This window comes from Dreissena polymorpha, chromosome 1 (assembly GCF_020536995.1).
Source record: "Dreissena polymorpha isolate Duluth1 chromosome 1, UMN_Dpol_1.0, whole genome shotgun sequence".
Lineage (NCBI taxonomy): Eukaryota > Metazoa > Mollusca > Bivalvia > Myida > Dreissenidae > Dreissena > Dreissena polymorpha.
In genome coordinates, this window is record NC_068355.1 from 154,657,574 (window position 1) to 154,729,662 (window position 72,089).

Genomic DNA, 72,089 nt, shown 5'->3' on the forward strand with positions numbered 1-72,089 from the left:
CGCAACTCATTCGGGGTGAACTCGTGAGAGTCTTGACAAAGTCGTAGCTGATTAGTAGACAGATCACGTGATCACAGATTCGCCGATTGAGTTACGAATTACGTACGATTCCATTACGACGCCCAATAACGCACTACGACGCTGTTACGAGTCAACTGCGATTAAATTCAGTCTTGGAGGTCCTGGCCAAATTTTTAACACGTTTAAAATCTGGCCACGATTTTTCGGGAGCTCACGAGTTGCATGAATCACTTACGACCGGCCCACGACTAGCTACGAATGAGTTAGGACCTTCGCCGATTGAGCTACGAATGTCACCGACCTCAAAATATTGAAAATCGGGACAAATCGTGGGGAATCGGGTCGTAGTGGAATACCCCTATATAATGACGCATTTGTAGGCACGTAGAAAGTGATATTTAATTTAAGACCTTTCTTGTCAGATTCAAGTTTTAAATGCTTCATTCCCTTAGATACTGATGAGCAACAAACAGCATAAAACCTGAACAGACTGCGAGTTACTCGCAGGCTGTTCTGGTTTATGCTGGTTGCATATAGCCATTTTCATTTTGCTTCTGAGTGGGGCAGGGTTAATGTTTCTAGCGGACACGGTCGCACCTGACCATACTGCGTCTTAAATATAAATGCAACTAAAACTTAATTTTAAAATCGGTCTGGATACAGAATTATATCAGATTGCCATATAAGCAGTTATAAGAATTTCCGGTACGTACAAATTCATCTTGTCATAAAATGAGAGTAGAATTTCCAATGCCGATTGCGAAAAGTCATTTAAGCACGTAAAGACTAAAAAAGTGAAGAATATCACTAGAATGACGGCCGTCTAAATGATTTAAGAGAAATCAACCAGTGACGATGATGCGCTAGATCGTTAGCGGCATAATATATGGACCATTAAACGTCAGTAACCCCTTTATTTTACGACTTCATATCAATATTTTAACACATGTGTCCGTTTGTTAGAAAAAAGTAAGTCGTCAATTTTAAAACAAAAGATGTCCACATCTGATGCGCTTGAACATTTTTTTTTTCTTTTTAAATACACTGATAACTTATATCCTTAAGTATCTACGACCGCCTCCCAATAAGAAATTGTCGTGTAATTAATCTAACGATAGGTATAAGATGAAAAGACAGGAAGAATCCGTGGATAATTATCGACCATCAATCATTTATTGCCACTTTGTCCCTCCGTAAGGTGCATTTTCCATCAAGAAGCAACAATATGTGAGCGATAAATAATATCTTTATTGCCCATCTGACAACATCTGCTCGCACGTCATACTGTCTCCAACTGTCTCCATTACAGTCACAGAAAGGTGAAACGAGGATAATGTCCGAGGTTCACCGAAGGGCGATGCTATGTTCGGATATGTACGCCCTTTGTCGATTCAGTAGCATTTGACATGCTCGCTGAAGGAAATAATTTCATACTGGGTAATTATTTAGATTGAAACGAAGCTAATCCACAGGTAGCGAGTGTACGAAACTACAAATTATCCCTAGCAACAAATGTCCTTTTAGTTTATGAAACTAATTTGAAAGGTGCTTATGTTGTTTTTTTTCAATCATACGGTTAAAATGATTAGTAATAATGCATGGTAGGTTTGGCTTATGCGGAAACTGAACGTGTAACCTCTGATTATGAGCTTTTGATAATTAAAAAATAAACATTTGAATACACAGATTGTATACTTATATGGCAGGTTGCATATACAAGTTCAAAGTTATTCCCAAAATTATGCTGAAAAAACACAAATTGACGAATAACGTTTTGGTGTTTTGCCAAAAAAATAATGTCCGTGTCTTTATTTTTAAAGTAACATGACTAAAAGTATATAATTATCAAACGTGTTGGCATGCTGTAAACAAAAAGTGTCGTTTTAACTTAAAATAAGTTATCAACTGTGAAAGCTACGAATTTAAAACTGTGTTGCTTATTGTAAATAATTATTAAAACACCGGTGTTGTTGAAGATATTAGAATATGATAAATAAAATAACAAATGCAATGTATTGATACCGAAGGTTGGAAATTCTTATTTATATTCAAACTCATTTTGTCAAATCCACATACAGAATCGAGACAAGGTCAGTGGGTCTTGCAGATATTAAAGGGGCTCACACCTTGCAAGGTAACATTTTATGACGTATTTTGTGAAGGCACATACATAAGTGTGCATTATATAAATGTATAACGTGTAATTTATTAGCATTATGTCGAGGCCGACTTCATTGCAGGCTAAGTTATAACCGGCCCAAATGTCAACATAAAATAGTTTGTTGAAATGCACTTTTGTATAGCTCTAAAAACCTTTAATTGCAAGACACTTTAATTTAAAAAATCGGACAAGACGACGAACGTGATATTTGTGTATGTTTGTGTTTCTATACTCAAACAATGCACGTGACATGTGTTAGACCATTCCACCACTTATACGGTCTGTCTGTTACTGACGTACGGTTGGGCACATAGAACCGATACAGCAGCAAAGACACACACAGAGAGAGAGAGAGAGAGAGAGAGAGAGAGAGAGAGAGAGAGAGAGAGAGAGAGAGAGAGAGAGAGAGAGATAAATAAGTGACCGCTGATAAGTCGTAATATTGGTCGATACGGCGAACATTCTAAACATGCAGACACGATAAGCTCGGTTACGTGTTCATGTGTCGGAATGCGTATCCGTCGTCCATCCATCCGTCTGGTGCAGGAAAATAAATCTTTTTGATATCCAATAAATTGCCACAGAACATAGCCGCTGTATGAAGTGTACATACACACGCAGCGACGGACGAAGCTTTACAAAAAGGAGTCATTAAAACACTTTGAAATACACTGGGCAATCAATCTAATTGTAAACTTCGTTTTTTTTCTTTACAAAATATGCAAAACGAAGTGTACACAGCATTTTATACATTCAATTGTTATTTTAATTAAAATTACATTTAAATCAAACAAGTCATCCAAACGCATCGAGCATTGTTGTGAAATAGCGTAAATAAAGCTTCAAATTAATGAGACGCTTTAAACTTGTAATTTTGATTTCTGTAAACAGAAGTCACACTGTGCATCTTTTCCGTAAAGGTGCCGGTTTGGTAATAATGCATTATTCATGTTAAAGCGGGTATATACGATTTTGTCAAATATTTATGATTTTATATAAAATGTGTAAAAACTTATTATATATATATTTCAATATATATTAAAATAAAAGTTTAGAAGAACATGTGTCGAAAAATGCGAAATAAGCCAGATATTTAATTCTGAAATTGAAAACGGCTGTACAGCCGAATTCGCCAGCATGTATACCATACATGTACGATGTGAATCTAAACTTAGTTTAACGGTTTATTTGAATTCCTGCATCGATATCTATTTATACGACACACGAACACTAACTCCGATCCTAATACAAAGATCGGTTATTGTAGGAAAATATGTACGTCACAATCGGCTCGGGGCGCTAATTTGTCTTTGCTGTATTTTATGAAATTCGGCTTTAATGTATAATTTTTCTTGCCTATATATGGTTATTGTAACACATTTTATCAATATATTACAATTAAACACATATAAAAAATCGTATATACCCGCTTTAAAGCGGGTATGCACGATTTTGTCAAATATTTATGAATTTATATAAAATGTGTAATAACTTATTATATATATATATTTCAATATAAATTAAAATAAAAGTTAAGAAGAACATAAATGCGAAATAAGCCAGATATTTAATTCTGAAATCGAAAATGTCCGTACAGTCGAATTCGCCAGCATGTATATCATGCATGTACGATGTGAATCTAAATTTAGTTTTACGGATCATTTTAATTTCCTGCGACGATATCTATTCATACGACACACGAACACTAGCTCCGATCCTAATAAAAAGACGAATGCTTCGGTTATTGTAGGAAAATATGTACGAAATGTCTTCGTCACAATCGGCTCGGGGCGCTAATTTTTCTATGCTGCATTTTATGTAATTCGTCTTCAATGTTTATTTTTGCTTGCATATTTTGTGTTATTGTAACATATTTTTATCGATATATTACAATTTAACACATATAAAAATCGTGCATACTCGCGCTTTAACGTGAGCGGTAATTCGCAGACTTGGCCACCTGATGTGAATATGACACTTTCTGTGTTCCTTTATTTCAAAGTCCCAAATGAACTTTACATAAATTCATTGAAATATATTTTTTATTTTAATTAAAGAAAGAATGACATTTAAATGAGAAATAATTATATTGCAAAACGCTCATTCAATGTCGAATCTGGTGACAATGCTGACCATACCTTGCTACCAAAAGTGTGCGGTTCGAGCATCCCGGCAGTTCGACTGCGTTTCTGTTAGTATATCCTCATAAGTCAAACCATCTTTAATTAATTTCAATAAAGCATCAACTAGGCATTCGAACGCATTCCATCACTTATTCTGCAGTGCACGTGTCAGAAATTATAAATCGAGCCAGCCGTTTCGGTTTCATACCCTGCCCTAAAAAACTTATTTTTTATCCACCAATCGACATATATCTTTGCAAAACAAAATTTACTCAAATTTTCCCAAGATAGTCACACTGGATACCCCAAAATGACTTTGCATAGTTGACGCTTTTGTTCAATGTGTATGAATTCAAAATTGTATGGAAGAATATTGATAAATTACATTCAATACTCCTTTTCTTTAATTTTAAAATAAACTTAATAAGCATAACGCAAAATCCCAACTATATACTGAACAACATAGTGATAAATATCGTTTTTTTTCTAGTATGTTTTTTTCGAGCGTTGCTCATTATTTTGCTCTTGTTATCAAAGGGATGGAACTCATTGTATTAACGTTTCAGAGGTAAGCCTCAGTTATGTCTCTTGATGAACATCTTGAGAATTCGCATCAGAAATATGGGGCGAAAAAAACGTTTGTATTTAACACTAAAAGTTGGCGATGTCTGTTTTAGTTATAACTATCAACTACGTAATAGTAGGCCGTCTTCTCATTGCGAAGTGTCTTTTTTTTAAGTTTTTCATATCCACGCGCAACATAATACACGCCAGACGCGAGTCCACTAAGGGAAATGTGTATATGCTAACATTAAAGGGATCTTTTCACGCTTTGGTAAATTGACAAAATTGAAAAAAGTTGTGTCAGATTCGCAAATTTTCGTTATAGTTATGATATTTGTGAGGAAACAGTAATACTGAACATTTACCATGGTCTAATATAGCCATTATATGCATCTTTTGACGATTTTAAAACCTAAAAATTATAAAGCGTTGCAACGCGAAACGATTGAATAATTTGGAGAGTTCTGTTTTTGTCGTTAAATTTTGTGAAACTACGAAGATTGCTTATATAACGTATAAAATACATTATGTATAAGTACACGGCGGAATAGCTCAGTAGGCTAAAGCGTTTTTACTTCAGGACTCTGGCAGGACTGCAGGGGTCACTGGTTCGAAACCTGGTCCGGGCAACGTTCTTTTCCTTTTTTTAATTTTATTCTTGATTTTTTACTGAAGCTTTCACGATCCAATGTTTACATTTATCGATATAAAGCATTTAATGAATAAGTTAAAAAAATGCCAAAATCTGTGAAAAGGCCCCTTTAATACACGCCAGACGCGAGTCTACTAAGGGAAATGTGTATATGCTAACGTTAATACACGCCAGACGCGAGTCTACCAAGGGAAATGTGTATATGCTAACATAATACACGCCAGACTCGAGTCTACTAAGGGAAATGTTTATATGCTAACATAATACACGCCAGACGCGAGTCTACTAAGGAAATGTGTATATGCTAACATTTGTAATACCTCGACTCAACCTTAGTCTACTGATAAAGATTTAAACTTAATATTCTGAGCCCACACTATTAGATGCCTTTCTGAGCCCACACTAGTAGATGCCTTTCTGGGCCCACACTAGATGCCTTTCGATATGTGAATAGTCTACAAATGATACAAAACGTTTACTTACTACTTTACACATTTTCAAGACGATACTAGTGGAAACAAATTGCGTTTTACAAAGTCTTAAATGCAAAATGTTCTTTTTATTATCATTATCATTCACTGCAATCAAACAGAACGTTCCAGGCATTTTACATCCTCAATATCTGTCTATCAGATCAAAATAACTTTTAATCTATATGACTTTATATGTTAATGTATGTTTAGAATATATCAATAGCCCTAACATTTGTTCACCAAAAATCCATGAAAATGTAAAACACACACTTTGATTAGCTACAGCAACGCACAAATGATGATACTTTTGCCACTTTTGTTTAGCTCATCACACCAAATTTATAATACTCACACGCAAAACGATATTTAAGTTTATTACTCTTCATCATAACTTTTGCATAATTAAATTTCCATATGGTCCTAAAATAAAAGGTGAAACTATTTTTTTTATAAAAGCTTATTCGGGGAAACGTAAAAAATACGTGTTCTGGTCTCGCAAATATCATTGTTTACATGTTTCTCATTTATTTTCTGTCATATAACGTGACAAATGTGTACTTTAAAGCATGAAGACGATTTATTGTTGTTTAAGTCTTAATTAAATTTTCTCCGTCCGTCCGTCTGTCTGTCCGTCTGTCTCTGTGTGTGTCTTTTTCGTGTGCGCGTGCGTGCGTGTGTGTGTGTCTGTCTGTTATGCCTGCCTGTCATGTCTGACTGACATTCTGTCTGTCTGTCTAGTTATCTGTCTGGATATCTGTCTGTCTGTCTGTCAGTCCGTCTGTCTTCTGTCTGTGTGCGTATGTGTGTTGTTTATCATCTGCCTGTCCTGCATGCCTGCCTGCCTGTCTGTCTTCTGTCTATCTGTCTCACTGCATGTCTGTCTGTCTTTCATTCTATCTTTATTTCTGTCTGTCTGTCTGTCTATTTTCTCTGTCTTCCGTCTGTCTGTCTGCATTCTGTATGTCTGTCTGTCTGTTCTGCCTGCCTGTCAGTCTATCTTCTGTGTGTCTGTTTGTCTGTGTGTGTGTGTATGTTTGTCTGTGTGTGTGTCTGTTTTTATTTCTCTATGTCTGTCTGTCCTGCCTACCTGCCTTCCTGCCTACCCGCCTGTCATCTGTCTTTCTGTCTGTTTGTCTGTATGTCTGTCTGTCAGGATGTCTGTCTGTATGTCTGTCTGTCTGTCTGTCTGCTGGCTGGTTGGCTGGCTTGCAGGCCGGCCGGCTTGCTAGCTTTCTTGCTGGCTGGCTGTTCTGCCTGTTTGTCAGTCTGTCTTCTGTTTGTCTGTGTGTGTGTGTGTCTGTTCTCTCTGCCTGCCAGTCTTCTGTTAGTCTGTCTGTCAGGCTGTCTGGCTGGCTGTCAGGCTGTCTTTCTGTCCTGCCTTCCTGTCTGTCTGTGTGTGTATGTGTCTATCTTCTATCTGTCCTGCCTGCCTGCCTGTCTGTTATCTGTCTGTCCGTCTAACTGTCTGCCAGCCTTCCTGCCTGCCCGCCTGTCACCGGTCTGTCTGTCTTGACTGTTTGTCTGTTTGTATGTCTAATTTTCTGTCTGTACGTATGTCTGTCTGTCTATGGGTGTCTGTCTGTCTGTTCTGCCTGCCTATCAATTTGTCTTCTGTGTGTGTCTGTTTTTATGTCTCTCTGTCTGTCTGTCCTGTCTGTCTGTCCGTCCGTCTGCGCGTCCGTCTGTCTGTCTGTCTATCAGACTGTCCGACTTGCTGGTTATCTGTCTGTCCTGTCTGTCCTGCCTTCCTTCCTGCCATCCTGTCTGTCTGTCTGTCTTGCCATCCTGTCTGTCTTGCTGTCTATCTGTCCCGCCTGCCTGGCTGGCTGGTTGGCTGGCTAGCTAGCGTGCTGGTTGGCTGGCGTACTGGCTGGCTTGCTGTTTTTTTCTGACTGGCTGGCTGTCTTCTGTGTGTCTGTTTGTCTGTGTGTCTGTCTGTCCTCTCTGCCTGCCCGCCTGTCTTCTGTTTGTCTGTCTGTCTGTCTGTCTGTCTGTCTGTCTGTCTGGCTGTCTGACTGACTGTCTGGCTATTTGGCTGTCTATCTGTTCGCCTGTCTTTCTGTCCTGTGTGCATGCTTGATCTGCCTGTCATGTCTGTCTGCTGGCTGGCTGGCTGTTTCCTTTGTGTCAGCTAGTTACACAATTGCATGGTTATTGTCATTTATAAATGATTCTTACATAATTGTGGTTACTTGTAGCTTTACTCCCTCTGACTCATAATATATATGCAAGCATATTCCCCTCTTAATCCAACTAATAAATAATAATCATAACTAGCAAAGCCCTTCTAACAAAGTGGTATTCTGGATGGGTGTATTTCAGGATGTTTGTAATGTTTGATTTGATTTTTCGTCGTTTTCAAAAGTAAGTTACACTTGTAAACGGTATTTCGGATATTGCGTACGACTTTTTACACGAGCTAAGGAGTATCAATTATATTAATTTGAACCACTATTAACTTTGTCAAATCAAGTTTGGTATTCTGAAAACCTAGCAGTCGCGATACATGTAACGTTTGTTACTTATTAGCACTATTATGTCAAAGTTTAAATAGTAAAATCTATAACTGGAATATAATCGTATAACTTATGAATTCTCTTTGATGACCTTGTTTGGTTATCGTAAGGCATCCTTCATACCAAAACATTTGTATTGCAATGACGACATAACGAGCGAGTTATTAACAGTTTGTTTAGAGTGGTTGACGTCGGACTAAGTAAAGGCCCACATTTGAGAAAACCCTTTATTGTTTGCATTTAACTATTTTGCTTGAAATGCCTGTATACTTAATATGTTTTTTTAATTAGTGCATGCTTTGTAACTACGGGTATATCATGTACAAATGCGCGTATAATTTACAATAAATAAATTAAAGTGTAGTGTTTAAATAAGAATTGTTTTTGGAAAACATCTACTTCCGTATCTTAACCTTATGACCTGGTCGACAATAAGTAAATGATTTAATCATGGGAACGACTTAGTGAGTCGTACAAACGACTTAGTAAATGGTGCGCGAGAACGACTTTGTTAGCCGTCGGAACGACAAAACCTCACTCGTAGAAACGAAAGAAATAATGATGGGTACAATCAAGCAAGTTGTGTTAATTACCTAGCAAGTGCTAGCCTATACGAAACAAGTAGTTAAACTCGTGTTTCAAAATTGCCGATACAAGAGACTCTTACACTAAATATCGGAAACATATCTATGCGTTTATAACATACCGTTAGGGCCATTGTGGTAACACATTAAAATCCAGAGGGCGACAGTGCGATAATGCGATAGTATGATGGCGACAATGCGATAGTACGATGACGACAGTGCGACAATACGATGGCGACAGTGCGATAGTGCGATGGCGACAATGCGATAATACGATGACGACAGTACGATAACGCGATAGTACGATGGCGACAATGCGATGATACGATGGCGACAGTACGATATGACTATCGCATTGTCGCCATCGTACTATCGCACTGTCGCCATCGTATTGTCGCACTCTCGCATTGTCGTCATCGTACTGTCGCGTTGTCGCAATGTTGAATCAATATTCTATTCTATGCAATATCATCGTAAAAGTCAGCGTTTGTGTCTGATTCCACATTAGCTTCTTGTGTGATATTATCTTCTGAGCAAACATTTTCCTCTGTGCAATTAATCACTGAGTCAAAATTGTATTGTGAACCAGCGTTTAGTTCTGAACCAACATTTTAATGTTTTTCAGTATTATCTTCTTAGCAAATATTATCGTTTAAGTTCACATTATCTTCTGATTCAACACGATCTTCTCGCCAATACTACCATCTAAGTCGACTTTCTCTTTCGAGACACCATAACCTTCTGAGCAAATATGTGTGGCGAACTAAAATGTCCAGCCAGCTTTATCTTCTGATTCAACATTATATTCAGATTTAACACTATTTTCAGGCTCAAATTATTTTCTGAGCAAAATATAATCTGAACCTATATAATCTCTTGCTACAACATAATCTTCTGAGCCAAAATTTTTGCTGATTCAATAGTATCTTCTGAGCTAAGATTATCTTTTGAGCCAATATTATCTTCTAATATAACATTTTTGGGAACTTTAATAGCTTAAATGGGTAAGGTTTTATTTGCAACACAAACAATGAACTTTTTCACATATTTTCTGTATTTTGAATAAATGACATGACATGTATTTACTCACAAATATTTACTATTTTGAGTAATTAGACATAATTATATTTTGCAGAACAAAAGTTGAGTAAACAAAATCTGTTCCGGGAGGTGAACCAGGGACCTCGTTACCACAGCACCACGTTGCCTCAATTTACAATGGTCAATTTTAAACTTATGCAAGTAGAACTCTTATTTGCATCAACTGCTAACATGTATACAAAGCATGTAGGGAATCATATATTCACGAAAGCTATCGGGCCAGACAAAGGTTTGGTATTGTTAATTTTATGATGCTCAACTGATGTTCAGACCTATTTTTCATGAAGAATACTTCATTAGTGCAAGCCTATGTTTAACTATGTTAAAATGATAGAAAATTCATAATTAACAAAACGGATAATAAATCATATCTGTACATGGTACCTAAACAGAACAGGAAGGAATTACTCTCCTAAAATGAATTTAAAATACGTGTTCCATAATATAAACGGCAGGGGGAAATTCCGAGTGCGGAAATAACGGGATATTTTCTCACGTTCGTATGTTTGTTAAATGTTATTTAAAATATTAATCAACGAGACTATAATATTTGAAAAAGTCTAAAATAATACAAATAGCAAAAAAAAAAGATGAATAAAACTTTTACCGATATTATTATATGATAATCCACAAACGAACTGAAACCTATATGTTGCTTGTTTTAATATCATATAAAAATACTGGTAAGAATCATTGATTTTTTTAGATTGTAATCTTGCCAAACTGTGAACAAGTCCTTTTAAGTAAGTGTTGCAAAATACATGCAATAAGCTTTAATGACGAAGCAAATTATTTATATAAACTGATACGTGATCTGTTTTGAAATGTATCAGCTATCTTTTACGTGAATGATAATACCTTAAACAAAAAATCTCTATTCAGCATTTCCATAATGCAGGTTTTGCTGGGCTAGGTTTCATGGGTTTGAGGTAAGCCAAGCAGCTAAGCTGGTCAAGTCCACAATGATTTGCAGTCAATTATCCATATTGTTTAATCCATTTATGCCTAGTGGACTCTCCCATCCTTCTAAATTGGATCATTTCATTTCCAAAGTTAGGGATGTCTAGTATATTTATTTCTATATTTAGAATATTCCTTATAAAAATTCCTTTAAGCAAACAGCGCAGACCCAGATGAGACACCGCATCATGCGGGTTCTCATCTGGGTCTACGCTGTTTTCCAAGGCCTTTTTTCTAGACGCTAGGCATAAATGGGTTAATGTCGAGCTATATGCATTGTCCCGTTCGGTATAGGTAAATCGTCACTTGATTTAAATAAAATACCGCGTCCTGGCGATTTTGCTGGAGTTGTTTCATTCCTTTTTATTTATAATTTAAGTGTCAAGTCTACCTGAAGTGCATTATTTTATTCAGTCCATATCTACCTTAAACAATAATACTTCTGATCATACTGCGGCCTAGTCACTTTAAGAGTCGTCAATATAACACGCGAAACAATGATTTCAATTTGAATACATTACTCATTCTAATTTCTAAATTCACCCGACAGGGGTATGTCCACTTGTAAGGCATTGTGCCCTTATTGCGAAAAAAGAAATTCATTTGTATTTTTTTTTAATTTAAGGTATTGCTATAAGTGATTTAAGTAGTGCATTTTTAATACGACACTATAAAGAGGAACACTTATCTGACCACAATAGCGGGTATTCTAAAAAAAAATATTTCTATTTTATTTAACCTTTTGGGTCTGGAAATAAGACCAACACATATATCCAACGTAAACAATGTGTTTTCTTCCATATATGGAAGCAAGTACGTACTGGTCGCACCAGGTTTATATTGCACTGTGACAATATTATCTGTAATCATGTTTTGAGTTCATGTTATTGCCATCCTGCATGTTATTGCGATGAAGATCATTCGTAAACAAGGGCGTGCGTAATTTGACATGACGGCATATTAGAGCAAAAAAAATGTAACCGTGCTCGTTGCCGGTTACCCGACCTTCCTTAGAGTTCATGGTCTAATCTCATTTCATCATTTTTTTTCAAAGATTCAGTTTTTAATAACATAAACTTGCTTTGTGTTCAGTAAATGCTTTCCATACTTCTACATTCTAGTGTTGTTTAGTCTTTTCGTTGTCTTAATTTCTTACCGCTAGAATGATTATTTGTTCGAAGAAATGTGTGTTTTCATGGCAAAATTAGTTATAAAGTTGAATGATAAGAAACTGTTATTTAAGACGGTCCGAACAAACAAAAAAGTTCCAACTTTATTTTTTTAGAAGTTCTGGTATTGATATAAATCATTCAACGTGTTTTTTTTAAATAAATATATTGTCTTTGTTTTTTAATGTAAATGTTTCTATATGTGTTTAGACTACCCAAGAAATTCGAACCTTTCATTTACCGTAATAACGATATTTATAAATCAAATAAATTGACGCTTCGGGTTAAACGATATCATTAAGAACACCCCCAGTCTGACGCTACTTATCTCCGCTGACAGGAACTGATGAATAATTCACGATTATATTACCATTGCCGAAGCCATTTTATCTTCAAAATTGTTTGGTACAAAACTTTAAAAGCTATGCACAAAATTCAAGGGAAAGTTTGTTGTTTTAAATCTAAGGTACCTTTATATTTTTGCCAATTTATTGCTATCCACATGAAACTTAACTGACATGATTCGTTCCCGATGATCAGTTGGATAAACACCACCCTTCCAAATACTGTATTTCACGTTAACTGTCTAAATTAATTTCATTGAACGCGGATAGACCGAGCTGTGTATTGTTCGGAAGGTGTTTGTTAGCGTGACGTTTATATTTAATTTTAATTACAAAGAGGTTGCCTTTATCCAGAAACTCATACATATTTAAAGTTATGACTGGCCTAGGAAGGTTAGACCCTCTCTAAGTTCTAAATAAAACAGTACCCATATTTGCGGTATCTAAAACAATAAATATCATTGCGGATCTCGAGAAATAGTAAATACTGTACCATCGAACAGAAATCTCATCTTCGGCCATTGGTCGCGGTTTACATTAATTGATTAAGGGTGTCATATTTACTATACCCCTAAAATTTCTTTGTTTTAAAGATATTCTTTCGTTTTTTAAGGATATTGCGTTTTCTTGCTCACATTGTGCTCGGGTGAGCTAAAACTGCTACACACATGTATTCTTTGTATAGAACAAAAATAGATTTCTTAGTATCATGATATAACAATAGGACGACATGAATAAAAGCATCTGATCGTGTAGTTAAGTTCACATTTGGTTGCAATCGCCAAAAGTGAGGTTGGATATTTCGTCAGGGCGTTAAGAGGCGAATGGAGGCATCATCGGAGCAGGATGGGAGTCCGTCGTTGAAAAGCGGCTTTACTTTTCATATTGATAATCCAAACGTGAGTACCTATAATTATTTTGCTGTTAATTACATGCATATGTCATACCAATATTGAAATCTAACAATTTAGACTTTTAACATGACCTCATTCATTTTCATTCTTCTTTTATAGGCGTTAGTATTTCAATATCGGGAAAATTATATTAAAATAAGCTTTAATTTAAATTATAAAAACTTCTTAATCAGCAGCGTAAATAACGAAAAAATTATCTTTACCATTCACTCTATAAATGAAGAAAATCATTGCTAATTTACCATATTCAGAATCGAATGTAATAATTAGACAATAACACACGGCAGAGCTGGGCCCATTATTGTCGTCCGGCCAAGCTCTGCCGTGTGTTATCGTTTATATTTCTTATCATACTATTTTGTTCTTATACTATAATTTATAACAGTGTCAGCTGTTTACACTTTTATTTTCATTCAATTTATTACGAAATGTATGAGGTACCTCATGTGACGTAATGTCTCTGACGAAACACACACATATATTTTGCGATTTTAGCGACGACAAAACGGACGTGATGGTTTTTTCAACAGTTCCATATTTTTTGGCATTGAACGAATCTAAAACATATTTTGGATTGTGTTTTTGTCATGCATAATTGGAAGCTTCGATAGGAATAACATTATTGAAATCGCTCCGGCAAATTATTCGATTTCGTCAATCGTGTCACTGTCTTTAGTGACAGTGGAAGGCATTCCATACAATCCCGTCAATCGTTTAAAAAAAAAACTTTTTGTATACAGATATACGGATGGAATGACAGGAATCGGAATAGCACACGTTGTTTTTATGCCCCCGGATCGAATGATCGGGGGTAAATTGTTTTTGACCTATCTGCCTGTCATTGTATGTGTGTGTCCAAAAACTTTACCTTGGTTATAACGTATTATATTGAAGATAGCAATTCGATATTTGTCTTGTATGTGTATCTCATGGAGCTGCACATTTTGACAGGTAAAAGGTCAAGGTCAAGGTCATCCTTTAAGGTCAAAGGTCAAATATATGGCTTCAAAGCGGCGCAGTAGGGGGCATTGTGTTTCACAAACACAGCTCTGTTTTTTATTATTATAAGCATCGCATTAAATATGTCATCGAGGTAAGTATGTCTTTATCTAAAAAATAAATTGTTTGAAGAAATCTTTTTAAGCTCAAATAGAGGTATCAATCTAATATACAGAAGAGGTTCAGTTTTTATTGGTTTTGTATAATCCAAATTGTGTGTTTCGTGTCATTATAATTATGTTCGATTCTTTCGTTGAGTTGTGGCTTAATTTGATTGATCACTTTGGCTAAGACTGAATGTGGACGCCATTTTGTTAAGTTGAAGCCGCTTGCTCCGATTCTTTTCAGATAAAAAAATCGTCCCAGTCGATTGTAAGATACTTTGCACGATCGTCATTTTTAACTTACATGTTGTTTCATCAGAGGCAAGAAGTAAACTGATACTTTTCTTTTACAAAAGCTTATCAACGACATAACACAAGCGAATCTAAACGAGTTAATAATTTACTATATAATTGTGTAAAACTCGTATTAATTGATGTTATCGACTTCGTTCTTGTGAATAAAGAAGGTCTTTTTGTTTCAAGAAATAGCGCAAAATAACGATTTTACTACTGATACGTACGCACCAGTTGGGCAAACATAATCATACACCTGATAATGTAAACAACCATTGCTATTTAAGTGAGAAAAATTTCATACAAATACAAATAATGCAAAACAGAAAGATTTATTCAAATTGTTCAGTACCAATATGTTAAGTGAACACTACATTTATTGTGGAAGAGCAGACAGGTGTCATTATGGAACCAGCTATCGAATACTCTAAACAGCAAATCGTATAACGCTACGTTAACCTATTGTAATTTAATATTCGGGGTGCAAGAAACACCGAACCAAAAAGACATGTAATGAATTTCTAGTATAGAATTTTACCAAAAATCAGCTCAAGATATGAAAGTGCTGTGAAAAAAACTCTCCTGAAAGCGGTTATAATAGAAAAAAAAATCTAATTCCAAGGCTGATAACTTCGCCAAAAATCCATGGGCCGAAACGAATTTGACACTTCTTCTGTAGGTCATGTAGGTAGACACAAATACCAAAAATCAGCTCAATATCTGAAAGCGTTGCTTAAAAAATCTCCGGAAAACGAAATGCCGGACGGAAAGACAGACGTACAGACAGTTTGACTGCTATTTGCAAGCCCTACAGGAGGGCATAATAATAAAAATATGTTCGGTCAAGTAATGGAAACAAACAACATGTATACGTCTGTTTTACCCAGGTATTAACCTTTCTCAAAATCGGAAGAAAATTTACCGCAATAACACTCCAACGAATAAATATAACAAATTAATAAATGTTCACATGTCATTACCACGGAATACCGTTAGGGCCATCGTGGTTACAGATTAAAATTTAGAGGGCGACACCGCGATAGTTCGATAGTACGATTGCGACAATGCGATAGTACGATGGCGAAAATGCGATAGTACTATGGCGACAATATTTTGTATTTTTTAAGATGTGATTAATAATAAATAATCACACTCGTGACTTGCCAAACGAATCGTGCGTTTACCCTACTTATAGGTTACAATATACTAAATAATCGTTTCATGTAGGGCTGTACTCTCTAAAAAATATCATAGTTGACAGAAAGGCATGTTTTACACTTTTTACTATTATTCGGATGTTATATTTCGGAGATAATGGTAGGGCATGAATAGGTGTTCACTACTGAATCCCTGAAATATGATAAACTTGAAGACTATAGTTAACCATTGCACTGAAAAGGTTACATTCCACTAAGAAACGGCCGAAAAAAAAGTTGCAAAAACAGTCGATTTTGATTTGTGTCAAGTTATTTCTTGCATTGTACATGACATATCTTTTTTATTGCATTAATCGATTCCGCTTAGAATGGCCTTTAAGAAAAGGTATGGTTATGGGGGTCTTTATGTGCAAAATGTTGCATTTATTTTCGCTTAAAGATGTCGCTTTTACATTGAAATATATAGGAAAACTATTTAGTATATTGTGACATTTAACTGGTTCCCCGTTGAATATAACCGTTGACTCCGTTGACTATAATATACAACAGGTACAGGCTAATGCATCGGCGATTTTATTTGGATAACGCGAGACCCATCGGAAGGAGGTTTATAACTATTTTTATGGGAAACACCACGCGTAGACATAAACATTGTGACGTCACATTTTTATACAAAGATTCACATGCTAACAAATAAACAATTTCCACTTTTAAGTAATGCGAGGATATTTCATATCATGTAGTATTTGAGTTGCATATGTATAATGAATCTTATTCGACTAAAACAAGCTTATATCCTACCTGTCAGCTGTCAAAAAGTTCGGGAAAATAAACCGGAAATAGTAAACGGATTACTTTCCCTGATATGTTTCTAAAAATAACCGGTCAAATTTTTGACCGGTGAAATTAGTTTGTAGGTTGCATTACACTAAATCATTTTGTATCCCTCCGTGGTCCCTTCGAAAGTAGTGCCTATTTCTAAAGAGTTCCTTTTCTCTTCGGTATTAAAAGCAATTTAGCGATCGCACCCATGCCTTTTGTAATTATTTCCTGCATCCTATGTGTGTCTGCAACATTTTGGCGCATTTCATTGGGGATTACGTTAAAAGATGACTGTTTGGGGTGCGTTTATTGAAGTACGGGGCTTTTGTCGAAATTTCACTTTCGAAACTCTGTTTTCCGAGGGTGCTTGCCTTTGGGCGAATTTTACTTTCTTAAAAGTTGCGAGACCATCTATTTTTGACTGCATTTATTGAAAGAGGACAGATCTATCTTTAAAATGATAAAGATAAGGTCTTGCAAAATTTGATGTATAGGAGATACAAGAAAAATGCTTTGAAAGTTTGCAGTTATATAATGGGACCCTATAGGAAATGGAATTAGTGTAATATGAACCTTTAAAAAACGCACATACCGAGTCTTCAGGTACAATATCTATAGAAAATCACTATTTAGCTGTGTTATTTTATTGATTGGATTACATTTAGCGGGAAAACATGCGAAAAGTATAATAGCGTATGTGTTTTCTACGATTTTTAAAGGAAAATGGGATTTTTCGGGTATAAAAAGTGAAAAAAAGTACGGAAACCCGATTTTTGGGCCTCAGTGCTCACCGATACGCTGACAGAATTCTCATCGAAAAAGTTGTATTCTGACTGAACGGTACCTCTTCCACGAGGTTAGAAAATAAGCGACTTGCTTTCATGGCAGGAAAATATAACTCAATTTTCCAGTCGATAATAATACGCTGTTCATATGTACGCATATTTAATTTTCATTATATACCCGTATAAATATATATATATATATATATATATATATATATATATATATATATGTGTGTATTACAGAAAGACGAAAAGAAAAGTTAATTGAACAGCGGAAACTTTACGAATACGTACAGCGATAGGTGGGTCTGCCTTGCCAGCTGATCAAAGGAGGTGGCTCTCCACGGCAACGATTGGAAAGATTTAAATGACGTGAAAAAACATCTTTGGACTTATTTTTCCGGCACCATCAGACTTAACACGGTATATTACATGTTTGGATTCTTAGTGTTTATCTTTTATTGTGCAAATATCCTATGTCTGATCATTGCACTTTTATTCCAGAGTAGTTTTATTATTTATCGTAGTAAGCAAGTAGAATATTTTGATACAACTTTAAAATTCACTGAATGTTGGTAAAAAGGCGAATGTGTTATTTTAAGGTGGGACGACGATATCAAATTCGGAATGCAGCGTTTTGCTGGCAGAAACAAAGAAATGATCAGGCTGTGTACGAAAATACCTGAGAAATTTGCGGTAACAGCCGAAATGCTAAAACCCTTCTTACAAAATGATACCCTGCGATCGGAATTATCGAACAAGCGTTTTTTTGTAATAGATCATTCGATTCTGAACAAGTGTAAAAAGGGGAACGGAAGTGTAGTGTGCTCTCCCATAGCGTTGTTCTACAGACGAAACGATGACAAAATCGTTCCCATCGCCGTACAGCTGTTCCAGGATAACGCCGACGACAATCCCGTCTCCTTTCATTCTGACAGCAAATACACATGGATTCTCGCGAAGATGTGGTTCAATAACGCAGACGCATGCGTCCACCAATCGATCAGCCATCTTGGGTACACACACATCGTCATGGAGGGGTTTGCGGTATCTGTTCACCGACATCTGTCGCAGTCACACCCGATGTTTAAACTCATCGCACCGCACTTAATGTATATGATGACAATCAATGAGCTTGCTGTTGGGACTTTGCTCAAGAAAGGAGGCTTTATTGACACAGTAGTGTCTGTAGGTACAGAAGGAGCCTTTGAGTTACCGAACCAAATGGAAGCTCAACGTGGAAGGAACGCTCCCGGCCAACCTCAAAGAGAGGGGTGTAGACAGCCCAGAAGTAGTTTCCTACTACCCCTTCCGGGATGATACACTTCTGACGTACAACGCAATCCTGCAATACGTAACAGATTACGTGCTCCTATATTATCCATCCGACACCGTGTTGTCTCAAGACATTGAGCTACAGAGCTGGCTGGCAGAACTGGACAGACCCATAGCAAATGGTGGCCTCGGGGTCCTGGGTGTTGAAGGTGTCAACGGGACGTTTGCGTCACGTGACAAGTTGATTCAGGTCGTCACGAGCATCATTTACACGTGCAGTGCGGGTCACTCGGGTGTGAACTTCAAGCAGTATGATGAGTACGCCTTTATGATTAACTACCCATCAAAACTACGAGGAAATCCGCCTAGCGACAAAAGAAGTCATTCTGAACGCGACGTGCTGCAAGCCATTCAAGATCGCTCTTACCAGTACAAACTTCTGACGATAGCAAAAATTATCAGCGAGCATTCTTTCGGGAAACCGTTGGGAAACTTTGAAAAAGATTACGTCTGCGAGCAGAAAGCATTGGAAATTGTGAACAAGTTTCGAGAAGAGCTAAAAAAGATCAATGCAACCACCCAAGAAAGGAACAGAAAAAGACCAATCCGCTACGAGTGCATGCTTCCAAGCTTAATACCAAATTCTATCAGCATCTAAGAAAAACACGGTAATGTATTGAACATCGAATTACAGTAGCCTTATTTTCTACTCGTTCTATGGTCAGCGAATGATTGATTCAGGACAAATTTAAATATGTCTTGTGTTTTTTAACCACATCCCAAGATAACAATGCGTTATAGTTCTTCTGATGTATACGGTTATTTCCGGTACATGTTTTATGAATACGCTTTTTTTCTGGACGTGTTTTATACATTCATACAAAATATTTATTAATACATGTTACAGATATGTGTTAACATGTTGATTTTAATTTAGATGGAATGCAGATTTTTTTCGTTGCAGCAGAGCGGACTGGTTAAAATATATTGCAATTTGCCTCAAAATCAATCGGTATGCGGATAGTAAGAAAAATAAGTTTATTATATTCATAAATTAACAATTACTTTTCTTTAAACCTATTTGTTTTAGCTCGATTGCATATGAAGCCCTCGACGTAAAGAAACCACCACGAGTCCGTTCCCTTTCACCAGTATTTTACGTATTCGAAATATCATTAAAAAAACCTGTTAGGACCGAACCCGTGACATTCCGGTCGCAAGGCGGACACCAATATTCACCACACAAATGCGGCTGTAAAATATATCCAAAACAATAACAAACCATACTTGAATAATCTGCACTCAACAGAAAGGAAACATCATTCTGGTCGTTTGCATTTTGTTAAATGTAACATTAAAATCATGTTTAATTTGAGAAGTAACAAATAAAAAGTTTTGAATAAACTATTAAACATGTCAATAATGTAGCAACATTTATGTTTTTTTTGTTTCATTGTGATTGTTGGTGTGTATAGGGAGGGGGTATTTTCGTGATGTTTGGTGTATTTGCGGCCTGTAATTATAATGTGTGTTTATGTTTTATTTTGTCATTTGCATGTTCTATTTCTATTTATTGCATGATTTTTTCTCTTGAATATTATTTAAGAATGTTTAAATTGTCATACCGTTTGTAACAAGAATGCTTACTATTTTTGTAATGTTAATGTCCATTACACGTTTTGATCCATAAATCGTAATTTAGTTGATTTTTTTGTATTTTTAAATACTGTTGGGTCAAGATCGGTCTTTTGAGACTACAATGCCCGACTATGTACACTGAAAATTATTCATGGTGTTTGTTGAAATTGCATGTGTTAAAAGAATCAAACAAGGTTTTCTCCAAAACAACCGAATAAGACCACCAGGATGCTTGCGTGTGATCATTAACTACAACCGTTTATTTTCCTGTATTTGATTTAACGTACATTAACATTATGATAAATATAATACTCTTTTCTGTTTTGATATCAATAATCAGAATAATAATTATGTATTAGTTATATTCGTGTTAGTTGTTATAACATATTGATGTTTATGTTGACTTTCTACTCAGGTGGTGTTTTCATTAAAAAGATATGTTTAACTTTATAATAAATCGTTGTAGTACTAGAAAAATACGGAAATTGTATTGATGGATTTAAAAAACATTTGAAACGAAACCTAACAATGCTTGAATAATATGCACTTAATGGGTAGGCCAATTCTTTTTGTTGATGCCCGAGTCAAATTAAGTAAGTTTTACGCTGCTTGATGCGTAATTTGATGTAAAATAAAAGTTTTACATTTGTTAAGTAGTTTATTGCAGTTTAACCCTGTTATGCCTAGCGTCTAGAAAAAAGGCCTTGGCAAACAGCGTAGACCCAGATGAGGCGCCGCATGATGCGGCGTCTCATCAGGGTCTGTGCGGTTTGCTTAAAGGAATTTCTTAAAGAAATATTCTAAATATAAAAATAAGTATACTAGAAATCCCTAAATTTGGAAATAAATTGATCCTATTTAGAAGGATGGGAAAGTCCACTAGGCATAAATGGGTTAAATGGTTTTCTGAAAATGTACGGTGTCTTGAAGCGTGATTTTTTTGTTTTAGTTTAGTTTGTTTTGGGATTTGTAATGGTTATTTTATTCAACATGTTTCTTTGGTTGAATTAGTTTGGTTATTATGTTTATATCTGTGCGAGTGTTTATGGATTTGAATAAATGCTTGTTTTCCTTATTAATGATTATTAAAGCCTTTTTGAATCTTTAGAAAACGATTTGTTTAAGCATCTTTGTAATGTGAAAGTCTTACACCAATTAAAAGCCATGATTCGTCATATATTATGATATCTTATACTCTAGTTTATGCTTTATCAAGTAGATACATTGTAAAGTAATATATGAACATACATGTTCACCACTCACTTACAATACCAGTGTACTATCAATACTTTAGATATTCACGCAAATAATCTTGAGGAAAATAAAAGCTAACCACCAAAATAATTGTAAGTGTTATTTCATTGATACGTGTGTTTGTTAAAAATCGGTGGAGATACAATATAGTCAAAGACTGCTAAAAAGTGGTCTTTTGAGACTGTCATTACGATCATCCGTGCACGGTGAGACTATTTTTATGCAGAAATCGCGTCATTAAATTAAAACCTGAAATTGTTCTGCTCATACAAACCTAAATAAATGAGAGAATGTTAGCCGTCGATAATTACGTACAATGTTTTATTGTATTTCATTCGTTTTGAAGTTTATTGAAATGTTTACATAGAAATACATCATACAATAATATTCATAAAACGTGTACAGGCACAATAGCAATTATTCAAAATTCATTAAAGCATACTACAAATTTCAAATACAAACGCAAAATGCGTAACCTGACAAGGAATAACGTTGCATTGCTTATAATCCCCAAACAATGACCTGTCTAAATGGACCACAAATCGTATTAACCAATTATTTGTGTACGTAAACTGATTCAATCGACCATAAGTAACTTAATGAATGAAATACAATTTAGTCCATTCTTTTAAACACAGTACAAATTCATGCCTACTAGCCTTCATCTGCAAAGTTCAGGTCAATTGTCTTATTTGATGACTTTATTAAATTGTACGGATTTAACCTAAGGTTTTCCGATGATAACAAATTAAATTCTGACGCTGTTACTTCTATTGAAATGACCACCATTCCGATTCCTGAAGTATAATGTGTAACTGCGAAAAGTGTGCGCAGCAAATTAATTTATTGTAAAATTCATGCTGGATATGTATAGGATCTAGCACGAGTTGTTATACCATATTTTATGAAACGAGTTCAGGAATTTTGTTAGTAAGCGAGCCTTTAGAATAACCGGGGATATTGCCTTGCTTTCCAAAGACTTTGTTCGAGTTTCAAAACTTCAATGCATACAATATTCTTCATTTGAGTGTGAAGAGTTTAAAAATTCATACAAATACCTTCATTTTCGATATTACTGGCATCTAAAGACCGCCATATTCTGTAAAGCATCCAGTAGCACAGGCTATGTTCGCAAACGAATTTCCCGGGTTTCTAACACTTTCATCAAAAGGTCTGAGCATGTACAGTCCACTCTCGTTATCTCGACATCGGATATCTCGATACTCTCGATATGTCGGAGTTCGATGTCCCAACTTTTTTCCTTCTTTTTCAATATAAATAAACATCGAATATCTCGATATTCGTTATGTCGAATAATTCGATATCTCGATATAAAAGTTTGTCCCGAGTCCCGATTTTGCATGTATTTACTGTGGTTTATCTCGAAGTGCGAATAAATGTTCCAGTGTCGGCAAAAGGTGAGAAAAAAAATCTTTGATACTTCACCGTCCCGCTTCGCCCGGCTGCTCCCGATACTGTGCGGTAGAAAATTGCTCTGTTAATTATATCAATGATCACACGTGTGTAATGTCGTTAGCCATTTACACTTGAGGAAGGCCTGTCACTTTAATTGTCACTTTAACACCAATTTACTGCAATTAATATACAGCCTGCCGAAAGGCCGAAAGACTAATTGTTATTACAAACAAAATTCCAAAATGCATGGAGTTATATTTTTGCGTATATAAATCGTCGCAAATGTGCAGAATGTTGTTCTATCATTGAACTCCAACAGTCATTATCATAGCTACCTTGAAAGAATATTTTGAGTTGGCGGTCGAGAAATTCAGAGAAGGACCCGGTATCCAATCCCGGGGGATATCTTGATCGGCAGAGAGGGGGACTGATTCTGTACTAATAATCGATTGATATTTGCATTTCAAACTGCAAAATGTACATTTACAGCTCAGTATTCCGCAACGTGATTTACGCATGTTCAGATGGAAATCCCTCGCCTTGATTGGACGTCAATTGAATCATAACTTTAAATAGCAACATTACCGGATGTTTACTCGACAGAAAAATTATAAACGCATGTGTTCATGCAATTCTGTAATACTTAAAACGTCATTTAAAGCATTTAAATAGCGTATATATCGGGTAATATATAGGGAAGTAGATAGTATTATGCCACACGGTGACGGCTTTAGTGTGACTACTTAGCAGGTATTAAGATGTTAAAAACAAGGTCAATTTTCGTCTCATTTTTTTCTTTGAAAACGCCTAATCGGATATCTGGATTTTTTTTCTTGTTCCCGCCTACTTCGAGATAACGAGAGTGGACTGTAGTTATCGTGGGTGATTTTAACCAACATGTTGACTTTTGATCTGACAATTATCCTAAACGGTTCTTACGCTGCCTTGACTTACCTGAACTTTAACGACGCGTTAAAGCACCAACATACTTGAAAACGGATCTTTCTGAAACGAGTTCGCTCATCGAACAGTTGACAAATGTAAATGAAATTTGTTTGACTTAAATATTAGGTAAAAAAACATACCCCTCGTATGATTTGCAAACGGCACGTTCGATGGCAATTTAATTATTTGAAAATGTTAAACAGTATGGACTTTCAAATTAAATAATACATTTGAATGATTACACTTTAATTACAAAGTAGACTTACAAACGTGTTTAAAATAACTACTTTCGATATATTTTAATAGCAAAACGTGATTACTCTCAACACAAAATACACGATGCAAAGAGTAATACATAAAAACTTTAAGATATAACTGCTCAATTGATAAGTAAAAAGTTTCATAGCGTTATGTTGTTGCTAGGACGCCTATTTATTAATTCATATTGAATACAATAGATGTATAATAAATTTCACTCATTGTCCCAGCCCATTTTTAACGAACTACGTTTCTAATATAGAAAAACGGATTTCAAGACTGCCGTTTAATTCGATACATTAAGGGATGGTATTAAAAGTATGGTCTCTGATATATGATATACCAATCTGAACTATCTGCGAATACAAATGACTCAATGATCGGTAAAATAACCATTTACCACTTAGATACGTATTTTTACGCACGTGTTGTGTCTTAGAAAGTTAAATTTAATTTAAGACCTTTCGTAATACATTCAAGTTTTAAAGGCTTCATTTCCAACCCTTAGATACTGATGGGCAGCAAACAGAATAAACTCTGATCAGACTGCGAGAAACTCCCAGGCTGTGGCTGTTCTTGTTTTATGCTAGTTGCACACAGCAATTTTCAATTTGCCTTTGAGTGGGAAAGTTTTTTAATAATTTGAAAACATAATGTTTGTGATAACGGTAACGCTTATTGCATAATAAGTGAATGATAAATAGAACATCCACATTGTAAAATGTGATTAATGTGAGTCAAAAATTACTTAAATAAAATATCATTTCTATATACAGATTTTATAAGTATGAAGGGTGACTTAAACTTAATTATTACAAGAGCTTCAGGTAACATGGTTAATTGCGAAAATTCGCATATAAAATACGAAACAAGATGTTGCGGTTCAATAAACAAATATGCCTATGATGAAAGGTTTTTCAATACTGATTCACTTGCCGATTTGAATTTGTCTAAGTCCAAAAGTAAATACATGTTAAGATCAACATATGGTCAGTTGATGTGCATTTTCTGAGTGTTGAATCACTGGATCAAAGCTTTTTATTATTTAGTTTGATGTATAACCTCATCAACTTTAAGAAAGCTTGCGACGGCGCAAGACCTGTTCGCCTATGTCAGGGTTTAAAAGAATTTAGTATTGACGAACGACTGATGCAAGTCAACCTAGAACTCTACGAAAAAGCAAGCAGTGGCAGTATATTTCAATTGAGGGAAGGCTGACTTATCCAGGACATCAGGAAGCGTCCGTCAGGATTGTTTGCTCTGCATCTTTGTTCTTGAGAATATAATGCATACACCTCAATCTGCATCCCTGGCAGACTCATCTTCAAATTGAGATTCGCATTAAATACCTTACTAATAGATTCTATGGAAGAGCAAGACCATTCGGGATGAAAGTCAGCACGATGAAGGCGAAGATATGGGTGAACAACATGAACAACAGCAGTGCATACATCACCATGCACGCGAAAAGCTAGAAGAAATTAACAGCTGCAAGTTTTTAGTCCTGTACCTGGTATGTGGACCCGTTTGCAAAATGTAGTTGAGGGCGTTTCTCAGTGGAATTGAGTTTATGGGTTAGTAGACATGCACAAAAACCGAGGTGCTTGTCTGGCATCATGCCACGTTTTTGCTATAATCGATTCAAAGAAGGCCGCCATTGACATAATACAATTTGTACTTTTTTTAACCGTAACAACAAAATACATTTATAATAAATATATATACTGACTAAATATAGTGTTTAGGATCAATTTATGTTGTCAATGTATCTTTTCAAAGTCAGTATGACCTTGAAACGGCATGTACAAGGTCATTTTGTCTTTAATGCCGCTCAGTCCTTTGATTCTCAGATTCGTTGATTTGCTGAATTGACAGCTCCAATTTTACTAAAATGTTACGCTTGTTTATGCAGTTTTAAATTGTCAAATGTTTTTTTGCATATGGTATATGTATTAAAATCTATAAAAATATGCAATAAAACCATTCTTCTTTATAGATTATCATTTAATTTCATGCTCATTAACGCATTTTGATTGCAAACATTGATCCGATCATATTATTTACAAACGCGGAAAAGTCACGGTAATGCGAAATGCGAGTCTGTTAACCACTGCATGCTGGCTGTTATTTTGATAAACTTTGGTTTATTTAGTTTGTTCTCATGTTTGATTAATTGGCTTTGTTGCTCTGATGCTAGTGAAAAATGTTTACATTTCTACAGCCTCTGTTTATCAGAGAAAATGTCAACGCAGTATCTCTTTTTGAAATAATACAGACAATACAGACATCAGATTTTCTAGCAATTTTCATTATTTAGGAACAGTTGATTTTAGACATTGAATACAGAAAGAACTTAGAAATTAGAATTATATGCTATAGTAATCACAGTTTTATTTGGATTATATTGTTAATCACGTGTGAAATAAAAACAATTAAAATACTATTATAATAAAGGAAGAATAACGAGAACATTTGTCAAATCAGTCTATGCAAGGTTTTAAGAGCTAGTGTATTTGTGGACACTATTAACTAACTCAGCAGTTGGTTACTATGGAATCTAAATTATCTTCTCCAAAAAGCACAAGTTTGGTCCCCTTGGTGGCAGAGGAAGACGGGCTGCATCCCAGTTTACGCATCATCTGCCAGGAAGATAACAAATTACCTCTTACCAGTGAAGAAACGGGGCGTGCGAGGGTAAAGAGAGCTGCTGCACTAAGGAATGATATTGTCACAAAGCGCATCAAACGTTTGGATGACAAGACGGATGATCAAAATGGTATGTTTTCTTACCACAATACCAATAAGTGTTATAAGTCGTACACACATTCTGGCAAGCTGAAGGCTATTGAGGAAAAAATATCGGAAGAACCAATGGAGTGTGAGACAGACAATGGGGCGTCTACAAGTGTTGGTTTCAGAAAATCCCTTCGCCGTAGCATTTTACCATGTCCACCCCCTAGCTGTCCGAAAGATCCCAGAACTTTGCTTTGTGTAATATGTGGTAATGTAGAACACAAGAGGAACCGGGACAAATACAGAATCTGCGAGTATGGTAGTGCTGAGAAATTCGTCAACGCTGCAATATACTTCCAGGATGAAGTTTTCACAAGAGTGGCGGATCGTCTGAGCAACAACCACGAGGAATGTATAAAGTCAGTCATCTCTGCAGACTTATACTGCCACAACACATGTCTTCAGAGCTACCTACGAAAATTTGACCGTAACATTAAATCTACTGATCATATCAAACCGGATATTAACAACATCAAGCGTGTACTCTTCAATCGCACCCTGCCTTATATTGACAATCTTCTGGCAAAGGGTGAATGTTGCACTATGAGTGATATTGTAGAGTTTGCATAAAGTTTGTTAGAAGAAGGTGAAGTGCTTACAAGTACATTCCTTAACCGTGATATGAAGCAGCTGATTATCAGTCACTATGGACATTCGGTCACACTATCGCCCAATAGTCGAGTCAACGAATCTGACATCATTTTTTCATCTTATATAAGCGCTGCTGACATAGTGATCAAACTTAAGAATCAGGACATTATGCAGGAAGCTGGTACCCAGTTAAGAAAAGTTCTCAAGGACGTTGATTTTGGCCTACAAGATAGTTTTTGCGACAGAACTGACCTCAAGTCTTCATGGGAAAGAACAAGAATTCCAGGACCGCTTCTCACGTTTTTGTCAGCTCTTTTTAAGGTCCCTAAGTACAAGCTTTTTCAAAGCAGTGCGCATGACATTGAGAAGCTTCTACAGCCTCTTGAAGATGAGGTACATGAGGTACATGAGGAGGCAGAGGAACAGTTATTACACTGTCCTTTACCAACACAGGCAGATCCTTCTCCACAAGAACAAACAGAAACCTGGTTGAAAGACCATAAGAGTACACAGCTACACTGCCTATTCCAGATGCTTGTGTACATCAGTCATAGTGGCTTGACGCGAACACCATTGCATATGATGCTTGGTCACGCAAATTATGAAAGAGATCGCAGCAGGAGCCTTCTCACTGCTTTCAACAGAATTGGTGCATGTTCAAGTTATCAAACCATTAGATCTGCCCGCAGTCTTCTTGCTAGCTATGCCGTGAAATGCTCAGAAGATGGAGAAACCCCAATACCCAGTACTTTCACCAACGAGGACTACATTATGGCTGGAATGGACAACTCGGACTATGCTGACAAATCATCAATATCTGGTACCGAAGGTTCACATTATGCTGCCCTAGTGATATTTCAAGATGCCACAGTGAAAAGGCCTCTTTCCAAACCCCCAGTGTCCAATACAGGAATAAACCGTGCACATCCAATTCTGAAGACAAAGCTACCATGTCAAGAGGTACCTCCCCATATCAAACCAATAGTTAGACCAGCCTTATCACAAGATATGTTGCTGCATCCTGAAACTAAGCAGGCTACGTTGCTCGATACACAAACTGCCCGGAATGTAGCCACAAAGCGTGAATTTACTATAAGTGTTCTGCGCAATGGTTCAGAAATAGAAAATCCTCATGTCTGGGCCGCCGTTCATACGCTTGTTTCTTCTGCTGTGGTGCCGATGATGCGTGTTGGCTTCCTACCTGTTATACCAAGACCCATCACTGAGCGTGCTACAGTCAGACATTGCCTCACTTGTTTTCAGAGTGTGCGAAGACAGTTAAATCAGGAATCGCTGGCAATATGGTGGGATGAGGTTGTTTTCGCTCTTGCGGCAGACATTTACCTACACGAGACGAACAAGTTCAGCGACCTCTTTCTTTGTATTGGCCCTTTCCATTGGATCCGTGTTCTGCTTAGATGTCAGGGCAAGTTTCTGCGAGGCTCTGGCCTAGATGATGCATTGATCGAATGTGGGGTGTTTGGACCAGGTGTGATAGAGACAGTGTTGAACGGCAGTCATTATGTACGGGCCCTCACTGGTATGCTGATGGTGGAGGACGTAATTCATAAACTGGAGTGGCAAGCTTTTTGGAAACATAAGGGCAAGGCTTCATACCCAGTCCTGGAGCAGATGAAGGAACTGCAAAACATGTTTGTTGCCAATGAACGCTGTCCAGAGCAGTTTGAGGTTATTAACGGGCAGATGGAACAGTTGCATCAAGACTTTCTTGAGTTTCAGAAAGAATGTGAGGCTAAGTCTGAGCTTTGCCAATTCTTTGGTGTTTGGTTGCAGTTAGTGTCCATCGTCAAAAATGCGGTAGTCTCTGACAGAGAAGGAAACTGGAATCTGCATGTAGCTACCATTGAAGATTCCATGCAAATATTTGCTTAATATGACTGCATTAACTACTTGCGTTACGGTTCATGGTACCTAGAACAAATAAAGGTAATGGAGTTCACACATCCTGAGCTTTATCGGCGCTTTTCCATTGGTCAATGGGTTGTTCGAGACCGCCCAGGCTGGTTTTGCAGTGTTGCAGGTGATATGAAGGTTGAGCAGACTATTCAGAGAGTATCGAAGGGTCCAGGAGGTCACTATGTTGTAGGAGAGACACGCAATGCTGGTGCAGTAGCAGAATTTGAGCTTTTGTTCCATGAGATAAGGTCCATCACCAGCCTCCTCAATCTTCTAACCACCAACAAGCCGATGGATCACACAGAATGTCATCTTCAGCATTTGCTGAGCGCCACTCGTCGTCACTCGTTCAACCACAATGTAGAAATGTTGTTGGACTATGTGCTCGAACGTCAGAACCCATACATAGTGACGGTCAGTGTTCCAGTTCCACTTCACAATTTACTGACAAAACTGGCTGTTGACAAAGAGGTTGCTGTACGGCTTCTCAAATGTATTGAAAATGGTGAACGTGTTTACCGCGCATACAGGCAGGAGAGAATAGTTGAGAAAGCCAAAAAAATCAGTTCCACCATTTCAAAGAGAAAGCTTCCCAAGTTCACTGACCATCTTAAACAGTCATTTTTGACATCGAAAGCTATTCTTTAGGAACGGAAAGCCCCGTCATCCAAAGATATGGCAGATGCACAGAGGAGCATGGACATTGCAAAGGAACGAGGCATGTCCCTCAAGCAGATATTATGTCATGATTTGATTTCTTCATCTCCATTATTTGATGGTGACCTCCCAGCCCATGTTAATAAATCAAAACTTAATGGGGAGATTGAATCTAGACTGGACCTCAGTAAATGGAGTCGGGAATCTCTTCTTCCCACTCATGTCATCGTGGACTTCATGTCTAAGATGCGACAGATGCCTCTTGAAAAAATTTCCACTTTGGGTGGTGCAATCAATGCTGTCATCAACTCTGCGTCAAGCATATGTGAGGGGCCAGAGTGCATTCATCTTGTACTAGACTCATACATTGAAATGTCTTTAAAGGAAGGTGAACGGCTGCGGCGCGGAGACGAAGCAACAGGTATTGCAATTATTGACATGAGCAGAGACACACCAATCCCACAACAACTTAATAAATTCTGGGCATCCGAGGAAAATAAGCGTAATCTTCAACTATTGGTAAGGGATATAGTGTGAAATGACGTCTTTGCCAACCCTATCATTGCAAGCTCACTTGTCTCTGACAATAAAGCTCTTCCAGCAATTAAGTTTGGTAGTGAAGACATTCCTGAACTGTTAAACTGGATTAAGGAGGCCGATGCCAGGGTAGTGGCTCATGTTGAGTGGGCTGCTCGTGTCAAACAGTGTCAAAGAGTTGTTGTGATGTCAAACGACACCGACAGCTTTGCATTATTGCTTCACTTCACTCCATATTTCCAGCTGGACACTCGGTATGAAAGAAATCTGGCAGCAGTATGGTACTGGTGAGAAGCGTCGAATGCTTCCGTTGCATCAGGCAATTTCTCGGCTTGGGACACCGCTGGCAAAGACAATGATAAAGGCTCACATATTGACAGGCGACGACTGCATGAGTAAAGTGGGAACCAAGCATGCAGCTGTGACCTCTGACTCGGTACAGTTTTTAATGAATTTTGGAGAGACAGAAACCTTGTCAGAGCAGGATGAAGCATTAGCAGAAAAGTATCTGGTACGCGTCTGGGCAGGGGCCAGATCGACGACAACTGCGGAAACATTTGACCATCTACGACTAGAGAACTATACTAGTGCTAGTGCTGGACTTGATTGCCTACCTCCTACAAGCAGTGTAATCAAAGGACACATTCGTAGAGGAGCCTTTCTAATACATAGGGCATGTAAACTGCTTATAAATACTGATGGTCCCGAGACACGGCTGGCACCAGTTACACATGGTGGATGGGAGGAGCACCTTGGCATGCTGTTGCCCACAAAGTGCCTGAAGCCTTTACCACGGAGCTTGCTGATATTTTGCAAGTGTACAGGGAAGTGCGATACTCGACGTTGTCCGTGCCGTGCTGCTGGGGTGCTTTGTATCACATTTTGTCATGGTAAGGGGACAATTCACCTTGTGAAAACCTGACTTGAAATGACTTACTTTGGAACTGTATGTAATCTATGTGAAACTAAGTATTTTTAAACCTATAAAAATGAGAATGATTTCATGTTGATGAGTTGTGTGCTTTTTGCTATAATGCCATATGGAATAAGGTGTAAGCCCGTTAGCCTGTCCCTAGGACTGGGGATGACTCAGTGATTACCCAGCCAACACATGACATTGGTTCACAACATGTGTAAATTATCTAAATCTGCCAATATTACGTAAAACGTGCACAACACTATTGTAATTGAATTAATAACGTCAAAATTTGTCACATTAAAGTTTATACACTGGCTTTTACAGTCCAAGGTCAACTCAATGTCGTTTAAATATCATATGACCTTGTACTTGACCTTTCCGTATCAATTACTCTCCATATTTAACAAGACCTCTCATTACCGAGTTCTTACCAAACAAAAACATAATTTAGAGGTAAAACATTTGATTTTACTCCAAAAGGCAATATTTTTTTCTTTGTCAAATGGCCGTCGGCGGCCATATTGGATTTTGGTATTTTGAGGCTCCTGGCAGTGTGACGGACAAGCACCTCGGTGATTTATCATGTATAGGGACTAATTAACTAACATCAAGTGAGAAAATCTCTCAACCCAATTTTGCAAACGGGACTTCAGATCTAGTCCTGCACTATTTAGGGAGCAACTCAAACCTAGTACCAGTACCGCTGAGGTCCGGATAAAAATTGTTATGTTGACCGCAGAAACTGCAAAACCGACAGGTTGCTAGAAAGCAGCTCCATCTGTTCCAAACCAAGAAGATGCTGTACAATTCCCTTGCAGCCTCTATTTAATTGTACGGCTACGGGACCTGGACGCTTCATGTGAACACAGAACGCAGGATAAAGACGTTTGAACACAAGTTTCTCAGAAGACTGCGCCGCATATGCTACATGGAGCACACGACCAACTAAAACGTCCGGAACATGACAGCAGCAGTGTTTGGCCCACACGAGCCATTCCCCTGACAATCGTCAAATGACAACAGCTGGCTTGGTTTGGACTGCCGACAGACACGACTTTCTGTGAAAGAGTGAGCTCCAGGGAACGTTAGGAGATCGCCGTCGAGGCCTTCAAACGAAAAGCTGGGTGGACGTTGTGAAAAAGTAGACGTTCCTCCACGTTAATGAGCTAATCTCGGTAGCCAACTTCAGACCTTACTTGCCAAGAATCTCTTTGTCGTCGTCACTCATTTCTTACCCAACGACCGGACCGGTCAAGGCAATAATGATGAAGATGATGTTGCAACGAAGTCTCAATTTGGGTTGACCGATATACGTTCTGAATAAGTAAAAAGGTAGGTTCATGTCCAACTCAAATCAAATTAGGTGAGGTGTTTGTTTTAAGTTTCAAAGACATCATAGTGCGAGTACAAAGGCGTTTTAGGAGGCGGCATCCATGTTGAATGAAGCACCTTATTATGGGTTAACAAAGAATACGGACTTTCTTAATTAGTCCAAAAGACGGTCAGTGTCAAGGTCAGGTATTTTGCTGTTCTTAGAGTGTTTGCATATGTAACCTCTTTGCAAGTATCAAGGCAGTCGGACCTTCTGAAATATAAAATGGGATTACAGGCATTATTATTTTTGTGTAGTTGCTGTTTTGCTTTCTTCATTTAGGATAATATAATATGCTGACATTACGATTGCTTAAAATACATAAATTTTAAGCTCGAAGTTATTGATTTGTGCATCGTTTTATATATGATTTATATTACCGACAAAACCTGTTTGGTTTGCTTTCTTGAAACCTACAGGGTTGTTTATTTATTGATATAAAAATACAACAAGATAAGTATTGATGCAAAGCATCAAAGGGCGTCGGGAATTTCAGTGTAAAAGGCACTCAATGAAGTTACATGGAACGATTTTTTTTCTACTGTAAATATTAATATATTGGCCGATTATTTTAAACAACAGAAAAAGATACTGGTATAACCATTATCTATGATTTTTGTTATAACCCCCAAATAACCATTATCTATGATGTTGTGTTATAACCCCCAACTAACCGTTATCTATGATTTTGTGCTGTAACCCCCAAATGTCCCATAGTTCATTTTATTAACATTGGTTTCCTTTTTTTACTGGCATCCGTGTGCAATTTTCATTAATGGAACAGAACTGTGTGGGTTTTAAAAAATCTGCTTCATCTCACAAAATGCGCATTGATAATGTCACCTAAAAAAGTCCATACCAATGGGTCCATACCACCTGAATAGTAATACGTGTCGCGCTTCGCGCTGTATATGTGGTTCTTAAAAAAACTCCGAAGAGTGCTTGACTCTAGGGAAACGGGTTGTTGGGACACAGCTCATCCTTGATAAGCGGCTGTTTCCTTTATCACAACTCATTGTTAAAATCAATAATACGTGTCGCGTTTTGCGCTCTATATGTGGTAGGGATAGTACTAAGGGTCTATGATAGACAACCATAAACAACAACAAAAATACATGCAAAATAGATGTGTTGTTTGCATTTATTTGTTGATATAAAAACACGTGTATTTTTAATATATAGAATATCAGGTAAGTATTGATTATAGATCAGGTTTATCATGGGAGGCTTTGAAAACAAAAAGCACGAGCCTTGGCGAGTGCTTTTTCCTTTTCGTGCCGAGCATGATAAACCTGATCTATAATCAACACTAACCTATTATTCTATTTATCCAACTTTTTATTCAGTAAACCTTTTTATTTAAATATCACTTAATAAACAGATGCAGCAATTGCGAAAGCTTTAACTTCCATTTTATTGTCCAATTCGATACTGACAGATTTGAGCCAAACACAGTGTTGAAAGCCACACTTTAAGTTTTTTACTTAAATTTTGTATGAATGGTTTTATTGATAAAATTGAAAGCATGATAGTAGTGGGGAATGCATAAACGAATTTACATAGTGTTTAGCGAACGACCTTCAATATTTGTGCTCCCTACAAGCTTTGTGAATAGCAAAACCGCAAATTGAATAAACTTTTCACTGATGAAGAATATAACAGCTGTTATGATACAAAAACGTATGTTTAGTTTTTATTACACAAGCGTATATAAGTTTTCATTGAAAGACACTGCACAGTTTATGTGTTTCGCACTTTAATGCTATCGTAATTTCATATTTTGCTAAAATTTTCATATCTTATTTCATCCATAAAATTCTTTGTATACGGTTTATGTTAGAAAATGAGTTAATTTGATAACATGTAAGAATAGTTTAAATATAAACTTAAATAGAAGATATGTGGGTTACGGCACACTTTTTATTGTTCTCAATTTGCAAGGTTTAATAAATTACTGTGATAAAGATGAATAAACATAATAATTGCCCTGTAAGACTATAAGCTCACGTAAGCTCAACATTCCTATGTTGTGACTGGAATGTGGTACATTGACTAATTTCAAAGGAAGTAGAGAAAACTATTATTTTAAATAATTGGTATTTATAATAGAAGTTCGTATTGTTAAGTTTCTGTTCATATTTAAGGATACAATTTGATGTCAACAATCTATGAAACTTAACAACAAATGGATTAGTGTAATAAATACATTTAATGTATTTGTGTCGTGGTAAACGTTAGCATGGACAAACAGAAAATGTAATTCGTCCTCTATGTCCAGTTGATATACTTGTAACATAAATATTGCTGTAAAAAAGAACAGGCATGTCTAACTAACTGGAATTATAAAAGATTGACGATTTGTTATAACAATTCAATACATGTTCAATTCAATGTATTATTAGAGTCTCATTCGCAATACATATACAATTAAAATACATGTAAAAGCACAGTTTCATATTTGCGACCAATCATAATATGATTCATAAGAGACTATTTAATTACATACTTATAAACATTAACAATTATTGACTAACAAATGAATTCCACATCGTTAAAACTTACTTCTATTAAAATAAGTTATTGTAGCTTTGTATTGCTCGTTATATATGTACATGGGTCAAGTCTATAATCGACTATTATATAAAGCCATCAAAGAAGTAAAGTTTTTAAAAATTCACAAGACGTCCGACCTCTATTCAAAAAAGAAAAGTTTATACTTCATGCATGCCCATTCAACAAACTTAAAGCAAAGTCGCGCAAAAAACCTTACTTTCGATCTCTTGTAGGAAAATAGTTTCAATTTAGAATTTCAAACAAAAACTTTAAATCCGTAAAGTATGTGTTCCCCTTACTGTTTCAATTTTCAATGAGACGATAGGTTTCGAAATAATTTGTGTTCTATTGAGTATATTGTTATTGCAATTGTTTAACAATTAAAATAACAAAATAGGTTTACTTTAAAAGTTCTACATAATCTACATACAAACACAGTCGTATGCTCTTTATCTTTTTTTTTAACTTGTTATTAATTCCGCATTATTTAATTAAATTAATGGTGTTGTTTTTCACTCAGTTTGTTTTTTTCATTTTCTTACATTGGTCCTATTAACGTTGTAAACAAATATGAAGAACGTATCATGCCTTTAGCTAACCGGGTTAAAAGTAGTATTTGGAAGAGATGTAATGGAAAATACATTTTTCTCATGTCGATATTGTGCCTAATATAAGACATAAACCCTTATTTAAATATGAATTCTTGGTATTGAGATTTCCTTTGTTGCATGATATTTTACTACGGCCTACATTTTGGAGACATCCTCCTGATATAATTACATTCCACGAACAGCGCTAGTAAATTAAAACTAAGGTCATACATTCGATATGTTTTCGCATATTTAAGACTTATGAAGTTAAAGGTAGTTTATTTTAAACGAATTGTTTCTTGTTATTGTGGACTACGTAATTTTACGTAATCACATTCCACGAACAGCTCTCAAACTTTTATCTGACCGAATTCAGTTTTTACAATAATAAAAAATACTGATGTAATAAGTAAAACCGGTTGTAACAAGACAAAGAATACGCATGGTCATGTAAACATATTTTGAGAAATTTGATCATACCAGTTTTACAAGTGAATAGTATTGCCGTATATGGTGCGTTTTTCTACAATATATTATTTACAATTTACTATGTAATTTTACGAATTGGGGTTGTGAAAGGTTTGATGGGTTGCTTGAATCAGTTTTTATGGAAGATTGAAATAAATAGCCCAAAGCGCCAAGTTTCACGACACTCTCTAATGCACGTTTTTAAGCTGTTGGCATTTACTCAGTTTTGCTTTTGTATTATTTACTGTGAATTTTACCTCAACCATCGGTAAAAATCAAAGACGAATAAGTTCACAATGTATACCAAGTTGCAACAAAGTGACTTGAATACGTATTTATGTATAACTAGATAATGGACGAACTGACAAACATGAATAACAGATGGAGGGCACATTTTAAGTCGTCCACGATAAACAAATTACAAAAAAAGAATATACAACGTGTGTGGTATTTAGGATTGAGTGTTTTGGTAAATAGGCCTGTCTCAGATTTCACCTTGCGAACTGATTTTGTTACGCAACATGACTCAGATTCAAACACAAGTTTCACAAGCACATGTGGGCTCTAGAGTGATAACAAGTGTAATCCAATTAAAATCGCAATCTTATGAAATATTTGTAATATTTAAATTTTCACTTTAACTTATTTAACAATTTTAATTAATCATAATTAATAAAGTTTTAATTAATTTCAATTAACAAAATTTTAAAATAATTATTGCATATTGTTTAAAATAACTAATGCATATTGTTTAAAATAACTATTGCATATTGTTTAGAATAACTATTGTACATTGTTAGAAATACTTAAGGAATTGCGCAGTTCATAAGCCCAGTTTTCACAAAACCACACCGGAATACTTTTTGTGCCAGGTGAGCTACAAACTCTATCATATTGATGTACTATAAGAAAACAGCTTACTAAGCTAACAAAGAATAGCACATTCCAATCTAAATTGTTTACCAAATCAAGAACGCAAACGTAAGCAATAGAAACTTCTGGAAAGTTCCATGACCAAGGGTTAACAACTTTGACCCGAACAAATATAAAAAGTAGGTGAATCAGCGTACCACGTGAGACCACATAGGATCACGTGAGAAACGTATTAGGAAAAGCCTGATCAGGTTTCAGAAAGTTGCATCTGGAAGAATATTTAAGAAAACACTGCGGGGGACTCACCACAGTGTTTTCTCGGATATTACAGGTGAGCTGTTGATACTTATTTATTTTCAAACCTAAATTATTGTTTGCTGCAAATAAATATATTCATACTTAAATTATTGTTTACTACTTTAATTTGTTTCACCTACATTCAGTGTAGAGTATTTAGGAAAGTTGTTTGACTGCGCAATATCCAAATAAATATATATTGTGTATTAATGATAATTGCTATTTTATAAGTATCATATTAGTAAAACAAATAGTACTGTCTTCTCATAAATAAATAATTTCTTTATTTTATGATTTAACAAAATAATGTTAATGCCTGAAAACTGTTAGTGAAATTGAACAATATTCTGTGTGATTTATTAATATATATTAGAAATCAATATCGTTGCATATGTACGTATATATCATAAATGATATTTATGCATGCAAATGTTTATCTTGTTTAATAAATTAACACAGTGTTTTCTCGGATATTACAGAGAATAAAATGGGCTGTTTACACTGTCGACTTCCTTGATTATTTACATCTATTATGGATTATAGAATATTAGCGCTTAACGCTAATTTACATAAAATGAAGAATGGTAACATTTAATGCTAATTGAAAATGAAACACTACAAATACAACATTCACTAAGACCGTAATGGACAGAATAATTAACTGTTAAGAACTAAATAATGTATCGTACGTGAATAAAGATCCCGTTACCGATTACACTAGACGGAAATAATGAAAACTTCAAGGATATTGAAATTCCAAGTAAAAATACGTACGATATCTGGTGGAGAATAGGTTCTAAAGTTTAATTCCTTTACAATAACATTTTCCACAACAAAAATCGTCAGAAATGTTTCAAGATGTCTCACTACAATTTACGTTCTCGCCTATCAGCCACTCTACCGCCACAGTTGACGCCGCCAACATCCCCACCTGACGAGTCGACAGTTCCGGAGCAACCACTTCACCCATCAACTACCATATCAAAACAAGACACTCCAAAATCATCAAGTGAGTCAAAACCTTATTTACAAACTCCCGAAGATTTTGTTGCAAGTGAAAAACGTCGTAAAAAACAATTACGTTCAGATTTTCATAAACAATTAAATTCTATCAAAACAATCAGAAGAGTAACAATACATGACAGCCCATTTCAAAGTCACCCATTACAATCCGATGCATCAGACACCGAAGAAACCCAAGAAACAACACTCCAGCCATTAACGCAGGACCCACCGAAGGAATCGCTGCTCGAGCCATTATCCAATTTCCGGTACGACCCAGTACCACCGCCATATGGTAATTTTCAGTGCCTTCCCGACGAACGACTACAGGATCCAATTTCCAGTGTTATTTCGCAGAGACCTAACTTTTTCTTAAATACCCCATCACCTAGTGTTAATAGTGCTAATTTTCCATCGCAAAGTGCTAATAGTGACAATATTAACTTACGTAGGCAGACGCCTTCCGCACCTGGCCACCCTCCAGCAGACGGGGAACGACCGGCGAGAAACTCCCATACCGCACAGACTTCAGACCCAAGAGGTACAATGTTTAAGCCAAACATAATTAAGTTAGCATGCTTTACAGGCAGAGACTATGATAGTTTACCAGCGTTTCTGGCAAAATTTCAGAAATTTTGTAGCATGAATAACATTGATAGGGGTGAGTACGCTAATGTTCTTCCATTTTACCTGTCCGACAATGCAGAGAATTTTTACAATAATCTAACCGAAGATATTAAATCTAATTATCAAGAACTCACCAAAGCACTTGCTAAACGATTTCAGACTAAAGAATTAGATTATCATCTAATTGCTATTAAACAAAGAGAAAATGAATCATGTGATGATTATATCTCGAGAGCATTAAAAATTTCTACTGATGTACAAGGCTTAGAAGAAAAAGTTCTCGTAAGCTTGCTTGTCAATGGATTAAGAGACAGTATTAAGAAAGATGTTATTTTAAGACAGCCAGAATCTCTGTCAGAACTGGCCAAATACTGTAAACTCTGTGACATGACCACGTCATTTTCAGTCAATGCTATTGACACAAAATTTCAAACGTTATTGGAAGAGATTAAAACCTTAAAAGCGGACATCAAAATTAAGGAAATTAATGCTTTACAGTCAACCCCAATACCAAATATACCGGTAGAAAATTCTTACGCTCAACAACATATGTTTCCAAATCAAATGCCATCTGTTCCTTACAGCCGTTATCAACAATTTCAACCACGACAAAACCAAAATTATAGGATGTCAGTACCGTTAGACTATCAAAGACCGCGAATAGTCGATAGATCCGTATCTAACCCACGTTTACAAGTACACAGACAAAATGCACAAAACCAAATTTGCCCCAAATGCGGATACGATTCTTGTAGGGGGGGTAGAAACTGTTTTGCATTCAATAAACGATGCAACAATTGCCAACAATTCAATCACTTCCAATCAATGTGTTTTCGAACTAAAAAATGATGGAAAAGACAGAGCAGTAGGTACCATTTTAACAACGCAAATTATTCAAAATTCCAAGTAAAACACGAGCAAATAAATAAAAAGGGTTTAATTAACAAAAGTACGCATACAACTCAAAATAAACAAAAACAAAGTATTAAATCTAAACGTAAAATATTAGCTTTAAAGGTAGTATCCACATTTTTTCATAATTCTTTACCAGGAACAATTGCAGATGTCCCAACAAACATTCTTTTGGATTCGGGCAGTAGTATGTCAGTAATCAGCAAATCATTCTTCGCATCCACAAACATTTCGCGAAACGAATGCCTACCATCTAATCTCCATGTCAAGACCGCCATTTCTGATAATTCGTACAATGTAGAAGGGGTCATTAACCTCCCAATGCTAATTGGCAACACGCGCTTTGAGCACCCGTTTTACATAGTACAAGGCTTAACGAATAATGCAATACTAGGAGTAGACTTCTTTTCGCAATACGAGGCAAAATTAAATTTTGAGACTAATACTCTTGAAATAAATAAAGATAATATTACATGCAAAACCAATTTTATAACAAATGAAATTCACTGTATCCAAGCTAATAAAAAGATAAGACTTAAACCTCATTCATTTCAGAAAATACCTGTTCAATTAAAAGAATGTTTTTTGAATAAAGATTTACATATTATGGATGAAACAAATATCATGGAACTTGATTTATATATTACAGACAACAAAAATAAAACTATACAATTTCCAATTTACAATAACTCGGATACAGAAAAAATGATAAATAAATATGATATTTTAGCTTCAATACATATTTTAAATGAAAACGAAATATATGACATTAATAATTTAGATAAATGTAACGAAAGTGGAAACGTTAAGACGACAACCGAAAAAGAACAAATATTACATAATAAAATAGGAAAAGAATTTGCGAATAATCAGCAACTGTTCGATCTCTTAAAGCAATATCAAGATATTTTTAGTGATTCAGAAACAGATGTCGGCGCTGTTAAAAATTGTGAATGTTCCATCGAATTGATACCGAATGCTATACCTATACGTTCAAGACCATATCCGGTAAACCCCAAAACGAGACAAATCATTGAAGATGAATTAGAGAAAATGCTAGATAAAAATATAATTTCACCATCAACTTCAATTTGGAGTAGCCCTATTGTATTAGTTAAAAAACATACACATTCAGATGATATTTCACCAGAAAACCAACAAGAAAATAAACAATTATATAGGTTATGCATTGATTACCGACTGTTAAATAAAATTTCGAAGAAAATGTATTATCAAATGCCTACAATTGTAGATGTTCAAAATATGATCGCAGAGAAAAAGCCAACTATCTTTACTAAAATAGACATAAAACAAGCATTTCTTAATCTGCCCATGGCCGAAAATTCTAAAAAGTATACTGCATTTAATTCACCAACAGGACGATGTTTTCAATTTAACGTACTTCCTTATGGGTTATGTAATAGTCCCTTTTATTGGTCATTGTATCTTTCAAAAATATTAGGAGAATTCAATTTCAAAAACCTTCTATTTTTTCTGGATGACTGTATACTTATGAGTGACAATATTGAAACCCACATCAAAGAACTTTCTCAATTTTTACATAAACTAAAAGAAGCTGGTTTAGTAATAAATCTTAAAAAGAGTCATTTCGCACAAAAACGAATAACATTTCTAGGCACAGTATTTGAAGGAAACACTATTCAAATGGACCCTGACAAATTGAAAATAATTAACGAATTCCAAATTCCTAATAATCAAAAAGGATTAAAGAGTTTTTTAGGCATGACAAATTTCTTAAAACGGTTTATAAAAGACTACTCACACATTGTCGCCCCGTTAAATAGATTACTTAAGAAAGATACCATATTCAAATGGACCGAGGAACATGACAAAAGTTTTAATTATTTAAAACGGGCATTAATGGCAAAACCAATTTTACGATTACCAGATTTTAATCAAGAATTCACTATTTATACAGATGCTAGTACCTCCGCAGTAGGATTCATTTTATGTCAGGAAGATTCTCCAAACCGTCATCATGTTATTTTATATGGGGGTCGTGCTTTAAAAGATAACGAAAAACGTTACAGTAGTTGTGAACTGGAATTATTAGCAATCATTTACGCTTTGAAAGAATGTAGAGTCTATATATCAAATATACATGTCAAAATTATAACAGACAATAAAGCTTTAACATTTTTGCATACAGCAAAACACTCAAATGACAGACTATATAGATGGGCTTTAGAACTAGAAAATTATGATCATGAAATCATTTATAAAACTGGCAAGACAAATCCGAGCGATTACCTTAGTAGAATTAACTATTCTAAATCAGACACCCACGTTAAATCCAAGGAAAACATACATACACTTTCCAACAATAACGCACCTTTAACACCTCCACAAACCTTGGCACCAATACAAGTAACGCAAAATAATCATTGCTCCCAGGTTAACATTCTCACAAGAAAAATGCGAAAACAAACAATCAACACAACACCCACCAATCATCAACCAATTATCTCTGCTGACAATCAACTTAGCACCATTCCACCTGACAACAGTGTTATCTCAGATAATGATCACATACCTGGTTCACAACTCCAGACAGTCAATGACCGCAAACAACACGCGCACTTAACAACTAATCAACTAGACATTATAAACTTACAAGCTACATCAAAAGACTTCGGCGACATTTATGCATTTTTAAAGAACGGTCATTTACCTGATGATAAAGACTCAGCAAAACGAATTCCATATATAAGCACCCAATACGAAATAGTTGACAATGTTCTATTTCATTTTTACGAACCAAGATCTAAGAAACATCAAACTGAAAAAACTTTAATTAAACAATTAGCTTTACCTGAGTCATTAAGAAGTGAAATACTTTACAGTTTTCATGATTTAAACGGTCACTGTGGTGTTGATAGAATGTTTGCAACCCTCAAAACTTTTTATTACTTTCCAAAAATGTATCAAGCAGTTAAAGATTATGTTCAATCTTGTAAAAACTGTCAAATATTTAAAAGAGATCACAATTATAAACCATATCCATTACAAGAACCTTTTATTGCAAGCGCACCATTTGACATGTTACACATCGACATTGTTACGGTAGCAAAACAGAGCAAAGAATATAAATATGTTTTAAGCGTTATATGCGCATTTTCAAAATTCGCACTATTTATACCATTTAAAACGCAAAACACTATTGAAATCGCAGAACAACTTTATCATAAAGTATTTGCAATATTTGGACCGCCCAAACGTATCACATCTGACCGAGGACAAAACTTCTTAAGTGGTATAATGGATGTTCTTTATAAATTCTTTCAAATAAAGAGGCATCGAACTTCATCTTATCACCCAATGAGTAACGGAATGGTAGAACGGGTACACTCTACATTACTCTCAATACTACATACATCGTTAAAAGACGAAAGCGATTGGCCTGATAAGCTTTCCAGTGTCCAATTAGCCTATAATTCAACAGTATGTCCGAAAACGACACAATACTCTCCGTACTACATTCTTTTCGGCCGACATATGAATAAACCCATCACTTCCGAATTATTTCCACCAATTAATACCAACCCTTCAATAAACACTTATGTTGAGGAATTGAAACAAAGATTTAAACTTATATGGAATATCACACAAGAAAACATAAATAATTCTCGTGACGTTATGCGTAAGTTTTACAATCGCAAAACTGCAATACGTCCATTTAAATTAGGAGATCTTGTTTTTATTAAACAAGAAAAAGTACCTTTAAATAAATCCAGAAAATTGTTTCGAAAATTTTCAGAGCAACCCTATTACATAACCAAAATATTACAAAATGGCACATATATTTTGAGAGAACGATATTCAAACAAAGAATTAAAAGTTCCGGTTAATATCAACAGATTAAGAAGATACCATGATAAAAAGGATTTACGTGATTTATCTCAAACATTCAAATTCCATGAAAAAGAAACTAATGATAACACAGAAAATCAAAACAATCCGCAAACCGTTACCGACAATACACAGCCAAATATAACGGCAACTAACAAACAAAATACAATAAATCAAAATGATATTCCACCAAAAAATTCAAACAAGAAATGGTACAAAGCTGACAAAATTTTAAAAACCAGAATTAAAGATAATCAAAGACAATATTTGATAAAATGGACAAACAAAAAGTATAAGAACAGTTGGGCAAATGACGAAGACACATCAGAAGCACTTATTAAACAATTTTATATAAACAAATCTCTAAAGAAAAATCACAAAAGAAAACGGTAAAATGATAAACAAATTAACTGTTATTTTTTTCTTTTATGCAAGATGTTGGTCACACGATTCATTATACTTTTCCTGTCACTTGTGGGAGCACACAGCGAACAATTGCTGATGAACCATGGCGTTAAGTTCTCAGATCCAAAAACAATAAACTTCGTGAATAATGAATGGACGCATACTTTTCGATTTGATATGCCGGACTATCAATTCAATAGTGACATCGGTAGAAATTATTCATTGTGTAGAGACACTTATTTCTACGAAAAAGGATGTACCATTAGCGTCGAATTCAACACTCTAAGGATTTTAATGGAACATGATATACAATCTTTGTTACACAAATTCCGTAGCATGATTCCTACAATCTCAGATAAACGGAAGACACGTGAGTCACAACCCTTACTTCCCTTTATAGGACAATTAGGTTCAACTCTTTTTGGCATTGCAACAACGTCACAACTTAATCGATTACGCGATCATGCAAATAAATTGGCACAAAGAGTTAATCTCTTAACAAACACATTTACGCACGAATTCGGCGAAATGGCATCATTTGCAACTAATGTTCACGAGCATATGAAATTATTCGATGAATTCGTTGCGAATGCTTCAGCAGTCAGGCATAAAATTGTGGACGAAATGGAATCTATGTCAAATAAACATACAACTGCTGAAAAATTAATACTAGATGTAAATGATAAAATGATCAAAATAAGGTCACAGTTTGATAGGCTAGCCATAGGAATTGAATCACTGGGCAATCGTAAATTGTCGATTCATATAATAAACCCCGAACTAATGTCCCAAACGTTAACAGAAATAGCTTCGTCGTTAAAAATCAACTATCCGACTCATAAATTGGTCAGCACTGAATTGGCATTCTACTACAATCATGCTGAATTTATTTATGGACGCAACAATAACTCAATATACATAATGGTATTGTTTCCACTGACAAACTGTTTGGATAACGAAATTTATGAATTAAATTTCTTTCCAATTCCTCTTGACAATGATATAAAAAACAAAGATGCTAATGAATTCACATCAAAACCTAGGTATTTAATTTATAATGGGAAAAACCTATTATTCACTTTTCTTGATGAATCATTCTTGAGAGACTGTTTGACAGCAGGTTCAACAATTTTATGTAAACATAATATTATATTTGAAATCGATTTCAATACGAATTGTTTCGTAGAACTCTTGAAACACGGGGACAATGCAAAAACGAAAGATATATGTGAATATAAGATAGTAAGAAACGTCTTGAAACCAGAGCTGAGAATTTTAAATAGTTCTAAGGTACTTGCATACATGCAATCAAATTTAAAATTGGAATGTGTAAATCGTTCTAAAACAATAGATGATTGTAAGTACTGCATTATCGATGTACCATGTGCATGTAAACTAGTCTCAAAAAGTCAACGTATTGATGAGCAATTCACAAAATGTTTGACAAACGATACTACTGTCGACCAAATATATCCAATTAACTTACCGTTACTCCAACAATTTTTTTAATAATACGGTTTTGGATAAATTGATGAAAAACATTTCGTACAATGATCCAATCAATGTATTATTACCGGTATTTAAAACCTTCGATCAAAACACACATGATATATTAACTCGGTCGCACAAATTAGAAATTGACATGCAAACCTTTGTGAAAAGAGCAAAGAAAAACCAAATTGTGTACCATAGCCTAACAGAAGCAATGCTTAACGGTGAAATCTCAATTGAATCAGGTTTATCCACTTTTGATATAATTTCAATCATAGGTATATTACTCACAATCGGAAACACGCTCATGTTGATATTTCTTTCACGAAAAATTCGCATTCTATTAACTGCAATTACACTAATAAAACCAACAGCGGCACAACATCTTAAATACGACAATCCCACCACGCTATCACCACTTCAGGAATTTACCAACAGTCTTAATGAGTCTCTGAAATATGAACATTTTCTTGTCTTTCTGGCCATGATTCACGTTCTCTTGCTAATAACAATCCTTCGCAAATTGCAAATATTCAAACGACAACGTGGCACTCTTTTGATTTTACATGTATCAAATGGTTTAAATTGTATTGATATCAACATCGTCAGTTCGGTTTCTTGTCGATCAGAATGGATCATTGACTTACCTGTCACCCTGAACATAAACAGCATACGCTTTGGATTGTTTCCAAAACTGCTCATTAACACTACGGAAATTTCGTTTCGGAACGCTACAGGGGATATAATAATGGAAATACCATCTGCTCTGTCAATTGGCATTTATCAGTACATCAAACTCCGACAAATGCTCAACACAAACTATCACACTGAACTATTCTTGGTCCATAACGGAATTAAGGAACGTACATAAGCGAACTTCAACTGCAAAAAAAAAAAAAAAAAAAAAAAAAAAAAAAAAAAAAAAATGGAATAGCATTAGTGGAATAGCATTAGTTATCACTTTGTCATCATCATATTTGAATATGTTACAACTTTGATGTCAAATTTTGCATGGATTTCAACTCTGACGTCAATTATTCAATGTTATATTTCATTTTTTTTTTCCATTTAACCATTATAAATACTTTGAAGATTATTGAAATGATTTAATTTAATCTTCATTATTAAATACTACATTTTACATGTTTTCTCATATTAGATGTCAATCGTTACATACTTTAATTTTATTCATTACATACATACTTCAAATTTTTTTTTATACTTTCGCTGTTCTCATTTCAGGCGCACACGACAATACATCATTCATATAAATATAGTGTGTATTTCATAATTGTGTTCTTAAATTTGTATTTTCATTGATACTCTATTGTATATATAATATCATTTTATCGTTACATTTTTGGTTCCCTATTGTCAATTTTACATTTCATTAATTTCATAAAATGGATATTGTTATTAACATTTCATTTTTTATATTGTTCTCTAATTATTTCAAGTTATTATTTAAATACAATGGCAACTCTTCTAGTAATTTATACATTTCCCTCCCTTTAGATCACCATCAACTGCATCACATAAAATACTTTTTAAATACTTTTCCCAAATTAAGAAAAATCCATAGACGCACTAAAAAGTTACTATTTACCCACATGTTAAATAATCCTAACATTTCATTTTCAAGCTTAATTTTTGCTATAGACTACTTCGACATAAATATACTCTATCTTCAAATGCTCGACCATCTACTTTATGAAATCCACCCCCTAAATTTTCAAATCTGCCAAACAATTATTTTAAGGTTCGGTTCAAAATCCCAAATATCCATAATAGCCCACAAAAGATTTCTTCAATCAAAATTTCTACCTCCCTCCTCATCCAATTTTTCCATTACAGACATCTTAAATGCAGATCTTAAACAAATCAATAACTTAATGACTCAACATTTTCGCCTTTACAAACAATCCCTTAAATGCCAATCGATCCCTATCGATTTTGACAACACATATTGTCGAGTTTGTCATGCTTCGCTGAAACACTGTCGTCCAAAATTCAAAAAACTTGATCCTCTTGTTCATTTATTCTTAAGTCGAACCCCTTGTTGCCATACACCCCATCATATCTTCTGTTCCTATGACACTATACAAAACGGATTCAAAATTTGTAAATTATGTCTTCATACTGTAAAATGTTTCAACTGGAAACTAATAAAACAGTATATGTTGGAACCCAAATGAACATACTAAACATAAAAATGTATAACTAAATGTGACTATTAAAGTCACCTATGCTAAACATTAACTTACAAACTTTTCAATTGTATAAATAATACTTGATAATTATTTTGTTTTCCAACAAATACTAACATGTATATAGACTGCTTTGTCATTATTGTGCATTTCAATTACGTTGTACTTGATCTTTGTCTTATTGATGTTTCAAATAATGATCTAAGTATTAATTCTCTAATATAGTTTAATTGAAACCCTGTTTATATTTGTTGTTTTGTTATAGACACTTCAGGCGGAGTGTATATTTAAAGTTGTTGTATTTTCATTTACGATTAATGCCTAGTGTGTTTACGAATTCTTTTCCTATTATCTATATATTACATCTATTTCGATTGTTGTTAAATATGGTAAATTCATGTATGCATGCTTTAATATTTTACAGTTAAATGTTCTGGGATTGTTTAAACAGCAGTTAAATTTAAACAGCCCATATATTAGAATAGGAATTCTAATTAAAAAGAAGGAGGGGAAGATGTAATCCAATTAAAATCGCAATCTTATGAAATATTTGTAATATTTAAATTTTCACTTTAACTTATTTAACAATTTTAATTAATCATAATTAATAAAGTTTTAATTAATTTCAATTAACAAAATTTTAAAATAATTATTGCATATTGTTTAAAATAACTAATGCATATTGTTTAAAATAACTATTGCATATTGTTTAGAATAACTATTGTACATTGTTAGAAATACTTAAGGAATTGCGCAGTTCATAAGCCCAGTTTTCACAAAACCACACCGGAATACTTTTTGTGCCAGGTGAGCTACAAACTCTATCATATTGATGTACTATAAGAAAACAGCTTACTAAGCTAACAAAGAATAGCACATTCCAATCTAAATTGTTTACCAAATCAAGAACGCAAACGTAAGCAATAGAAACTTCTGGAAAGTTCCATGACCAAGGGTTAACAACTTTGACCCGAACAAATATAAAAAAGTAGGTGAATCAGCGTACCACGTGAGACCACATAGGATCACGTGAGAAACGTATTAGGAAAAGCCTGATCAGGTTTCAGAAAGTTGCATCTGGAAGAATATTTAAGAAAACACTGCGGGGGACTCACCACAGTGTTTTCTCGGATATTACAGGTGAGCTGTTGATACTTATTTATTTTCAAACCTAAATTATTGTTTGCTGCAAATAAATATATTCATACTTAAATTATTGTTTACTACTTTAATTTGTTTCACCTACATTCAGTGTAGAGTATTTAGGAAAGTTGTTTGACTGCGCAATATCCAAATAAATATATATTGTGTATTAATGATAATTGCTATTTTATAAGTATCATATTAGTAAAACAAATAGTACTGTCTTCTCATAAATAAATAATTTCTTTATTTTATGATTTAACAAAATAATGTTAATGCCTGAAAACTGTTAGTGAAATTGAACAATATTCTGTGTGATTTATTAATATATATTAGAAATCAATATCGTTGCATATGTACGTATATATCATAAATGATATTTATGCATGCAAATGTTTATCTTGTTTAATAAATTAACACAGTGTTTTCTCGGATATTACAGAGAATAAAATGGGCTGTTTACACTGTCGACTTCCTTGATTATTTACATCTATTATGGATTATAGAATATTAGCGCTTAACGCTAATTTACATAAAATGAAGAATGGTAACATTTAATGCTAATTGAAAATGAAACACTACAAATACAACATTCACTAAGACCGTAATGGACAGAATAATTAACTGTTAAGAACTAAATAATGTATCGTACGTGAATAAAGATCCCGTTACCGATTACACTAGACGGAAATAATGAAAACTTCAAGGATATTGAAATTCCAAGTAAAAGCACGTACGATACAAGCTTAACGTTTGCGAAGCACGATGCTGAGCGCTGGACATATGTATTCATATCAACAGATCACCTTGATTCCTTTGTATTCAATCGACCTTAAGCGAGTAATTATTTATAATTAACAATTTATTCTATTTATCGCAGTCATCAATTGAATAATCAATATCCAGCACAAACCATATATTGAAAGGACCTACCTTTCTTGTGGATTGTTTTATTGATTCCCACATAAGTTGATAGCACGCAGCCGTATGTTAATGTTAGTCAAATTATGTGCGTAATCTTTAGAATTGCGTACGTGGCCTAATAAAATTGGTCCTAGGCTAATTTGCCAATGATTCAACTGTCTCATTTTAAGGAGAAAGTTGAATGTCAATTACGCACACACGTGTGTGTCTGCTCTGTAAGTTTAACGTGCTTTGGAGGATTTTACTATAAATACTCCATGATCAGATATTGTCTAATACAAATCAATTGCTTATCGGTTTAAAGTCGAGGCCACACTTCAAAGTCAACGGTAATACATTTTGGTTCCTCTGTTTAGCTTTGAGTATTAAACTATAATTTCGAAATAGTTTTCCACACGAAAAGACAATGTGTTGCGTGCATCTGTAAATCTCCTCGATGAAAGTCAAGGTCGCAGTACAAGGTGAAGCACACTTGATTGTTTTCTCTTTTTTTGTAATGTCCCAGAGGACGTAAATTTTACTTCGTATTTGTTATGACAAATACAAGATGATGTCTGTAATGTAACTCGTATCGCACTGTGACATGTGGTATTTAAACAAGGATACCAGGTAACGTTTACGACAATTGGTGAATATTGTACCCATGTGAATGCTTCGGGGGCATTATGGCCTTCTTTTATGTACTGAACACTCAAACGGAAAAATAATATAAATGATATGAAACAGGTTTTATTCGACCATCATTACCTGGTTTATATTGGCAGCCGATTTATGATAACGAATATCTATACTAGGTTCTTCGGAAATCGGGTTTATCACAAATCGCCATTTTGAAAGTGATTTGTTAATTGTAACTTATAGTTATACTTATATAAGGTATACCTTCAGTTTCTATGCTGAACTATTAATAACCTAGCAGGCCGTAAAAGTGTATGAACTTCACATCTCTTAACAAATGTTGAAATGCCGGAGGTAACCGTTGTGAGGGGTTTGCTTAATGAGTTGTTGTACACGGGTAGTCTAGTATAGCTCTAGGGTCATCATGTATCATGTTCAAATGTTTCACATTCACGCGATACAATCCTTCTATAAAAGTTTAAATGCACACCTACCATCAAATTAGTGTTGGCTAATGGCTGTTTTGTAAAGATGTTTAGGCATGTCTCAAAACGATAACACTTCTTTAACTTAACGGTCCAATACTTAGAAACGATATAAAAATGCATTGTTGTTTCTTAAAAAGGAAGAAGGACAATCTCTATGATCAGTTTTCGTTTAATAAGACACGTGGTTGAACTTGCTTAAATGGATCACGAACTCAATTTTGCAAATAACTTTGCATTTCGCCAAATTTGATACCATAATATTTCGACGCAGTTGTCAAAGCTTACACGTAATAATAGATCTGATATGTAAAAGCAGGAAAAGCATCCAGATCAAACGCTTGTTAAAACACATTGGTTCGTTTTTGTAAAATCATCATTAAACAAATGTAGAATCAAACAGCGTTTTATAAATATTGATACATATACTTTTATTACTAAGAAAATAACTAAACAACGCTGTTTACTTTTAAACTGTGAATGGCGGCGTACTAATTTTAATTGTGCAATGCGTATACAATCAATATAAAGAAAACAATGATGTTAACTATAAAATAACCATATCGGAAATAATGACAAATTCAACAAAGATAAATATGTTTATCCAAATGTGTACGGCAGCTTGGATCATGTAGGTACTATTACAACTGCTACTGCTACTACTTCTACATATATTACTTGTACAACAAAAACAACTTCTACTACAATAACAACAGCAACTACTACTACTACTGCTACTACTACTACTACTACTACTACTACTACTACTACTACTACTACTACTACTACTACTACTACTACTACTACTACTATTACTACTACTACTACTTCGGTAAAGACATTCGATACCTTAACTCAAAATAATGTTTATTCCACTATTTAATTATTTTATATTGACGAACGGACGGAAGGACGGACGAACAAACGGACAAACGGACGAACGGTAGAAGGGACGAACGGACGAATGAGGGACGAACGAACGAACGGGCGGACGAACGAAGGAACGGACGCAAGAAGGAACGAACGAACGGACGGACGAAGAAACGAACGAACGGACGGACGGACGAAGGAACGGAAGAACGTTAGGACCGACAGACGAACGAACGAACGAACAAAGGAACGGATTGAGAAAGGGACGAACGAAAGGACGGACGAACAAACGGTATAACGAAGGAACGAACGGACGGACGCACGGAGGAACGAACGAAGGAACGCACGGATGAACGAACGAACGAATGGACGGACAAAGGAAAGAACGAATGGACGCACGTACGGGCCGACAGACGAACGAATGAACGCATTAAGAAAGCGTCTAACGAACGGACGGACGAACAAACGGCATAACGCAGGAACGAACGGACGCACGAAGGAACGGACGAACGAAAGAACGGACGAATGAACGGAGGAACGGGCGGACGATGGAACGGACGCATGACCGTATCGACCGACTGACGGGCGAACGAACGAACGGACGGACGAAGGACAGACGTACGAACGGCAGAACGAAGGAACGAACGGACGGACGCGCGAAGTAACGGACGATCGAACGGACGAACAAACGAAGAACTGGGCTGACGAACGAAAAGTATGGACCAACGGACGGGCGAACGAACAAACGTACGAAAGAAGGGACGAACGAACGGACTTACGAGCAAACGTCCGCACGAACGTACAAACGGCATAACGAAGAAACGAACGGAAGAACGAACAGACGGACGGAGGAACGAAAATAGGGACGGACGGACGAAAGTTTCAAGCCAAAATTTCCTGTGCCCATTGCATTGCGACTGCTCCCGCCCCTAACCTGGCACTGACTTCGTCGATTTCAGTCCCAGCAGAACCTTACCTGTGGTACTTCCGGAGACAGTACAACAAGAAGTTGCCATACCGCAGCTGTAATAGACGAATTCTTCCAACAGAAGTCCAAGCAAGAAGTGCCGGTGCCCGTTGCACCGGCACCATAAGTACGATTTGTGACTGCTCCCGCCCCTGACCTGGCACTGACTTCGTCGATTTCAGTCCCAGCAGAACCTTACTTGCCGTACTCTACAAAGCACTACAGGAAGAAGCTGGAGGCTGAGCAGGCACGGGGGTTCCGGAGACAGAACAACAAGAAGCTTAATCTTCCGGTTCTGTGCTTTGGACTATAAATATCCACTGTGAAAGTAACAATAAAAAAAAAACCATCTTAATGCTGCCTAGCCTTTATTGAGCATTACACAGTGATTAATTCGTTTGTGTTTTGCTTATATAAAAGCTAGAAGGTCCCAAGCCCTTATGGTACATGTCATAAGTAGTGACATATGCCTTGAAAAGCAGAGGGAGAATTAATTGTGTTAGATGAAGCATTAATAAAAACAATAGTGCCCATCACACAAACATGATTTAAACTAATTACTTTTACAAAATATGTGTATATTTTGGGCGATTTTGGAGGATTTTGGTAGATTTAGGTAGTTGAATAGGCAGGCAGTTCGAGTTGATTTTTGAAATTGGATAGTATGGCAACAAACAAATAAACATAAAACGTGTAAATCAAGTTTGATCTAAAGGACAATAACATATACTACAACGATAGCATGCATGACCACACTTCAGTAGCAGAGTAGTCAGAAAATAAATCAACTTGTACGTGGTGTGTAACCCATATTTATTTAAGTTCTTTTTTATTAGGAAATTACATATTGTCACGAGTTAAGATGAAGCATTTAGAAATAAAAGTGCCCGTCACACAAACATGATTTTTTTAAGCTTTTTGTAGAATTAGGTCAATTTTGGGTAGATTTGGTAAGATTTGGGTAGATTAAGGTAGTTCAATGGGCAGGCAGTTTGAGTTGCTTGTTAAAACTGTTGAATACGGCAACAAACAAATAAACATAAAAATGTAAAACACGTTTGATCTAAAGGACAATAACTTATACTACAGCGAAAACATGCATGACCACAATTTATTGGGTAGCCCGAACAGAAATCAATTAGCGAAGTGGTGTGTAACCTATATTTGATGTTTATTGGGGAATTACACAGGTGGATAGCGGGTGGCTATGACGTTAATAAGTGAAAACATCACTGTGAACGATAAAAAATCAAATTATAACGAACAATTTACTTTTCTAAAAAAACACGCTAACCACCTGCATGTGGAAAAGTACATATCGTGCCGAGTAAAGATGAAGAATTAAAAAAACAATAGTGCCCATCTCACAAACGTGATGTTAAATAATTATTTGTATAAATTTTGTGTAGATTTGGGTCAATGACGGGAAGATATTGGTAGATTTTGGTAGATTTGGGTAGTTGAAAACATGTAGGCAGACAGTTCGCGTTTATTGTGGAAAATGTTAAGTATGGCAACAAACAAGTGAACTTTAAAATGTGAAACAAATCTTCAGGACGGTAACATACTAGAATACTACAACGACAACATATATGACAAAATATATTGGGTATCGGATATTGGGTCCTAGTGGCCAGAACAGAAATCAATTTGTAAGTGGTGTGTAACCTATATTTATTAAAAGTAATTTTATTTGGAAATAAAACATTGTCACGCGTAAAGATGAAGCATTGAACAAAACAATAGTGCCCATCACACAAACATGATGTAAAATAATTATTTTTACAAAGATTTATGTAGATTTGGGTAGATTTAGGTCAATTTGGGAAGATTTGGGTAGATTTAGGTAATTCGTGTCGCCCGTTACGGCCAAAGCTGAGCGAGCTCAACACTCTAGTGCGGTATTCCAGATCAGCTTTCGTTTCAAAAGCGTAAAGCCGAATGCTGAGCCAACTCAGCACTCCAGCGCGAATTTCCAGATCAGTATTCGTTTTAAAGGCGTTAAGTTGAATGCTGAGCCAGCTCAGCACTCCAGCGCGACAATCCAGATCAACATTTGTTTCAAAAGCGTTCAATCGAATGCTGAGCCAGCTCAGCACTCCAGCACGTTTTAAAAGTGTTACGGCGGGCGAATGCTGAGCCAGCTCAACACCCCAGCGCGACATTCCAAATCAGCATTCGTTTCAAAAGCGTTAAGTCGAATGCTGAGCCAGCTCAGCACTCCAGCGCGACATTCCAGATCATCATTCGTTTTAAAGGCTTTATGTCGAATGCTGAGCCAGTTTGCACTCCAGCACGACATTCTAGATTAGCTTTCGATTTAAAAGTGTTTTTTGGCGAATGCTGAGCCAGCACAACATCTAGCGCGATATTCCAGATCAGCATTCGTTTTACAGATATTAAGTCGAATGCTGAGCCAGCTCAGCACTCCAACCCGACATTCTAGATCAGCATTCGATTTAAAAGTGTTTCGGCGAATGCTGAGCCAGCACAACACTCTAGCGCGACATTCTAGGTCAGCATTCGTTTTAAAGGCGTTTTGTCGAATGCTGAGCCAGCTCAGCACTCCAGCATGTCATTCTAGATCAGCAATCGATTTAAAAGTGTTTGGGCGAATGCTGAGCCAGCTCTACACCCCAGCTCGACATTCTAGATCAGCATTCGTCTTATAAGAGTTGTGGCGAATGCTGAGCCAGCACAACACTAGCGCGACATTCCAGATCAGCATTCGTTTTAAAAGTGTTACGGCGAATGCTGAGCCAGCTCAACACTCCAGCGCGACATTCCAAATCAGCATTCGTTTCAAAAGCGTTAAGTTGAATGTTGACCCAGCTCAGCATTCCAGAGCGACATTCCAGATCTGCATTCAATTTCAAGGTGTTACGGCGAATGCTGAGAAAGCACAATACTCTAGCGCAACATTCCAGATCAACATTCGTTTTAAAGGCGTTAAGTTGAATGTTGACCCAGCTCAGCACTCCAGCACGACATTCAAGATCAGTATTCGTTTTAAAGGCGTAAAGTTAAAACTTGACCCAGCTCAGCACTCCAGTGCGACATTCCAGCATTCGTTTTAAAGGCTTTATGTCAAATGCTGAGCCAGATTAGCACTCCAGCACGACATTCTAGATTAGCATTCGATTTAAAAGTGTTTTTTGGCGAATTCTGAGCCAGCACAACACCTAGCGCGATATTCCAGATCAGCATTCGTTTTACAGATATTAAGTCGAATGCTGAGCCAGCTCAGCACTCCAGCCCGACATTCTAGATCAGTATTCGATTTCAAAGTGTTTCGGCGAATGCTGGGCCAGCACAACACTCTAGCGCGACATTCTAGATCAGCATTCGTTTAAAAGGCCCCGTTTAGTCGAATGCTGAGCCAGCTCAGCACCTCAGCATGTCATTCTAGATCAGCAATCGATTTAAAAGTGTTTGGGCGAATGCTGAGCCAGCTCTACACCCCAGCGCGACATTCTAGATTAGCATTCGTCTTATAAGAGTTGTGGCGAATGCTGAGCCAGCACAACACTAGCGCGACATTCCAGATCAGCATTCGTTTTAAAAGTGTTACACCGAATGCTGTGCCAGCTCATACTCCAGCGCGACATTCCAAATCAGCATTCGTTTCAAAAGCGTTAAGTCGAATGCTTAGCCAGCTCAGCAGTCCAGCGCGACATTCCAGATCAGCATTCGTTTTAAAGGCGTGAAATCAAATGCTTAGCCAGATTAGAACTCCAGCGCGACATTTCAGATCAGCATTCGTTTTAAAGGCTTTATGTCGAATGCTGAGCCAGATTAGCACTCCAGCACGACATTCTAGAATAGCATTCGATTTAAAAGTGTTTTTTGGCGAATGCTGAGCCAGCACAACATCTAGCGCGATATTCCAGATCAGCATTCGTTTTACAGATATTAAGTCGAATGCTGAGCCAGCTCAGCACTCCAGCCCGACATTCTAGATCAGCATTCGATTTAAAAGTGTTTCGGCGAATGCTGAGCCAGCACAACACTCTATCGCGACATTCTAGATCAGCATTCGTTTTAAAGGCGTTTTGTCGAATGCTGAGCCAGCTGAGCACTCCAGCATGTCATTCTAGATCAGCATTCGATTTAAAAGTGTTTGGGCGAATGCTAAGCCAGCTCTACACCTCAGCGCGACATTCTAGATCAGCATTCGTCTTATAAGAGTTGTGGCGAATGCTGAGCAAGCTCAACACTCCAACGCGACATTCCAAATCAGCATTCGTTTCAAAAGTATTAAGTCTAATGCTGAGCCAGCTCAGCACTCCAGCGCGACATTCGAGATCAGCATTCGTTTTAAAGGCGTTAAATCGAATGCTAAGCCAGATTAGCACTCCAGCGCGACATTCTAAATGAGCATTCGATTTAAAAGTGTTACGGCAAATGCTGAGCCAGCACAACACTCTAGCGCGACATTCCAGATAAGCATTCGTTTTAAAGGCGTTAAGTCGAATGCTGAGCCAGCTCAGCACTCCAGCACGACATTCTAGATCAGCATTCGATTTAAAAGTGTTACGGCGAATGCTGAGCCAGCACAACATTCTAGCGAGACATTCCAGATCAGCATTCGTTTTAAAAGTAATACGGCAAATGCTGTGTCAGCTCAGCACTCCAGCGCGACATTCCAGATCAGCATTCGTTTCAAAAGCGTTAAGTCGAATGCTGAGTCAGCTCAGCACACCAGCGCGACATTCCAGATAAGAATTCGTTTTAAAGGCGTTAAGTTGAATGCTGAGCCAGCTCTACACCCCAGCGCGACATTCCAGATCAGCATTCATCTTATAAATGGTGAATGTTTAGCCAGCACAATACTCTAGCGCGACATTCCAGATCAGCATTCGTTTTAAAGGCGTTAAGTTGAATGCTGAGCCAGCTCAACACTTCAGAGCGACGTTTTAGATCTGCATTCGATTTCAAGGTGTTACGACGAATGCTGAGAAAGCACAATACGCTAGCGCAACATTCCAGATCAACATTAGTTTTAAAGGCGTTAAGTTGAATGTTGACCCAGCTCAGCACTCCAGCGCGACATTCAAGATCAGTATTCGTTTTAAAGGCGTTAAGTTAAAACTTGACCCAGCTCAGCACTCCAGTGCGACATTCCAGCATTCGTTTTAAAGGCTTTATGTCGAATGCTGAGCCAGATTAGCACTCCAGCACGACATTCTAGATTAGCATTCGATTTAAAAGTGTTTTTTTGGCAAATGCTGAGCCAGCACAACATCTAGCGCGATATTCCAGATCAGCATTCGTTTTACAGATATTAAGTCGAATGCTGAGCCAGCTCAGCACTCCAGCCCGACATTCTAGATCAGCATTCGATTTAAAAGTGTTTCGGCGAATGCTGAGCCAGCACAACACTCTAGCGCGACATTCTAGGTCAGCATTCGTTTAAAAGGCGTTTAGTCGAATGCTGAGCCAGCTCAGCACTCCAGCATGTCATTCTAGATCAGCAATCGATTTAAAAGTGTTTGGGCGAATGCTGAGCCAGCTCTACACCCCAGCGCGACATTCTAGATTGGCATTCGTCTTATAAGAGTTATGGCGAATGCTGAGCCAGCACAACACTAGCGCGACATTCCAGATCAGCATTCGTTTTAAAGGTGTTACACCGAATGCTGTGTCAGCTTATACTCCAGCGCGACATTCCAAATCAGCATTCGTTTCAAAAGCGTTAAGTCGAATGCTTAGCCAGCTCAGCAGTCCAGCGCGACATTTCAGATCAGCATTCGTTTTAAAGGCGTGAAATCAAATGCTTAGCCAGATTAGCACTCCAGCGCGACATTCTAAATGAGCATTCGATTTAAAAGTGTTTCGGCGAATGCTGAGCCAGCACAACACTCTAGCGCAACATTCCAGATAAGCATTCGTTTTAAAGGCGTTAAGTCGAATGCTGAGCCAGCTCAGCACACCAGCACGACATTCTAGATCAGCATTCGATTTAAAAGTGTTACGGCGAATGCTGAGCCAGCTCAACATTCTAGCGCGACATTCCAGATCAGCATTCGTTTTAAAAGTAATACGGCGAATGCTGTGTCAGCTCAGCACTCCAGCGCGACATTCCAGATCAGCATTCGTTTCAAAAGCGTTAAGTCGAATGCCGAGCCGGCTCAGCACACATATCCATGTACCAATATTACGCCAGCTACACCAGAAGTATAGAAACCCCAATGTTATTATGAACCGCAATTGTATAGGACGGATGCAAAAAAAATGTATGCAATACAAAAGATATTTGTTACGTATTTTCAGCATTGACTTATTATGCAGAGAAAGGAATTGTGACGTTGACTTTTTGGTTTTTGTCCTACTACTCATGTGTGTTTGAATGTGTTTAATATCAGGCATATTGTATACGTAATAGTAATATAATGAACATATGCGAGCTTTTCATGAATATCAATCATAGTCTGCGACAATGTGTCTTTCCTGTTATGGGACAGTGTATGGTTTTCTGTATGCTAGTTTAACTGTAAATTAATAGATTATCAATGTCGCTTTTAAATAAAGCTTGTTCACTGTATACATGAACTGTGTAATGTATTATGATTAGTTTCTTTATTTCAAAATACTTTTGTTTACAATATGTCACCTTCCTGATTATGTAAATCAAATCTTGTATATAATTCATATTTTTTTTTTGGGGGGGGGGTGTTGGGTGCTTTCGCACCCATCCTTTTTTGACGAGTAAAAAAATATTTGAACTAAAAATTGCACCCAACTTTATTCGACGCAACGGTTATTTATCTTTTCCCGGAATCCAGTGAGTCTTCGTATTTAAGCGTTATAATAATGTTGAATTCATTAGGCTACCGACAGGTCACCATATAATTAAATTCTCGATTTCGTCATTTCCAAGATAGCGAGTGATTTTAATTCACAATTTTTAACCGTAGAATTGTTGAAATCAACAGAAGTTTTGACAGCAAAAAAAAATCTTCTATGCAAAAGACAGGTTTTTGTTGTGCTGTATGGCAAGAAAACAAAACTAATCATTTCTACAAAACCAATGTAGTTTTTTTGTAGTTTACCAACACTTAATGGCATCTGTTTTGCTCCACATTCAGAAATTTCCACAATGTTTTTATTATGTAAAACTTGACACTAGGAAATATGTCCTACTCTTAAACAGTTGTTATAATGAATTTAAAACGTTATCACCAATGATCAGGCGGACGTTACCGTTTAATGTTCATCAACTGTGACGGATCTTGGGCATTTTTTCAACGTCCTGGTATACATTGTTAAGGACTTTGAGACCATCGTGCCAGTAGTTTGAGGTTATAGGGTCTTTATGAAGCCTTAATTGTTATATGTTTCTGAAATTCGTTTAGAAAAAAAGATAACTAATTTGTTAAAATAGTTTTAAAAATAAAAGTAACCAGTAATAGCATTTTGATTTCTGTTAAGTATTGATACAGATTAAAAAAGACCCAGTCTTGTTTATCAGTGTTTATTGTACAATATACTATTAGCACGTTTAGAGCAATGCTAGGCCTCTGGAACTATCCATAGTAGCAGAAAAACAATTGTTTTGAAAAACAAAAGTCAAATATTTCCTTTTAATTTGCTTGATTTATGGTAAAATTTTGGAATGGTAAAATACACCAATTTTATCAAGATTCCAAGATTCCAATAAATTGTGATATTTTATACCGTTCTTATTGTTGATTTTACATTCTATAAGATTGTTGTTGCATTTGTAAACAAAGTGTGTGCGCGCATACTAGTGTCGGGTTAAACACCGTATAAAATAATGTTTTTCCGTGACTGATCGAAAAAGGTGGTTATTGAAAAACGGTAGTGGGGAATACATGTATGTTATACCATATTCATAACGATCAGTCACTGGGTATGGTCTGTCAATGAAAGTGAAATTCAGGATTTTACGTTTCATTTTCAAACTTTTCTAGGGGGAGGAACCCCCCCCCCCCCTAATGAACACCCCTCCCGCACCTACCCACTTCGCCACTTCGTTGCTCAGTAACACTCGTTGATGGGAAAATTCGCTACCCTTTTTTCAAAACCCTGGCTACGGGCCTGTTATGAAGCGTAAAGCCAACTCTTGAAAAATTGGACTCTTTATCCGGGTGTGTGTATTAAAACACTCCGTTTATAAGATGCATCTCATACAGTAATCGGAAGTAATTAAAGTTTTCGCCATATTAACATTTCGTTGTGATTGTCAGTTATCCTGTTCATAATGCGGAAAAAAATATTAACAAGCCTTAAAAAATCCGATATATTTAAGTGTGTACAAGTAGGTGTGACTATCACTCGTATTTGTTATTTTATTAACTGTTATCAGTACAACGTATCTACGTACATGTCTTCATGTTGTCATTTTTCAGTCAATTTTTGTAATGTTGTTAAAACCTATTTTGATCTTTGTTACACCTAGTTTGTTTGACAATTTTCTATTGATACATTGCTATATTGATAGTTTAAAACTTGTATTAGATGGACCATATTTTATGCAAACTAATAACCTAAAAACGTATCCGCCAATCGTTTTAATAGATTTCTGATACTAACATCCGCCACACGTACACTAAAACTATGTGTTCAGTATTCGGTTCACGCGTCACGTTTTTGCATTCATGTTTTCATTTTCTGTCTGCATTGTTACATTTTATAAGAGCGTTTTAGACGCATTTGGTCTGATTATAACTAAAGTAAGTGTGAGGTTCGGCTAACCCTATAACTGGTTTAAACCCCGAATTCCTTGCATCTTCCGTTCCTACGCGGTAATCAAAGTTTAAATAACTGTATGTTTACAGATGGTGCTCTTTTCTAAAAGTAGTGGATAAGAACGAGATGTTCTCTCCCGATAGTTTCTGGAGTTTCATTGTTTGCTATATTATTACGTACCATACTATTGTAGCGAAGTATGCATTTATAGTTGTAACGACCGAGCGCGTTGTTAGGAAAATAAGCTCATAAAAAAGCACAACGCATTAAAAAACGCCTGTCACAACGGATCCGTAGTCTACTGGTAAAACACTGGTGCCAAAACTCATGGGCCACCGGTTCGATTCCCTGCTCCACTCTTACTCTCTTTCTTGTCTTCAGAACAATACGAAAACCCGAATTTCAGTGTACTAGTTGCTTCACATCGGGCACTAAGAGACACATATTTGTCTATGGAACGGGGCGCCTCTTGTATCCCGCACTAATCCCCTGTAACCCAATTGTCAAGTGTTCTGGGGGAGATGGTCTTATTGTAAATTCCAGGTGCACTCGATAAAAACCAACTACATACATACATCGTCATATAGTTTGATTGCCCATCATTTTTTTTTGTCGTTGAAGTTTAACCGATATGGTTTTGAAAATGCCGAGCATGCAGCGAAGGTTCGCCGATATCGCTTTTCTTCACTGGTTTGTACTGGTTTGTTCGTGACACACCATCGTTTGCACGTACCGTCGTTAACTGGGAACAGCACAATGACGGCCGCGTCTCGTACGCTTAAGATTTTAAAGCAGAATGTTGTTATTTGTATTATAGGGCCAAATTCATGCAAATGATGATACAAGTAATCTACAATATATTTAAGTACTCGAAATAAGTGTAAATGGTGTAACAAATATCCTTTTCAGCTTTTATAATTTGTATATTCGTTATCCGGTATAAATAAAAACATAATATATATGCATATATGACGGCGCATTTGGTTACGTCAGTTGTAAAGAATTTTTCCTGGCAGCCAATTAGTAAAACGGACCATTTGCAAACTCTCCGAAGAAATTAATTAGCATTTGAAAAAAATAGCTAAGATTTGTTTTAAATGAAAGGCCCAAAATTAAATTCTTGCTTTCTCACAAGGTTTCAATATAGTCACATTAAGAAATCTGCTACATTTCCTGGCCGCCATGTTTTAAACCGACCGGAGCCATTTTCGAACTCGCCCAAAATATCATAATAACAAAAATAAAATCTCAACAAATTAAATGACGAGCAAAGAAATTTGACTACTAAAGTGTTCTAAAGCTTGTTTAAGTTGGCATACTGAAATAGATTTTGACCCCATGTGACCAAGTATTAATGTTCCGACGAATTTCAAATAGGCAAACATGTGTCCTCTACAATGTTCACAAGGTAAATGTTGATGACGGACATGCCACTGCATAAATAAGACGATCAGAACATCTCGCTTTGATGGACTGAAAGCTTTTGTTTTAGTTATTGAGTTATCACATAGCTCTTTGATCTATTGCAGACAAAAAACATACATGCAGCCAGATCCTTATGTTAAACATCTGGTGCAACCAGTTGAGGGAATAAAACTTTCCATATAATGAATAAAAAACATAAACATTCAATTGCAAGGAACATAATTTTAAATAGTTGTTGATGACTAAAAAAAATCAATTACCCCTTACCAACACAAAATAATGTACATGTACATATGTAAACCAAGTGTGTAGTTCAGTGGAATAAAGACGCACCCAACTCGTAGAACTGCTCATTGAGATATATTTTGCAATTTAACACTACGCTTTTCAATACACAAAATATTCTAATTAACAAGATACATGCGAGACCATTACGGGCCCTACAACAACAAGAAAGTGTGAATCCTATTTCTCCGGCTGTTTGAATTGTTCAGTAAGTCACTAGATTTCAGCCAAGATATATACTACAATATTCAACGGACAAGTGACGAATACAACAGAAATGTGACGAATGCAACGAAAATATGACGAATGCAACGGAAATATGACCAAAACACTAGGAAATCAACCACTGTTATGCAACACTTCCGTAAACTAACATGTATGATGGCAAGATTTAACCTCTGAAATATTCATTTTATGCTCGTGGCGTATTAACTAGAAAATATCACAAAAATAAACACGGAGTGGCAAACACTGATTGACGTTTTAGCCTTAGGGCAAAGAAATCTTATCAGTACATAAATTAGTCACTGGCCACGTTTCATACATGTATACTGTTTAAATATGTTATCAAATATGGGTTATTACGTTTCAAACCTTTGGGTTTAGAGTAGACAACTTTTGTTGAAAAAAACCAGCGGTTAGCCAGACAAATAAGTTCAATAGGTCACACGTAAATTATAAGACTAAATAAAGATATCATCCTCAACATCATCATCATCATCGTCGTCGTCGTCGTTGTCGTCGTCGTCGTTGTCGTCGTCGTTGTCGTCGTCGTTGTCGTCGTCGTCTTTGGCGTCGTCATCATCATTATCATCATCATCACCATCATCATCATCATCATCATCATCATCATCATCATCATCATCATCATCATCATCATCATCATCATCATCATCATCATCATCATCATCATCATCATCATCATCATCATCATCATCATCATCATCATTATCATCAAATACAACTTCAACATCCCACTATCAAGCTATCACGTTAATAGATGTAATCATCTTCAGAAAGAAGCAGCATCAACTTGTGACGAAATGTTATACTAACTTCAATTTTACTGTAACATCCCGTGGCAATTTAATGTTTCAACCAACAAGAAACATTTTAACTCAGCTGAAATATCATAATACCAAATTTCTCAACAAGTTTCATGAAGATTGCATTAAAATATAACTTCTTGAATATTCAAAATATGTCACTATTTTAATATAAGGCAAACTGCCCCGCCCCATGTCGGCCATAATTGCCAATGAGCCGGAACCATTTTCTAACTCGGCGAGTCTAGTATTTGTTAAACTGCATCATTTATTGTCTAGGTTTACAGTGAGGCAGCGGTTAACGCGGATGACAAGAACAATATTACAAATATGGAAAACCTAACGGCGAAAGACATTAATGACAGATTTATGAATAAGATAGCATGGGTATCTGTTATTGTTGGACTTGAAATAGTATTAGGATTAATAGGAAATGTTGTAGTTATCTACGTGTTCGGACGCCGTTACCATCACTGTAATTTCCGGTATTTCGTGTTGTGTATTGCTCTCATAGACCTATTAAGCGTGTTCACTACAATGCCAGCAGAAATTGTTAGTCAACTATATTGGTACGTCTATCCAATGGGTAAATCATTCTGCAAGATAAAAACATTTCTCAGCGTTTTTACTATATCCTCGGAGACATATTGTCTATGTGTTGTCGCCGTTGATAGATGGAGAAAAATGTGCCGACCGCACGGATGGCAGATTCGACCAAGACATGCATTTCGAATATGTGTAGTCATCGGCATTATATCGGCAATGCAGTCATCACCAGTCTTTGTCCTATGGGGTCTGTACAGTTACCAAATCGAAAACATCACCGTTACTGTGTGTGAAAAGGACGAACAATATATTGGCAGTAACTATCATCCGATTTATATCTCTGTTAATACCGTCATCCTGATATCGATTATTGTGGCTATGAACGGTCTGTACGCTGCCTTATACGTAAATATCCCCAGACTTTTGTTAAAGGGATCTTTTCACGCTTTGGTTAATTGACAAAATTGAAAAAAGTTGTATCAGATTCGCAAATTTTCGTTTTAGTTATGATATTTGTGAGGAAACAGTAATACTGAACATTTACCATGCTCTAATATAGCCATTATATGCATCTTTTGACGATTATAAAACCTCAAAATTATAAAGCGTTGCAACGCGAAACGATTCAATAATTTGGAGAGTTCTGTTTTTGTCGTTAAATTGTGTATTACTACGAAGATTGCTTATTTAAGGTATAAAATGCGTCACGTATGTGTACACGGCGGAATAGCTCAGTAGGCTAGAGCGTTTTTACTTCAGGACTCTGGAAGGACTCCAGGGGTTACTGGTTCGAAACCTGCTCCGGGCAATGTTCTTTTCCTTTTTTTAATTTTATTCTTGATTTTTTACTGGAGCTTTTACGATCTAATGTTTACATTTATCAATATAAAGCATTTAATGAATAAGTTAAAAAATGCCAAAATCTGTGAAAAGGCCCCTTTAAAGCCTACTCAACATTTACGAACGAACGCAGCAGACGAGTCAACTGAAAAACGAGGCGCAGACAATTATCCAGTTGATATTACTGATACCGATGATGGTGAAGTGGACTCAGTAAGCAAGACTTTAAGTATCGACATTATAAACGTGAATTTGAAGGAACCGAGAACGGAAGACATTAAACGTGGCACCGGTGTCATTTCCAAGAACCCTAGTTCTTCTGACATAGTAACGAGTCCTGCTACTACAAAACAATCCCAAAACAAACATAACAAGACTATTAGAATAAGAAACATTACAAGACTAACACTCACACTCTGTGTAATATTTAGCATCACGATGATTATTAACACCAGACTACTTATTTATGTTGGATCAAATAAAAGGAAGTTGCATGATATGCCTGATACCAGCAAGGCTTGTTTTCTTTTTGCGCTTAGACTTGTATTCATTAATCACGTGATCAATCCGTTTGTTTATTGGATTATGGATAGAGAATTTAGAAATGTTTTGTACCAGGCTTTTTATCGAATACGAAACAAATAAACTTTTTAAAGGAGCAATACACTAAGGTATTTACGAAAAAATGTAAGGAAATTTGAATGGTATTGAAATAATACAATTCCTTATGTCCTTAAGTATTAAGTATTTTGTGTGTTATTAGTTTTAAAAGAAGAATACAAATGCTTTGGGTTTAACTCTTACATCATCATAAAATAACTGGATGAATTTCAGAGCATTTTATCTGGAATTTTCTAAAAAATACAATTATCAGCATTGTAAAATGTTATCCTGGTCTTATGTTTAATCTTATTGGGTACATATATTCATACGTCCATTACGCCAGCTGCACCAGAAGTATAGAAATCTTCATTTCATTATGAACCGCAATTTAATTTAGAGAAATATAAAAAGTAACTCATTTATAAATCACAATATAAATTTGTTTTGCATGTTCAACATTTGTATAATCGGTAGAGTAGGCAATTTTTACTGTGTCTTTTTTCTAATGCCTCGTACAAAGTATGTTTTCATGTGTGTAATTTCATACATAAGTAATAATAAAATAATGTACAGATGTGATATGTTCATTAATATCTTCAAATGTGTTTATGTAAATTATTTTTACTATCGAATGGCTTTGATGAACATTAGTATATTTATTTCAAAATAATATGTACTGATGCAATAGGTCTTCTTAATCAAGCCAAAAACAAATGTGTATACATGTATAATTTTTATACAGAATCTTGTTGTTAAAGAATTGTTTATGTCTATAAATCTCATTTAAAACTGAACAATGGTTAAAATGAGGAAAACTTAACTACTTTCCAAGTATTGTAGGATATCATACAATACTTGGAAAGTAGTTAAGTTTTCCTCATTTTAACCAGCCCACGCAATTGTCATTTCACGTGTTAATAATGCGGAAAATAAATATGTTGGCAAGTGTTAAAAATAGGATATACTCATTTGTAAAACAGGGTGTGAACATCATATTGTAAATTGTATGAGATATTATTAGTACAAATACATATATCATAAATGTCTTATCACATAACAGAATAATAATGTTGGAAAAATACACATATGTCAGCACAAGCGGACTGCGGGATTGCCTACTAATATATAAATTATATAAAGTGTATTCTTATCTTAATGATTAAAGCACATCGAGTTAGTATCAGAACTTTAAATTTTGTTAATAATGTAGCATACATCATTCTTTTCGTTAAGCGCGGTTTAATGATGATATTAAATATTAGTGCATTTTAACGTAAATCGTAATTCTGCACATAATTGCCTATTTTAAGTTTTACTTGTTTGTAAATGTGTACAGATTATAAATAATATCTCTGGGGCTGGCTGTCGTGGCTGGCGCGATGCGAGGACAAGGAGGACCTGAAGCAGGTCACCCAGTGTCACGCAGCCTGGATACATCGGCGTAGGGTCCTCCTGCGCACATACTTCCAGCGGCTCTGGCAGTATGCGCAGTGGAGGAAACACAGACAGGTAGGGGGGCAATATTCATGTTGTCTAGGCCCTTTATTGGACAAATTATGATTAATTTGAACCTCGTTCTGGGAAAACTGGACTTAATGCATGTGCGTAAAGTGTTTTCCCCGAGTAGCCTGTGCAGTTCGCACAGGCTAATCAAGAATGACACTTTCCACTTGAATGGATTTGTTTGTTTAAAGGAAGTCTTTTCTAAACCAAAATCCAGTTTAGGTGATAAATGTTGTCCCTGATTAGCGTGTGCGGACTGCACAACCTAATCAGGGACAACAATTTATTTAATAGCATTAAGCCCAGTTTCCCAGAACTGGGTTCATATGTTGATATTTAGTCTTTTGAGTTTCTTGAAAGCCAGAATTGCCTGTCACCTTTCTTTCTTTGCTATGCTAAGGACATCTGCCTTTCATTGGATGATGCATTTGAAAACTTAAAGACCCATTACAGTGTTTTTTTTCACCATTTTGGGAATGGGGCGGGGTCCCTTTGGATTGGGAACACTAAAATTGGGAAGTAAGTGTTGTTGTTGATTTGAAAATGTATGCTTCAAAATAGAGGATACAAGTTTGTTCAATAGTATATGTACCTAGGTTCAACTTAAAGAGCTGGGAGCCGTTTCGTTAATGGTTGCAGCGCAGTTGCAAGTTGCAAGTGTTTCACATCGATTTGCAACTCTCGATTAAGTGCGTTTCATTAATGCGGTTGCAACTTTCAATAGGTTAAACGCCACTTATTCCGAAAATCGTGACGTCATTTACGCGCCAAACTGTCAGACGAACTGTAAACAAAATTAAAAAATGAAAAACAATAGGCTAGGTGGCGGTGTTGAACGGACGTGGTTTTTTACATCTTGTCTTTTATGACTTTTTAAATTTAATTTTAAGACATTTTTTTGTGGTGTAAGTGCCTTTTTAACAGGTGGACGACAGCTATGGACTACCTACTAGCAACGGAAAACAAATTCGTGTGATTCCCCTTTCCCATTAGGAATATTTTTACGATTTTAATCTTCGTCCTTTGTTCGTCATGGCGCCCACGTGTTGAAAAACTGTGAATGAAAGAAAACAGTTATTTTATGGTGTTTTATCGTCTTAGATTGTGTCTTAACTGTTTGCAAACTGTGTTTTATATGTTTTATGTGTGCTTTTTTATGTATGATGAGCGGTAGAGACAGATTTTAGACCATATGTGCTTAATTTATAGAAAACCCTAGAAACGATAGAAACTATAAGAGGCGGCCATCTTGAACCTTAATGTCGGCACTTTTAACTAAAGACTTTTAAAGTATCCTGTAAAATATTGCATCCATATACCTGCCTGACATTTGTTGTGTTGCGCGCCATGAAATGTGTTAATAGACAAACTTTAGAGTATTCACGCCTAATGCAAAGAAAATTCCAGTAGATTTGTGTCTTCATCGTTTGCAAAACTGTGTTGTATGTGCTTTATGTATGCTTTTTATGTGTGCAAAGCGGTAGAGACAGATTTAAGACCACAAGTGTTTACTTTATAGAAAGGCCTAGAAATAATAAAAACTATAAGAGGCAGCCATCTTGAACCTTAATGTTGACACTTTTAACTGAAGACTTCTTAAAGTATTTTAGAAACTTTCGCATCCATATATCTGTCTGACATCTGTTGTGTTGTGCGCCACATTGTAATCGAAAGCTGTAAATCTTAACTGCAACTCATAAGAAACTCTTACGCCTGCCTATCTGCCTGATATTTATTGTGCGTCCTGTGTCGTGGTACCAGTGATTTGTGTAGTACCTAGCCGCTTATTCGCATTTATCCCATGATTAGAAATTGCAAGAAAAAATGTTAGAAGAACCCAGCTAATATTGCTGCTCTAGAAATCTGGCTGCGTCTACGGTGCAAAATCAAACAGGAAGCAGCCAAGAAGTCCCTGGTCCCACAGGATAAATTTAGCAATATAGATCTGCAAGTGCTCAAAGCTTTTATATACAGACTACTAATATTATTAGACCTCATTATTCCCTATAGTCGCTACATCATGGCTTCGCTTGCTATTCCAGCAGGACCCCTAGAAGCTCCAACTGTAGATACTGAAGCACGACCCTATACCTTGAACGTCGAGTCTGCCCTTATTAAGAAGCTGAAAGCCGCAAGAAGGAACATTTTACTTGAAATTCACCATAAGAGGGGGAATCTCGTCATCGATGCAGACCTGGCAACCTTTGAATTGTTGAAATGCGCTATGCTCCAATATTACTCCATCAGAGGACCTAACCGCTCAATAGACATTAAGAAAGTTTATGATAATAAGCGAATTGCTATCACAGAATACATTATCTGCGTATTGGGTAACGATTGTACTGAACATTCCTACACTCTAAACATCTATCCTACAACCAGTAGATGCCTGGTCAACGGAAAAGGTATGCAGGGATTCATTGATGCTGGCCTTCCCAAACTCCAGTCTATGCTTCAAGACGCCCAGTCTACTTGTGGCAATAGTTTTGAATACATAAACAGAACATTGCAATCTGAAATTGAAAAGGCTCTGAACAAGAACTCTGAGAAACCTTCTGATACTTGCCGAGGCTGTAACAAGAAATGTAAATCTCGGAGTACCCTTTGCACATATGGTAATCATTGGATACACTACAGGTGTGAAAATTTGACAGAATTTGAAATATCATACAACGAAGACAAAGACAATAAGAACAAACAATACAAATGTAAGCTCTGTGTATCCTCCCTGCCTGCATTAGCTCCACCACCTTCCTTTGTCTTGACATGTGCACAAGATATACTGGATGAAGAGTTAGGTGATCGTTGTGTGGCCTGCGATACCATCATAATGGACAACAGTGAGGCATGTGACAGTTGTATGGGTACTTGCCACATGGCATGTGTATACAAGAACGGCGGTAGCGTGATTTGTAACCTTTGTGCCGCAAACCAGTCCCAGATTTACATGACAAGTGGCAAGCCTCATAATAACACTGCTTCTCCCAGACATGATGCTGATAACTCCAGAGGCGTAGCGACCACCCACAGCGAGCATAACTCCATCGATCAGTCCGCTTCGCACCCTGGTTGCTCCTCACCTGCTAGCACTACCGCCTCTCCGGCAGGTTGGAAATCAATCCGCAGCCATCAACAGTCTGTCCCTACACAGAACTGCGACAAATGCTTGCGGTCTGATGAAATTAGTGCAAAAGAAATCAAGCTAACCAAATGGGAGAGTGAATTAAAATCAAAGATAAAAAGATGGACCACTCCAAAAAGACAATACTAGACTCGAAGCACTAGTTAAAAAACTTGAATATAGAAACAACGAAATGAATCTGACAATTAAAACTCAAACTACTAGAATCTCCATGTTCGAAAATGAGACACTCCTCAGTTATACTAAAAACATTGGGAACACTTTTGTGGCGAATGAATCTGTATCGCCATCAATTAACAATAAGTTTGAATCAGATCAGGCTGGAAACATTAGGAGCAAATTTGCGATAAGCTGTCAAGCGCTGCATGAT

At 36.2% G+C, this 72,089-nt stretch overlaps 2 protein-coding genes across 2 annotated transcripts; both read left to right on the plus strand.

The window, feature by feature from the left end:
• The first annotated feature begins 18,451 nt into the window (after nucleotides 1-18,451).
• On the plus strand, nucleotides 18,452-19,676 carry LOC127859244 (polyunsaturated fatty acid lipoxygenase ALOX8-like). Its single transcript, XM_052396535.1, is given in 2 exon segments — nucleotides 18,452-18,955; nucleotides 18,957-19,676. Coding segments are annotated over 2 exon segments (1,224 nt in total).
• A 19,278-nt stretch (nucleotides 19,677-38,954) lies between these two features.
• LOC127857204 (uncharacterized) lies at nucleotides 38,955-48,682 on the plus strand. Its single transcript, XM_052393623.1, has 2 exons — nucleotides 38,955-39,639; nucleotides 47,646-48,682. Exons 1-2 carry the CDS (start codon nucleotides 38,955-38,957, stop codon nucleotides 47,672-47,674), a joined length of 714 nt encoding a protein of 237 aa, XP_052249583.1. The 3' UTR covers nucleotides 47,675-48,682.
• Nucleotides 48,683-72,089: the final 23,407 nt, after the last annotated feature.

Coding starts and splice junctions, on each gene's coding strand:
- LOC127857204 (XM_052393623.1), top strand. CDS start 38,955: ATGTCTCACTACAATTTACGTTCTCGCCTATCAGCCACTCTACCGCCA. Junction 39,640..47,645: donor ACAGACTTCAGACCCAAGAG/GTACAATGTTTA, acceptor TTCTCATTTCAG/GCGCACACGACAATACATCA.